General features: G+C 41.1%; 1 protein-coding gene and 1 long non-coding RNA gene across 2 annotated transcripts in view; one reads left to right on the forward strand and one right to left on the reverse strand.

The window, feature by feature from the left end:
- Positions 1 to 3,318: 3,318 nt before the first annotated feature.
- On the forward strand, positions 3,319 to 54,183 carry SLC9A6 (solute carrier family 9 member A6). Its single transcript, XM_055563095.1, has 16 exons — positions 3,319 to 3,667; positions 11,979 to 12,178; positions 13,767 to 13,844; positions 14,119 to 14,195; positions 14,500 to 14,612; positions 16,868 to 16,973; positions 23,286 to 23,427; positions 25,545 to 25,650; positions 25,946 to 26,034; positions 28,337 to 28,450; positions 30,896 to 31,007; positions 32,216 to 32,369; positions 38,195 to 38,225; positions 40,461 to 40,540; positions 46,095 to 46,200; positions 51,501 to 54,183. The coding sequence occupies exons 1-16, from the start codon at positions 3,340 to 3,342 to the stop codon at positions 51,771 to 51,773; spliced, it is 2,109 nt and encodes a 702-aa protein (XP_055419070.1). The 5' UTR covers positions 3,319 to 3,339; the 3' UTR covers positions 51,774 to 54,183.
- A 5,928-nt stretch (positions 54,184 to 60,111) lies between these two features.
- LOC129639598 (uncharacterized) overlaps positions 60,112 to 72,089 on the reverse strand; it is a 12,861-nt gene continuing 883 nt past the window's right edge. Inside the window, exons 2-3 of the long non-coding RNA XR_008708485.1 lie at positions 60,673 to 60,777; positions 60,112 to 60,482 (exon numbers count right to left, since the gene is read on the reverse strand). This is a non-coding gene — a long non-coding RNA (uncharacterized LOC129639598). The remainder of the gene's footprint in view (positions 60,483 to 60,672; positions 60,778 to 72,089) is intronic.

The following is a 72,089-nucleotide window of genomic DNA, read 5'->3' on the forward strand; positions in this document are numbered from 1 at the left end:
TTTTTTCAGCCACTAAAAAATGTCAAAAGTATGCTTCACAGCAGGTCATAGCAAAACAGGGGCAGGCCAGTTTGGCTGGCTGATAGTGGATGGGAGTGTAGAGGACTCTTGAGAAACTCGGTCTGAATGGGAGGAGAGAAACGTGCTAGTAGTAGAGGTGGGTGTGGATGGGGGGTGGGGGAAGCTGTATCCTAGAAGAGAAACCTGAAAGTGTGTGTATGTGTTTAATTTTTGGCTGCATCCCTTGGCATGTGGGACCTTAGTTTTCCACCAGGGATTGAACCCTGCACCCCCTGCATTGGAAGGCAGAGTCTTAACCACTGACATCCAAAACCACTGAAAAGTCCCTGAAAGTGGTTTTGGAGAACAGAAATGGTGGTGAAGACTGAGCTGCTGAAGATGGTGGAGGAAGATGATTCTTGGAGTAGTAGACGCTGAAAGAGGCAGGAAGCAGGTGGTGGAATGCTGGGTGTAGACTGAGGCGTGCTTCATAAGGGAGGAGGGAGCACCACTTGCACTGGGGCTGGAGAGGAAGAGGAAGGCATGGGCACTGATGGCATACTGAAAGAGACTGACTGCAGGGTGAGGACGGTGAAGACTATTTTTGAGGATCTTGATTTTCCTAGTAAAAATGGAGGCAGGGCTCGAATTCCAGGTGACTGACCTGTTTGAGCTTCGAAGGCGGGGCTAAGGGAGCCTAGGCTTGGGGGTGGTGAGGGGAGGGAGGGGAGAGGAAGTTGTGAACCAGATACCCAAGTCCTTGCTGAATGTGTGAGAGTGATCAGGAAATCGTTCGAGGACCAGGGAAGGAGAGGGTGTTAGCGTTCAGGGCAGGGTGGGGCAGTTAGGAGCTTGGAATGCAACCAATGGGTAGTGAGAGGAGTGCCAGCTCCTCCTTGAAGCAACCTGATACAGGGCGTGAGATGTGTGTGTGTGTGTGTGTGTGTAGGACTGTGGAGTGGTGAGGGGTGTGTGTGTGTGTGTGTAGGACTGTGGAGTGGTGAGGAAATAAGCAGCCTCCACTTGAAACAGCTGCAGAGCATGTGATGTGCTGGGCGAGGCTCAGGGACTGGGGAAAGGGGGAGATGTAGCAGGCATCATGCAGCAACTGAGAGCGTTGGGTACTTTGATCCTAATGGAGGGCATTCCAGAAGGCACATGCAAGGACTGGCAGGGGGAGCAGCAGTGAGAGGAAAAATGGAGGGCGAGAGTCACACCAGACAGTGTTGAGTTGAGACAGAAGTATACTCTGAGGGGAGCCAAGGGCTCCCCTGCTAGGGTGTGGCCTGCCTGACAGAGTTATTGCCCTCTCAAGACTCCTTCTGGAACCCTGCTATAAAGATGTTGCTAGGGAGAGGGTAGGGGAAGGACACTAAGTTGCTGGGGCCATGTAATCAGAGGTAGAGTCTGGAGCTTGGAGAATTTTGCTGACTGTAGTCAGGAGAGCAGACTGTGACTTTTTTTTTTTTTCTTAAGTTCCAAACACTAGGAGAATAAAAAATGGTTTTGTGCTGGGACAAAAAGAGCCTTGGATTGGGTGTTTAGGCCTGAAGAAGCTGAGATGCTCATTTGCTAGGTCTTCTGGGGTGACAGAGATAGGTCTCAGGAGGGAGGCAGTGGAGACACTGGGAATGATTCTCACTTGGGTTTTTTGTCTCTACACAGCCCAGCCTTGTGTGTACAGGGCAGTGTGGTTAGGCTGGAGGCAGGGTATAGGGACAGGCAGCCATGAAATTGGGAAGACAGGGGCAGACCCAGGTACTAAGAGGAGAGAATGGGTTCATAGTCACTGGCACAGATTCTGACCCAACGGGGCCAGAACTCCAAGATAAGCACCATTCCAGAACTTTCTTATTTTTAAGCTTACCATCTTAATGAACTGGTTAATGGGAGTGAATCCACATCGGGGCAGCTGGGAGTTGCCTGGATGTTGTTTGTGTTAGCAAAGAGGTTATGTGGCCATGAGATGAAAACGTTTGAGAGTCATGACTTCTAGGCAGTATGATAGGAATTGGATGGATAGCCAGTATCAACAGTATGAAAAAAATGAGAAAGAACATGTGTTGGTGGGCGTGAAATGAGCTCATTCAAAAACATTTCTAGGGGATTTCCCTGGTGATCCAGTGGCTAAGACTCCACACTCCCAATGCAGGGGGCCTGGGTTCAATCCCTGGTCAGGGAACTAGATCCCACATGCCACAACTAAGACCCAGCACATCTAAATAAATAAATAATTTTTAAAAAGCATTCTTAATTTTGGCAATTGGTAGGAGTCTCACCAGCATTACGTTCACGATCCAACAGGTAGAGGCCTGAGGGAGAGTGGCAGGTCAGGTCTTGGAATTGGAGTTCATTCCTGCAGAAGTAGAAATGAAACATCTAGAGAAAGTCTAGAGAGAACAAAAAGCCCACAAAGACTAATGAGTGATCTGAGATGAAGGGAGAAAATAGAAATCCACTATTCTCAGAGTGGTAAGAACTGTGAAAATCCTGGGTGCACGGTTGAGAGGCTGAGAACAGGGAAAATACTCTTTGAAGAAGAGAGATGAGATACGGTGTTAAAGGTGGCTTCTGAGCTGGGGAAATCTCCTTTAAGATGGCAGAGGAAAGGAGCAAGAGGAAAAGGAGAAACACATCACATCACAAAAGATTTCTTCCTGGGGAGGGAGGAGACTAGAGCACAGGGAAATTTAAGCACAAACCGACTGAATCTTTGTGAGATTGAGGAGTTTATCTGTAAGAGATGACTTACATCGGGTGTTTACGTGTAAAGAAAGCCGAGCATAAAGACACACGCAGAATCCTTGCCTTTGAGTCAATTATTTATGAACTATTACAGTGCTATTTTCCCCCCCTTTGAGGACACAACAAGGAGAATCCAATTTAAATTAAAGATGGAGATTTAGGCCCTTCCCAAGAGGACAACTTCTTATCCTGTTAAGAGACACTGGGGGACAATGTTGAGATGGGTTATGAAAGATCCATTCCTCTGAGACCTTTACGAATAGGATCAAACTAGACTGAGCACAATCTGCCACTGCTTTGATTACGCTGAACCCAGGTTTCTTTTCCAGAAGGCGGTGGACTAGATTCGACGGCCTTTCATTCCCTGGCAGCGGAGCCTGGGGGGAAGCTGATGTGGCGGGGGACAGAAGGCCAAAGTCATAAGGCCCAGCGAGCTGGGAGTGGCGCGTCCGCTTTAAGAGCGGCGGCGGCGGCGGCGGCGGCGCGCGCTCCGACGGCTTCCCTGGGGCCCCGCCCCTTTCCCGTGAGCCCTCGGGGAGTGGTCCGACCGCGGGCGGCTGCGGGTGAGGAGCGGGGCGGGCGGTGGGGGGAGTCATGGCTCGACGCGGCTGGCTGCGGGCGCCCCTCCGCCGCGGCGTCGACGGCGGCGGCCCCCGGGCCCGCCGGCTCACGCGGCCGCTCTGGTTACTTCTCGCAGTGGGCGTCTTTGGCTGGGCCGGGGCTTCGGACGGCGCTGGCGGAGAAGCGAGAGCCATGGACGAGGAAATCGTGTCAGAGAAGCAAGCTGAGGAGAGCCACCGGCAGGACAGCGCCAACCTGCTCATCTTCATCCTGCTGCTCACGCTTACCATTCTCACGATCTGGCTCTTCAAGCACCGCCGGGCCCGCTTCCTGCACGAAACCGGCCTGGCTATGATTTATGGCAAGTGTCTCAACCCCGTGTCTGCCCTGGGCGCTCCCCCTTTCTCTGTCCGCCGGCTGCCTCACCTCCTCTCCTGGCTCTGCTCGGCCTACGTACCGCTCCCCTTCCCATTGCTTCCATTTTCCGCCTCGCCTTTCTCCCGGATCTCCGTTTCTCTCCGTCGCCCCCTTTTTTCCCTGCTTCACTCCTCGTTTCTCTGCCTCACCCCATTTTCTCCTAAGCTTCGTCCCCCGTTTTCTCAGCCTCGCGCCCCCCTTTCCTCTGCCAGTCCACACCATTTTCCCTCCGACCCCACCTCCTTTTTCTTCCGCACCCCTCCTCTCCGCCTCTGCCTACCGAGCTCGGGACCCAGGACTGAGGATGGAAAGGGAGTGGGTGCGGTGTCTCGGATTGGGTTGAGGACTGGGGGAGGGGAAGCCAGCCCAGCTATCCATTTCTCTGGGATGTCAGTTCGTTTAAGGTCCATTGAAGCTGCAGCAGTATCTCTGCTGCTCAGCATCTGGCGTTCCCTTGGAGCCAGAGTCCACCTTTCCCCATCACCCAGCTCTTGCTATGCCCTGTCTTTTGGAGGCTGAGAAAAACCTGTACGGGAAAGAAGCCGAAGGCGGCTTAGGGCAATTTTGATGACATCTTGATGTATTGTACTAGGCTTGTGATATCTGATATGAATACATATGGTTGACTCTTCTAATTCAGGCCGTGCCGAGCTAAGGACAAGAGATAAAGATCTTCCGGCAGCGTGTTGTACTATAGGATGGTCAGAACAGTTCCGCCAAACAGTAATTAGGAGCACCACGCATATGCGATGGGTGCGATAGTGCGATGGGTGACTTGCTGATGGCATAAGGTTATTGACAGATTGTTGAGTAAATGGCTTCAGTTCTTGTGTCTTAGTGTGCTTTCTTTTTGAGATTTCTTATTTATCTTTATTTTTTGATCATAAGGGGAGAAGGGCAAATCAAACCACAGACTCAGAGGCATTTTGGCCTCTGCTGGGGACCCATGAGAGGAAAAGATGCATATTGCTGTCTTAATCTAGGATGACCAGGAGGGGATATATGGCTGGAGAGAAGAGGGCAGATAAACAGTCCTTTCTGTGCAGTTCATGAGTGAAGATTATCTGCATTTGAAACAGGCTTAAACTGATGAGCTTGTTGAGCTTTGTGTCTCAGACTTGCAGTTAGGTGGGAGAAGCCTTGGCATAAAAAGACGTTTCTCCACGCACCCCCCCACCCCCATCCCTTTCCAGTAAATACAGACTTCTGGAATGTGCAGCTCAAGGGTAGCATAGCAAGGAAAGGTAGCTGTGTGTATCAGGAAAATGCAGGAACTCAGACTTATTTTTCATTTTTTTTTTTACTTTTTTATTTTTCATTTGTAAGGTAATAAAATTCTAAGCCTGTGTGCAAAATATCTCTGCTTCTTAAGATTCTTAGATTTTAGACATATTGGGTGGTGGTTTTCATATTTCATGTTTTTGTATTCTATTTGCAGCACTCCTTAAGCTGAGTTAGTCAGATAAACTGTGTATCTCTGTTTAATTTCTCTGTATAACAGTGTGTGATTTATTTACTATCCTCAACAAACATTTGCTACTCAGCTTACTACGTTATGCACAGAAAATACAAAGAAATATATGATCCCTACCTTAAAAGAACTTACCCTTCTTGGGTAAACAAGTCATATAAAGAAAATAAAGGATCTTAAATTCCATTAAATGCCAAATGAGTATTATGGTGTTAAAATAAGGAACCGATCACTGTAACCTCTTTCCTATAGAGAGAGAGTATGATAAAGTGGTTCAAGATGGTTAGATCACAGGTCTGCAAATTGTTTCTGTAAGGGGCCACAGAGTAAATATTGTCAGCTTTGTGGATCACATCCATTTCTGTGTTGTGAAAATGTTTGTTTTGTTTTTCTTTTTGTAAACCTTTAAAAATTTAAAAGCTATTCTTAGCTCTTGTATCATACAAAAACAGACCATCACCGTGATTTCTAGCCCATGCTTTAGAGTCAGACCTGGGTTCCTATCTCGCTGTGCCAATAGCTCTGTGATCTTGGGCAAGTTCACCATCTTACACTGTCATATATAAATTAGGAACAATGATAGTAGCATTATTGTGAGGAAGAAATGTTTTTAGCTCAGTATCTGACCCCTAAGTAAATGCTCATTAAATGAGAGTTTCAATTGCATTATTATTGCTGTTATAACTGCATTTTCTCAGGTTAAGCTCAGAATGATTCTTTTAATTGACTCAGTCTTGTAAGTTAAGAGGCAGACATAGTATTTTTTACAAAAGTCAAATAGAGACTTAGAATTGCCCTGACAACATTTGTTCTTTGGTAGTTGATATCATTAACCTCCTCTAATTCTTGGGCTACAGGAGAAAAGTGGGATTACTGATTTCCTTCCCTGATGTTTCTAAGTTAATAAAAAGTGATGGAGTACCTTAGTGTTGGTGTTGTGTGAAGAAAAAACAAGGGTGTCTCTTGTGGAATATAAAGTAAAAGAGATTTACCTGGGTGTCAAATCGGGTTGATTTGCCATGACTTGGCATTCTTTAGCCTGTCCCATTTTCTCAATATGGGTGATCGGGGGCTGTGGATGAACAGCCTCCTGACCAACTCCCAAATCCAGTTTGAGAATAGGTGAGGCTCAAAGTACTTTCAGTGCCATGAAAATTAGGACATTTTCTAGTCATGATTACCATCTGCCATTTACCTTTTCTTACAACTTGTACCATTATAGCTATTATGTTAATATAGTACTTTAAGACCTTTATTTTTTAGTTTTACTTCCAGATGAAAAGACTTCTTACTCTGGGAATGTCCAGATTGCCAAGATTCAGTCCACTGATGATTTAGCTACCTAAATCCTGGAAAAATGCTACTTAAAATAAGCCTCTCCTTTATCTTTTTGAGAAGCAAGGGTAAAAAAAGAAAACGAGATTAAATTGCCAACGTGGTCACTTTCTAGGTTGTAATATAGCCTAGTTACAAACAATGTTGAAGCACCCAAGTGTTCTGTTCACTGGGCTAGTTTGCTTAAGAAGCTTCAAAGTGAGTCACCGTTACTAAGTCTGAAAACTGCAGTGTGCTTTTAGATGGTATAAAAAGCAAAAAGCAAGGAAGCAGTACTTATTATTGCCTGAAACTACAGCATCCAGAGTCCCAAGTTTAACTAATGTGATTCATCAATAAATATTTATTGTCTTTGATGTATGAGACATGATGGGAAAATACAGATGAGTCATCCTCCCTGCCCACAAAGCACTTACAATCTAGTGACTGAATAGGAAGTGTTTACTGAACATTATAACGTTAGACACTGCTAGATGGTCTCCAGATATCTCATTTAAACCTCATAACGACCCTGTAAGATGGGTACTATTATCTTTCCCATTTTACAGATGAGGAAATTGGGGCACAGGGAGGTTCAGTGACCTGCCTGAAGTAACATAACTTGTAAGTATGAAGTTCAGTCAGTCAGCCTCAGAGCCCCATTCTCTTAGCCTCTTAAAACATATTACCTCATGTCGAAGAGATAAAGCTTATTTATGAAAACGAACTATGTTAGTATTATCATCACTACGTATGAGGAAACTGAGGTTCAATGAGAGATTATCTACGCTAGAATCACAGACTAGAACTTGATGGAGCCAGAATTGATACTTCTATCTGCCCTCCAAACTTGTGCTTTTTCTCCTTCACTATGTTATATTAAATTTCATAAGATCAGATATGAAGGGAGTTAATACTTAAAGTTACAGGGGTTTTAAAGTGAGTTGTGAGGGAAACCTGTGAGAGAATGGAGACACAACCACCAGAGAACAAGTTAGTGACATGAGAGCCAGGAAGTGATAAGAAAATTATAAAGACTTTGGAAATAGAAAATGCAGATTTTAATTCTGGTTTTGTCAATGCCAAATAATGTTGGGAAAGTCATTTATCCCCATTTTATAGATGAGAAAATAGTGATAGATTCATAATAGTTGGATTAATTTTTAAGACAGAATCTAACAGCATTCTTCAAGAAGCAGATAAATATTATATATGTATACACACATATACAAATATGCATATATTTTTAATCTGTAGAAATCTTTATCAATTTTGGCCATACTTAAGTTTCTTCCATATTTTTGACTATCAGAGGCTTCTAGTATGATAAGCTGGAAGGATGTGCTGAAATCCATTAAAAAACCAGTTTCCACTATGGGACTCATACAGTGGTTGGGCCTTGGGTCCAGAGGGCCTGAGTCCTCAGTCCTTGGGAGGGTCTCCAGCACAAGAGGGTCAGGAATGTGTAGGAAGGGAGGGACTTGTCTCTTGTGAAAGATATCTCTTTGTGGTTGTACACTTTGTTGCCTGACAGTGGTAATTTTAAATGTCATGATATCAATATTTTTTGTGCCTCTGTGTAGGAAGCGAGAATTTTCTGCCTTATCCCCTTAACAAAGCACTCCTTTTGTGTACTTTCTCTTTACTGAGAATTGCCTTAACTCCATGATTAGGATTTGACCTTTCACAGAGCCCAAGTTAACTTGATCTGTCAACTTTATTCAAAGAAATTCTAATTTTTCAGCTGTCTGATGCTGTAATAAGAAGATCTGATTTTTTTGCAACCTAAGTAATTATTCTCCTTGCTGGTGTTTTAACTGCCAGGGTATAAGATTTGTCCAAGTGCTGAGCCCTCCTCAGGACACACAGTGACATTTCAGCATTGGGTTGGGGTGCAGTAGAACCTGTGGGTACTCTTCCTTATATAGTTAGGCTTGGGGATAAGGAAAGAATTTATGCTGATATTATTGCTGCTTGTAATAGCTTAACTGTGATTTTTGTGCATCAATGTAAGGGGACAACTTAGTACTACTGAGCCTCTTAATTAGGAGGTCTTATGGGATAGTAGAAAAAAGAGCTATTTCCATATCATATAGACAGGATGACTGTGGAGTGATAACCTTTTCTCTCCCAGATTATGTTTATCAAACACAGTATCCAGCCATCACTTTTAAATTTTGTTTTTTGGAGGTGAGATATTTTCAAAGTGTATCTTTTCCTGGTAGCTTAGTGGTAAAGAATCTGCCTTCCAGTGCAGGAGACATGGGTTTGATCCCTGGGTTGGAAGATCCCCTGGAGAAGGAAATGGCAACCCACTCCAGTATTCTTGCCTGGGAAATCCCATGGACAGAGGAGCCTGGTGGGCTACAGTCTATGGGATCACAAAACAATTGAACATGACTTAGTGACTAAACAGCAAGATCAAATCTTTCAATTATTATTTATTAAATTTTAAATAAATTTATACCCCTTTACCCATTTCTCCCATCCCTTTCCATCTGCCTCTGGCAACCACCAGAGCTTGTATCTATTGAGCTTGTTTTTTGTTTTATTCTTTTTAAGATTCCACATAAAAGAGAATACAGTATTTGTCTTTCTCTGTCCAACTTATTTCACTTAGCATAATGCCCTCAATGTCCATCATGTTGTTTCAAATATCTGAATCTTTGTTAAAATGTTTTTTAGAGTCCATGTCATTGTACTGGTTACCAGTTACTCATTGTTGCTCATTTAAAAGAAGAAAATTACATGTGACTATAAGTTGAAGAGAAGGATCCTTCATCTCTGCTGCTTCCTCCTCCATTCCCAGCCAACTACTGCTCTGGCACTCCCCATTTCTGCTTTATCACTCCCCACTCTGGCCTAGCTCCTGCCTCCACTACTTCACTGAAATTGCTCTTACCAAGGTCACCTGTGACCTCCTTGTTGCCAAACCCAATTGACACTTCTTAATGCTTGTCTTCCTTGACTTTGCTGCAGCATTTACTAGTTTTCATCACTTCCTCCTCTGTTCTTCCTATGCCTGTGGCTTTTCTTTCTTAGACTCCTTCATCGTCTTCTTCTCTTCTACCAGCCCCTTAATTTTGGCATAAAACTCTGGGCATATATCCATAGTCCTCTTCTCACTTTGTTTGCTCCCTAGGTAATCCCTTCTGCACTTGACTTCAACCATCTTATGACTGCCAAGTGTATATCGCCAGTCCAGACCCTCCCCCTTCCTTGAGGTCCAGATCCCACATACTCAACTGTGCATGTATCACAGGTACATCAAACTCAACATGTCCAAAATGAAGCTGCACATTTCCCCTAGAAATCTGTCTCCTGCCTCACTCACTGGCCCAGCTTATCCATCTAGTTGCCAAGTCACTTTAGGTTCCTCTTAGTTTTTCATCTGCCTTGCTCCCAGTCTTCTCAGTCACCAAATTCTTTTACAAGATAATACTTTCTAAAAAATCTCCCTCTCTCCCTATCTCTGCTGTCTTAGATTAGGCCCTGCATTCTTAGTGCTGAATAACCTCAGTGGCCTTCTTATCTGACCTTCCCGAACCTCTGTAGTCTAGACCAGTCATGCTAAAATAGAAATCTGATGTCAAGCCCCTGCTTATAGGCTTTCTATGGCTTCATTTGCTTTCAGGATAAAGTCTAAACTCCCTTCCCCAACATGCAAGGTCTTTCGTGATTCAGCTCCTGCCAGTCTTTCACACCTCAACTCTTGACACTTGATATCCCAGCCATCCTGAACTATTTATGATTCCCTGAATGGGCTATGTTTTCTCACTCTTCCGTGACTGGATATGTACTGCTAGTCCTCATACCTGGGAAACCATTTTCTCTTACTTTGTTACTTGCTTAGATGACACCTCTGGAAAGACTTTCCTAATGTCCTACTCCCTTTGCCAAGTGGACTGAGAGCTACTTGAAGGAGGGACCTTGTTTTCATTTGTGAACCCTGTGGGCCTACTTAGCATAATAGTCCATTCACATATATTAAAAGAAAGACTGACCAGTTAGAGTGGATGGAGACAGGAAAGTAAAATGCCATTAAAGCAGAGTTAAGGAAAGTTCCAGATGTTTGAGTTCAATTTGCAGTTGAGGTATATCTATACACTGAAGCATTATTTGACCATAAAAAGAAATGAAGCACTGATATATGCTACAACATGGATAAACCCTGAAAACATTATGCTAAGGAAAAGAAGCCAGACATAAAAGGTCATGTATTGTAGGATTCCATTTATATGAAATATCCGGAATAGGCAGATTTATCTAGAGGAAAAGTAGATTAGTGGCTGTCAGGGGATGGCAGTTGGGGTGGGGAAAGTGGAGAGTGACTGCTAATAGGTCTAGGGTTTCTTTTTGGAGCAATGAAAATGTTTTGGAATTGGAAAGTAGTGATCAGTATACAACTTTGTGAATATACTAGAAGCCACTGAATTGTACAGTTTAAAAGGATAAACTTTGTGGTACTTGAGTTATATCACAATAAAGTCATTTTTAAACATTTTTGATCAATCTAGGTTTATAGTACTTAGAACATTGTGCATAACTGAATATCAATATGATGATCCAGGTAAAATTCTAATAATACATAGATATCATAGTGTCAAAGTCAGTTCTTCTGTCCATGTTTTCATTTTGAAACATATTTTAAAATTAAAATCTGAACCTTTAGTATTAGAAGAACTCAATCTACAAACATTAACTTTCCAGTTTGTAAAAATTGTATTTGGCCAGCCATGTGCTTTAGGAGGAGAAGGCAATGGCACCCCACTCCAGTACTCTTGCCTGGAAAATCCCATGGATGGAGGAACCTGGTAGGCTACAGTCTATGGGGTCCCTAAGAGTCGGACACGACTGAGCGACTTTACTTTCACTTTTCACTTTCATGCATTGGAGAAGGAAATGGCACCCCACTCCATTGTTCTTGCCTGGAGAATCCCAGGGACGGAGAAGCCTGGTGGACTGCCGTCTATGGGGTCGCACAGAGTCGGGCACGACTGAAGCGACTTAGCAGCAGCAGCAGTGCTTTAGGAATGACTTAAGAAAATAGCAAGAAGTTAGTTAGGACTTGTGAATTGGTATTAATAGATGGAGATGGTAAACATATTTCTAACATAATTATACTGTCAGGTTGGGACACCTTGGAGCATGTACTGTGTACAGATGATCTGAAGGTATTTCCTCATTTTGTTACTTTCCTAATCACTTATTTATATATTGATCTAGGAATACAATATGCATTGTTACCCCTGGGGATATTTTCCCCTCCTGTCACTGGAGTTATATTGGGCACTTAGATTTGTGAATTTAGTAGGACTTTAAAATGTAAACTGCATTTGGTCTAAAAATGAATTTTGAGCTACAGGAAACTATCATAAGAGATTTTCTGTTATTAATCCAGAGGTATGTGTGGGGTACACAAGAAGTAGTTTCTGTATGAAAGCAGAGCTTATTCTTTTATTATTTCCAGGTCTTTTGGTGGGCCTTGTGCTTCGATATGGCATTCACGTTCCAAGCGATGTGAATAACGTGACCCTGAGCTGTGAAGTGCAGTCAAGCCCAACTACCTTATTGGTAAATGTTAGTGGAAAATTTTATGAGTATACACTGAAAGGAGAGATTAGTTCACATGAACTCAATAACGTTCAAGATAATGAAATGCTTAGAAAGGTAAGTTCTTCATTAAAGAGAACCTTTGGATTTTTTAAAAAGTATATAATAGCAGCAAAGTGATTCAGGAGAAAAATAATGAATTTTTAATGATATTTAGAATAATCAGTATTTTCAAATGCAGTAAAACCTCAATGAATGAATGTAATGCAGTGCTAAGGAAATTGTCATGTCTACAGTTTGATTTTCTGATTGAAACTAAGTACTGTAATTGTTTTTGTTTCACTCTGTAATGTTTACAGTTGTAATAAATGGTAACCGGTATTGAGTTAAGCAGAATTTATAAATATTTCTTCCAATTTGCTTATGGCCCTTGGAGTTTTATAGTACTTTAGCACATAGCATTTATATGATAATACCTAAAATATTCCATGAATATTTTTTTGAATTCTTTCTTGCCTTGATTGTGTTGTAGAGTGCTTAGTCACTCAGTCCCATCTGACTCTTTGCAACCAGTAGGACTGTAGCCTGCCAGGCTCCTCTGTCCATGGGATTTTTCAGGCAAGAATACTGGAGTGGGTTGCCATTTCCTCCTCCAGGGATCTTCCCAACTCAGGGATTGAACCTGCATCTCCTGTGTCTCCTGCGTTGCAGGCGGATTCTTTACCCACTGAGCCAGGAGGGATGCCCTTGTGTTGTATACTGAGCACAATTTAATCTTTCTTTGATTCATAAGGGCCTCAACCTGAGTATCAGGTACTGTCCCATGGTGTGCATGAAACTTGATGTAGGTTGGTTTCAGTCTTACTGGCTCCCAGACATTCCTGGAGCTGCTTTCTCCTGACCCATTCATAGTTCCCATCCTGACGTGTCTCAGGGCCTCATATCTCTGTTTTCATCCACCCTTGACCATTTGCCTCCACGTCTGCTTTCTACATTGACAGGACTTGGCTTTTACAGCTACTTGGTTGTGTTTTTGACCATCTTTAATGCTTTTCAAAATTTCACACAAACTTAAATTTTACTTTGCAGCTAGAGCTTTTTTCTACCTGTGGAAAATTCTAGTTCCTTAAAAGCTCTAGGAAATGAACTTTTAGCTTGGCTATGTGTGTAGCTGCTCTGTGTTCATGTCAAATCCTACTGTAGCCTTATGAACAGAAGGGGACATCTGTATTATTATAGGGAATAGATAGTAAAAGGAATGGGCTGTCAGGACTAGAAATCTGATTTGTACAGAAACTTTTTATATTATGTTATATACCCTTAGAGATGTTACCTATGCAAGAACTCTGTTTCCTCTTGCCAACAATAATTCTGTACTCCCAGATTTTATGTTACCAGTTTGGGGCCTCTTTTATTTAAAGCAAAGACATGTTCATACTTTCTCTCATTTTGAAGAGTGTTACTATCATTTTAACCTACTTTGCATAGATAGGATGTAACTGATTGTTCCAATGCTATCTCCTTGTCATTTGGTTGAGAAGTGGAACACCAGCTATCCTGTATGAAATATTTTTCAGTTACCGCAGTGGTACTGTTCTTGCCTTTCACCAGTTTAACATTTAATCTTTTTTTCTTTTTGCTCATTTCATAGTGTAATAAGAAATTTCTGAGCGAATTCATCTAAAAGAACTCTTTATTTTAACAGGTTACTTTTGATCCAGAAGTATTTTTCAACATATTACTTCCTCCTATCATATTTTATGCAGGATATAGCCTGAAAAGAGTAAGTGCTTTTGTATTTCATATGCTTTGAACACCCTTACACTCCACGGGCTTTACCATCGCTGCTGCTCAGAAATGGCCAGCTCACCCCTCGCTTCTCCCTCTCCTGATCCTTTTGAGATGCTGAATTTAATGCCTGTACAAAAAGTCTCTCTTAGTTATTTCTTTTAATGGATAATGCATTTAATATTAGCATAGTACACTAGAATATGAAACCTTTTCTTTTAAAAATAATTGGTGAATATTCTAACACAGTAAAACTTTTTTCCTATCAGAGACATTTCTTTCGAAACCTTGGGTCAATCCTAGCATACGCTTTTCTTGGAACTGCAATTTCTTGTTTTGTAATTGGGTGAGTATTTGAAGCTTAAAACACTTTTAGCCTTCAAATTATAATTTTAAAATAATGCATATTTGACTTCTGCAGTATTGTATTCTTGAATGTGTCTAAGGACTTTTGTAGTAAAATGTATTCATATAGGTAATAAGTTCTTTGAATTTTCCTTAAGGCTAAGGCATTACGATATTTAAATGACATGCAGTAAATGTGGGATTAGTCACAAAGTACTAATAGTAGACCCGTCTTATTCTTATTGTATTCTAACTTCTTTCACAGTTGATGTTTTTTCTAAAGTAGACATATGTTTATTGAACAGATCAATAATGTATGGCTGTGTTACACTGATGAAAGTAACTGGACAACTTGCCGGAGATTTCTACTTTACAGATTGCCTGCTGTTTGGTGCCATCGTATCGGCAACTGATCCAGGTATGTTTTACATGAATGTGGAGCTTGAGTACCTAAGGTGTACAGTGTTTTTCCAACAACACACGTGCATGTATTTCTTGCTTTGAGGTGTAGAATTCAGGATTAGGTATTCCCCATCTTGCTATACTTTCCAGTTGTGGAAGGAAAAAACAAAATTCATGGATCCTTTTGGCTTAAGCACACAATTTTTTTCCTCTTTATTATATGTCCTAATACTGGTCCACAATTTGATGCTTTTTAGATGAAGACCGTAAAGCATTTCCTTCAAGAATTTTAGGTTGGTCTCTATCCCAGGTGACAGGGTATAGAAGACAAACTGTATTAGTTAAGAATGGGCAATGATGATACATTTCTTTTCAAGCTTCTAGAAAACAGATCCCTAAAAATCTGTTGACATTTAGCTAATCTGAATTTAAGAGTAAGAAAAATTGTTCTAAAATGACTGTTGGAAGGCCATTATACGAACAAGTGTGATTTGGGGCCATTGGTGGGTTGTAATATATATTAAAGAGCTATTTTCAGAAAATTGGCTTTCTGATTATGGAGTAGTTTTGATATTATCATGACGTGACAGTGAATTTTGTTGTATTGAGTTAGATGAGTTAGACTGTAGTTTTCCTGATATAATATTGGTGATCTTCACAGCTACATTCAAATTAAGAATTTAGAGCATGTTTAGGCTGACAGTGTAGGGATAAGAGCAGAGACTGCATTTTTTGAACTAAGGACGCAAGTTTTCTTTTACTAGATTTTGTTTTCTTGGTAGGTTTGTTTCGTTTTACCCTTTGACCTTGTAAGTTAATAATCTTCTTTAATTATCCAGCATAATCAAAGTTTATCTCTGAATTCCTGTGTTAACTCTGATAACACAGGGCATTTTAGAAAGTGGAAAAATATGCTCTATACTCTGTAAGAAATGATTTTAAAAGCTCAGAGGACATTTTAGAGAGGCATTTTTGTAGTCTGGCATTTTTAAAACTGAAAAGCAAATCACCTCCTTAAAGACAGTCGAGACTGCCCCCTTGTTGTTTGTAGCTATTCCCATTATCAGTATGAAGATGGGATGGTTTTTGCAGGAAGCTAGTGGTCTCTGTCCTCCATATTCTCTTACTGGAAGCAAAGTCCTCAACTTTTCAAAGTCTAGGAAAAATCTCAGTCAGTTGGACTGGCTACATTACTTAAAACTTCTGGTTTTGTTTTAGTGGGAGTATTGCCTGGATGCCTCAAGCAGAACTGTTTTGCTTATATGAAGCTGAATGGTTATATTTCTTCTGAGTTATATAGGTATTTACCCCTATAATAATTCTATTATTTTGCAGTTGTTCACTTGATAGAAGGGGGAGCCATAGGTTCTTTTTAAAATTTTACAGCATTGTTCCAGCCCTCCTTTTTGCCTTCTCTTGGTTAGCTTTGCTATCAGGATTTTCCAGATGAAATGCTTTGCAGTGGACACTTTATCTTTTAAAGTACAAGCTTCCTGTTTTTTAGTTGGCATTTGAAGAGGTTCTCCCAACTCTGGTTGTAATAATCTTTCATGTTTGCTTGAGTTTATTTAGCAAGTGAGCTGTACGTGACTCAGCAATTAAAGTTACAATGCAACTTCAGTCTCCTCTGATTTTCTAAGAATTCTCATGTAATGGTTTTCTAAGAGAAGGTGTTTTTTTTTTTTTTCCTCTCAAGCTGAAATAGTCTGATAGTTGTCTTCTTATTAAGTTAAATATAGCAGCTATAATTCTGGTCATAAATTTTATGCCAACCGGAAACCAAACTCATGTTTTCATTTCCCACTGTCTCTGCTAAGCTGGTATGCTTGAAATTTACAAGTCAAATAGAAGTGAGTTATAAGGCTCCAAGGAAAAAATGAAGTTTGCAGCAGGAAATGCTTTTTGTAATAGTCTTCTTTATCAAAGATTAATGATCACCTGGTCTGTAAGAAATTCTGAATGTATTTTTTATGGGAAAGAAATGTACAAGGCAAGATTATTAGCATTTGCATAAAGAATGTAGGCCAACTCAGTCCTCCAAGGTTATTTTTGACTGTTAGAAAAAGGAAGGAGATTTTACAGGTACACAGTTAGGGAAAAGAAAAATATTGACATAAAATTACTGAATCTTTAATATGGTATGAATGTTTGTTAGGATTGAATTCTGAGATGAAGAAAGGAATTTCCAAATAACTAGTATGATCATCTATGGAGGGAAATATGTTATATTTGTAATGTCTTAATATTCCTGTGACTCTTTCTACTTGCTAGTGACTGTTCTTGCCATATTCCACGAGCTTCAAGTTGATGTTGAACTCTATGCACTTCTTTTTGGTGAAAGTGTCCTCAATGATGCTGTTGCCATAGTGCTCTCTTCGTAAGTGTTTTTTTTTTTTCTTATTTTATTCTGTATGTTGAACATTAGGATTCTAAGAACCAGAAGTCACTTATTGAGTAGAGTACATTATGAATAGAAACATTTGAAAAACTGAAGTATTTTTCCCCTGTGAATAAATATATACTTATTGATAACATGGAAAATTCATAGAAACCAAAAAAAGAGGGGAAGGAATATATGTATATGCATGGCTGATTCAGTTTGCTGTACAGCAGAAAATAAGACAACATTGTGAAGCAGCTATACTCCAATAATTTTTTTTTTAAAAATGCACAGAAGAAAAGGAAGGAAAAGTGACATGTATCCCTGACACCTAAAGACAATTACTGTAAGCATTCTAGGACATTTTAAAAATTTCTTTTCTTCTATACATAATATTTTTACATAGTTGTGATTGTAGTGTATATGTAATTTTGCATTCTGTTCTAACATGGACATTTTTTCTTCAAATTGAATTTTTTGGCATAGCTATATATTCACATGGTTCAAAAATCAAAACTATATAGAAAGGTATACATTGAAAAGTCACATTCTCACTCCTGTCCTCATCCACCTATCCCCTCAGTCCCTTTAGGTAACCATTTTTATTAGTTTCTTGTGTATCCTAGTGTTTCTTCAAATGCAAGCATGTATATGAATAAATATTCTTAATTTGCCTCATTTCATATTTTAAAAGTAGCATGCTGTATATGTTCTATACCTGACTTCCTCTCACATAACTACATTCTGGAGATCTTTCTGTATCAAAGCAAGGAGTTTCTCATTCTTCATTTACAGGCACATAGTATTCTGTGTACAATACTATGAACTGTACTGTAGTTTACTTAATCAGTCTTCTATTGCTGGAAACATAAAGGGTTTACAATTCTTTACTATCTCAAATAATGTTGCTGTGATTAACTTTGAACTTGCCTGTTTTATATGTACATTAGTATATTGGTTATTGGTAGGATAAATTCTCAGAAGTGAGATTAGTGGGTTAAAGGGTAAATACATTTGTAATTTTGTTAAATTGCTAAAATGCCTGTCAATTAGCTGTTCTGCATTTTAGCCACCAAATTATGAGTGCCTGTTTCCTCACAACTTCACCAACCTGGCAGACTTTGCTATTTTTGCCAATTTGATGATTAAGAAATACTTCATACTTTAATTCATATTTCTCTTATTTAACATAATCATTTCAGAAACTTAATTTTTAGAAGTGCTAAGTAGTATACTTTTTAAATTTATTTTTTAATTGAAGGATAATTGTTTTACAGAATTTTGGTAAAGAATCCCCCTGCAATGTGGGAGAGCTGGGTTCGATCCATGGGTTGGGAAGATTCCCTGGAGAAGGGAATGGCTACCCACTCCAGTATTTTGGCTTGGAGAATCCCCATGGACTCCATGGGGTCACAAAGAGCTGGACACTTTTTGAAAACAATGAAAATGAGCAGTATTTTAATCTCAGTATAGAAATCACTATATATGCTACTAGAAGATATTTGCAGGTGAAAGAGTGGATGTGAACCTCTGAGGAGCTGTGGCCTGCCAACTCACTCCTACTAAGCAAATATCTAACCCTATAGACAACTGCCTTTACTCTACACCAGAACTTTCTACAAGAGAGAAGCAAAACTCCCTCACCTTTCCTCCTTACTTTTATTTCTCTCCTTAATTTCCACTTCATTAACCATAAAAGAGCAGTCAGCCACTGACTCTGGTTTACACAACTTGATTTACCCCATTGTCTAACTGCAAAGTGGAAAATTATCCTTTCTGAGATGTAACACTAATTCCTTAAATGTTGTGCATGAAGATGTGCTAAAGATCAGATCTTCTTTTGTGAATGTAGTGCATATAAATTCTACCCCCTCTACCATATTTATTGCCAGAATTTTTTGCGACTATGGTGGCTCAGATAGTAAAGCATCTGCCTGCAGTGCCGGAGACCGAGGTTTGATCCCTGGGTAGGCAAAATCCTCTGGAGAAGGAAATGGCAAACCACTCTAGTATCCTTGCCTGGAAAATCCCATGGACAGAGGAGCCTGGTGGGCTGCAGTCCATGGGGTCTCAAAGAGGCAAGCATAAGTGAGCGACTAACACTTTCACTTTCGTAGGAGGTTCCTAACTGAAGTGCTTGGCATTACATTTTTCATCATCTTTCGTTTGCCTTTAAAAGTACATTAGATAGCTCAGCTGGTAAAGAATCCGCCTGCAATGCAGGAGACCCTGGTTCGATTCCTGGGTCGGGAAGATCCCCTAGAGAAGGGAACGGCTACCCACTCAAGTATTCTGGCCTGGAGAATTTCATGGATTGTATAGTCCATGGGGTCTCAAAGAGTCGGACACGACTGAGCAACTTTCACTAGATGTGAATAGTCTACTTTGTGTTGACTTCTGTTTGGTGATTTTCTAATGTGTATATTCTGTAGAAACAGCCTTGTGGAAAGAGGGGGACCCCTTCCTGAAGGACTTCTCTTAGGCAGTTAACAGGTTAAGGTATCCATTCTCGAAATTTATGTTGGAAGTTGTTTTTATTTGTTTTTTGACCTGTTAGAGTGACAGTAACTTTTTTTGCTGTTAATGTCAATACTTTAATTTGGTGAAGGTGGAGTGAAACTGATTCCCTCATTGCTGTATGAGGTAGAGCTGTATGTGCTGATAGTGTTGTGTATACCTAGAGATGGTCTACGTTGAATAGTATTCCTCTGAATGGGTATACCATGATTACCCTAGAGACCTAAGTTCATACTAATTTAAAATATGTTTTGAGGGTCATTTACATTTTATAAAATGTAAGTATGAGTAGACAAACATGACAGAAACTGTTTAGCTTTACTAGTCACCAGAGATATACATGTTAAATTAGTGGCCATTTTTACCTATTCAGTTACCAAGAACAAAATTGTTAATGAAAAATAGTTACTGCTGGTAATGGTCTACTATAGTCATTCTTAACTGGGGACAGTTTTGCACCATTACCAGCCCCCAACCAGGGGATATTTGGCAACGTCTAGAGACATTTTGGTTATCAAGAATAGGAGGATGTTGCTGTTGGCATCTAGTGAGTAGAAGCCAAGGCTACTGTTAAATAATCCTTCAATACACAGGACAGCACCCACTACCCAACAAATAATTACCTGGCCCTGAATGTTAGTAATGCCAGGATTGAGAAACCCTGAAGTCGTTTTAAAACTGTATCACTTGTACATTGTTGACGTTGAAATTGGTAGTACCTGCTCTTTTGTATTTTATCTTTTGTTATTTATGATAATAAATTAATACATGTTTTTAACAAAAATTTAAAGTATTTGACTTAGTAGAAAATTCCTGAAATTTCAGCTCTCAGAAATAACCACTTATTAATGTTTTCATCCAGATTTTTCCATTAGGATATTAGCATATATATAAACAATATTAATTTTTAAACAAAAAGGCATAGCACTGTACATACTTTTCTGTAACTTCCTTCTTTCACTTAGACATTGTACTACATTAATACCTCCTTTATCCCATCGTATGGATACATTACCAATGTACCTCTGCAGTTCCCTTGTTGATTAATATTTAGTGTTTTCTAATATTGTATTATTGTGAATAGCACTGCAGTGAATATATTTATATATAAATCTTTGTGAATCCTTGAGAGTATTTCTGTAGGATATTTTTTGAAAGTAGAATTTCTAGGCCATTGGATATCATTACTAAACAATGAGAGATATAGTCATATTTCCCTCTTAAAATATAATAAAGATTTAGTTGAAAGCTATTGCCTAACATGTAAAAGCAGCTGTAGGTTTAGTTAATGCCTTGTTTCTAAGAATGTAGAATGGGAAAACAGTCCAAAATTTGTAAAAAGCACAAATATGTTCTTTCACACTGTTATTTATAGTAGCAAAAATATTAGAAGCAACTTTAAAATGTCCAATAGTGAGGAAATAGTTAAATAAATCATGTTATATCCATTTGGACCATTTTGATGTCTTAAAAAACCACGATTAGAGAGACTGTAGTCATTCTTATTGTCAGTTGAAGAAGCAGAATTCAGAACTGTATGTTCACTATGATTACAACTAAACATGAACTAGCATGCATGTAACAAAAAGATTGAGGACATAAGGAGAAGGGGGTGACAGAGGATGAGATGGTTGGATGGCATCATTGACTCAATGGACACGAGTTTGAGCAAACTCTGGGAGATAGTGAAGGACAGGGAAGCCTGGTGTGCTACAGTCCATGGGGTCACAAAGAGTTCGACACAACTGAGTGACTGAACAAAAACAAAAAGAGGGGGAAGAAATACAGAAGGAAAATAAGAGATCTGTCAGGGTAGTGAAATGACGGGGTGATTTCCCCCCCTAAATTGTACATTGTATTACTCTCAAGATTTTTTTTAAGTATTCATAAAAATGCTGCTGCCTCAAGTTAAAATGTTGACTGATGTAGAAAAGATGAGTTAAGATTTCAATCCAGAGGCCAGCATTTGAAAAGGAAGAAGACAAACCTCTCATCTGTTCTCAGCCCACCATGCTTTTCCTGTACATTTTAGTGATTAAAGAATAAAATAATGATTAATGTGAATTTTGAATTTCCATGAACTACTCCAGGGAAAGTGATCTCAGAAGGCATTGCATTGATACTTTGTTCCTGTCAGCATTTTGAAAACTATGGCCAGAGAGAAAGAACGTTGTTGTAGCAGTATTTCCTTTCTCCAGCCAGCTGCTATATTTTCATGCTATAATATAGTCAACTCTAATTTACAGTGGTAGGGTCCTTTACGTGTAGGTAAGATAGTATGACATGAAAAGCCATTTCATATTCACTAAAACAGTAGCAGATCTACCAATCACAAAATGATCTGGTCACTTTGAAGATTTAAATGCAGATTTTATTATTTTTTTTAATTTAATTTTATTTTTTAACTTTACAAGATTGGTTTTGCCATATATCAAAATGAATCTGCCACAGGTATACATGTGTTCCCCATCCTGAACCCGCCTCCCTCCCCACACCATCCCTCTGGGTCGACCCAGTGCACCAGCCCCAAGCATCCAGTATCGTGCATCAAACCTGGACTAAATGCAGATTTTAAAGTTTTCAATTCAGAGTGAGTCTCAGAAATTTCTATATTCCATTACCAGAAATTCATATTGGAGTTATACTTCAATAAGATAGGTAAAATTAGGAAATGTTAGCTTGGTCTTAGATTTTGTTTTGTTTTTTAACTTAACTAGGGAGGTGTGAAGAGAACTTAGTGTACGTGGTATAGCAATGTCATTTTTTAGCCTCGAATCAAAAAAACAAAAATCAGCAATAACCACAGGGAGAATTCATTATATTCTTAGGAATGTGTTTTTTCTGCTTCTTTTCTTTGACATGACTTGTGTGATGTCTTTGAGTCTGGATTTATTATATAAACACTGGTACTCAATTAACTGTGATGAAAACTGACTTAGTAATGGTAGGTGCTTTTGCCAGAGACCCACTAGCAAGAGTGATTTTCTCAGCTGTGTTTAGTTCTTGGGGCAACTGTTTCAAAAGAAGTATTTTTAGACCAGATTTAGACTGTGAGTTCAAGATGGAGAGTGTCCCTTCTAATTACCTGTCTTGGCCTCTTACAGAGTGACTTTCTTTCAGAAGTTTAGGTGAAGGATTCAGCTGGGTATGCTAAAAGTACTGTTGAGTGGACTCTTAACTCCTTGGAAGGCCTTTCAAGCCCTTCTATCTATAAAAGTCCATTTCAGTGAGTGAATAGATAGGAGGTTCTGGGCTATCTGGTATTCTAAAAGTTGAAAGGGTTCTTTAGTCATCCTTTTTATTTTTCCCATAGGAAAAACAAAATGTGACCGGATTCAGTATTGAACAGTGTTCTTTATATTTTTATGCGTACTCTGTTGGAAACGTGGGGAATTTTTCATTAGTTTGTTCATATTATTAGTACGTTAGGGCTTTCAGGCACTCAGTACCAGTAAGTAAACAGTCACAAAAGAATAGTGCTGCATGGTATCTTGAGACGGGAGGAAAAGGCTTGGTTCGACCTTCATAAAGAGGATCTTACTGAATAAAATGTTCTACCTTCTGAAATTGTCACTTAACAAAAGCTGAGTTTTCTTGTTAGCTGATCCACTGCAGCGTGTTTTGGTAACCTTTGGTCCTTATTTTGGCAATTCAAATCCAAAGTTTTGGGGTTTTACCCCCTCTTATTTCATCATCAAGCTTGACACTAGGTAATTTTTAAAATTTTTTAGATAATGTTTTAAAAGTAAAAGTTGCTTCTCAAAGAAAGAGCCATTTCTTTCTCTTTCGTAGCTCAATAGTAGCATACCAACCAGCTGGAGACAACAGCCACACCTTTGATGTCACAGCCATGTTCAAGTCTATTGGGATTTTCCTTGGAATCTTCAGTGGCTCTTTCGCGATGGGTGCTGCTACTGGAGTGGTGACAGCTTTAATATCCTTTTATTATATTTATCTTTTCTTGTTAACTTTACAGAGTAATGTAATACTGTGTTCCGTGGTCTCCCCTACTTCTGCAATTGGCATCATGTTATAATTATTAACCTTATAAGCAAGTGCTTGGTTTGAATTAGGCAATCATCTTTACCAGTAAATAAATAAAAGAATTTCATTGCTTTGTGTAGGGCTTCATGCCCTTAAACACTCACTAAGGAATTCTATTTAGACATAGTGACCTTTTGGGGGTGAATTTTAAGGGAGAAGGCAATGGCACCCCACTCTGGTACTATTGCCTGGAAAATCCCATGGATGGAGGAGCCTGGTGGGCTCCAGTCCATGAGGTCACTAAGAGTCGGGCACGACTGAGCGACTTCACTTTCATGCATTGGAGAAGGAAATGGCAACCCACTCCGGTATTCTTGCCTGGAGAATCCCAGGGACAGAGGAGCCTAGTGGGCTGCCATCTATGGGGTCGCACAGAGTCGGACACGACTGAAGCGACTTAGCAGCAGCAGCAGCAGACTGAATTGATATAAAGGTAGATATTTTCCAAAGAGCCCCTTGGGTGTTCCATGTGGCTGTTCAGCCTGGCATCCTTTTGCTCTTCATTTAATAGGACGAATAGGAATGTATGATCTTGATACCAATTGAATAAAATAAAGTTCCCGGCTTAGGATAGATGGGAGTTCATCTTAGCTCTCACCGATTTTAACCTTATGCTCTCAAGTCCTACACATTACCACTAGTTTGCTTTTAGAAACATTGAGCCAGTCATTCTTGTATTCATTCAAAAATTTTTCTTTTTTTCTTAGTCATTGCAGTTTCACGTTCATAAGTTAAAATATAATAGAAAATGACAGTTTAATAAATGAATCTAAATTTTCTGTTATTGGATTCTTTAAGTGCAAGTATACCTAAACTTCTGGAACTTCAATTTTCTGTTTTATATCAAGCTTTTAATTCTTCAAAAAAATTTCTTGATTATCTGTTATATACCACATGCTATGCCCTGTGTATCACAGATAAACAAGACCTCTTGTGGTGTCTGCCTTTTGGAACTCCTAGTATAGAAGAATTGCTGGCACTGCACTCCATGGGACCTCAGTGTAGGAAGGTGGAGGGTGAGAAGAGCGTGGAAGATGAGTAGGATTTGATCTCTAAAGAGCTTCCAGCTCCAGAACTTTCAAGGTACTTTCATAGAAAACAAATACTTTTCCAAGAATATATTCATTTTCTGTACTTCAGTTTTGTTCTGGAAGAAGCTTGTCTTAGGGCTTTTTTTCAGGCACACTGAGCCTTAAAGGGACAGTGAAAACAGTTCTGAAGAAGGACCAGGCCAGCTAGTATCTCTTTCCTAGCCTAAGTTCCTTGAGGAACTTTATCATTGTGTTGTAGTACACATTTGTTGAAGGGAATGTAGACTCCAGGCTGAGATTTGCCACAGCTTGATACAGGCCCTTCCACTGGCAACTGTCAAATACTTGTTAGACTAGTATGAGTGAGTGACATGCCTCAGTTTCCTCATGGGATACTCTACATCACAGAGAGGATCAAACATCAAATTTCATGAAAATGACATTTTTACTAGGTATAAATTGCTATTATTATGGAAGCTGTCTTGCTTTGGGTCTCAAATTAATAGAGTTGGCATATTGTGTATCTGATCTGTCACTCCTGTCCTTTACTGTCATGTCTGTTCTTAACTTGGATTAGGAAGGCAACCCACTCCAGTATTCTTGCCTGGAAAATTCCATTGACAGGGGAGCCTGGTGGGCTATAGTCCATGGGTCTCAGAAGAGTCAGGCACAACTGAGTTACTGAGCACGCACACACATTGTTCCTTACTGCATGGTTTCTAACAAAGCATGTGATACCCATAAAACAATTGGATGGACTAAGCTGTAGAGCTTCCTCATGGAAGGGAGGACTGCTGACTCCTTAGTACAATGCTTGTGTTCAGAATTTCTTCACTTTGGTGCCTCCTTATTCTGTGACTTTTGTGTTAGAGACTAGAGAATCCTTCTGCTTTCAGGCTTGGCTTGCTTCAACTATTATTTTTTCTAGTAACACTTCTGTATTATGAGATCTTGTTATCAACCTTGACAGTCTTACGTGACAAAGTTCACCAAATTACGAGAGTTCCAGCTGTTGGAGACGGGCCTGTTCTTCTTGATGTCCTGGAGTACCTTCCTCTTAGCTGAAGCATGGGGTTTCACAGGTAGGTTACTTTCTCCTTTTAATTGTAAACCCTTATAGGGAGTGACTTAGCCAGTGATGTTTTTTTTATGTGTGGACCAACTCCTCTAGTGTTTGAGCACTCTTGTTAGGGTTGGCATTTATGCTATCATTTTAGAGTGTAAAAGATTTTCAGTGGATGCGGTTCCTCTCGACAAAGTAAGTCACAAGTGAAAAATTTAACACTAAACATCTAATTTACTTCTATGAATAAGATCCTTAGTATAAAAGTTGGGAACACGCCTTTGATGTGCACTCGGAACTCATTGTCTTTATAGGTGTGGTTGCAGTGTTGTTTTGTGGCATCACACAGGCCCATTATACGTACAATAACTTGTCCACAGAGTCTCAGCATAGAACTAAACAGGTAAGAGAAACTATAGTTTGTCAATAAACTTTTTTTGCAGCAAAACAGTTTTTTTTTTTACTGAAAAATAATCTTTGTTCTGTTCAAAGTGATGTCTGCTCATTTCAGTTCCTCTTCTGTTGGCTCCAGAAATAGATGAGACTGGCAGATTGAAGGGTGACAGCTTTTAGGGTAGAGATAGATCAGCAGAGTAGCCAGGGGCTGTTACTGTTGTGATTCCAATGGTCAGTTAGCTTCTTTTCCTTGTTTTCCTCTAATAGCTTTTTTTCTTCTAGTTTTATTGAGCTATAATTGGCATACAGCACTGTCTTAAGTTTAAAGTGTACAGAGTAATGGTTTGATCTGTATACCTCATGAAATAGTGACCACATCATGTCATATAGATACAAAATTAAAGAAATAGGAAAAGTTTTTTCTTGTGATGAGAACTCTTAGGATTTACTCTTAACAACTTTCATATATAACATATCACAGTGTTAATTATATTTATCATATTATGCATTACATCCCTAGTACTTGTTTATCTCATAACTGAAAGTTTGTACCTTTTTACTTTCTCTATCCAATTCCCCTCTCCCTACAACTTGCGTTTGGTAACCACACATCTGATGTCTTTTTTCTATGAGTTAGTTTATTTTTGAAGTATAATTGACCTATGACACTGTGTTGTATGTGTATGCTCAGTCACTTCAATCATGTCTGACTCTTTGTGACCCTGTAGACTGTAGCCCATCAGGCTCCTTTGTCCATGGGATTCTCTAGGAAAGAATACTGGAGTGTATTGCCATGCCCTCCTCTAGGGGATCTTCTTGAACCCACATCTCCTGTGGCTCCTGCACTGCTGGTGATTCTTTACCGCTGAGCCACTGGGGAGGCCTGTAACACTATGTTAGTTCCTCTTATACAGCATAGCAATTTGGTTTTTATATACATTTCAAAATAATCACCATGATAAAAGAGAATACCTTATTATTGACTATATTCCCCAAACTGTGCCTTTCATCCCATGACTCATTTATTTGGCAACTTAAAATTTGTACCTCTTAATCTCCATCACCTATTTCTTTCCTTCCCCCAACTCTATCCCCTCTGGCCACCATCTGTTTGTTCTCTGTATCTATAACTCTGTTTCTGTTTTTTTTTCTTTGTTTTTAGAATTCACATATAAGTGAGGTCACATAGTATTTGTCTTTCTCTGACTTATTTCACTTAGCATAGTACCCACTAGGTCCATCCATATTGTTGCAAATGGCAAATTTTAATTCCTTTTCACAGTTGAGTAATATTCCATTTGTGTGTGTGTGTGTGTGTGTGTGTACACCACATCTTATCCATTCATTTATTAATAGGCAGTCAGGTTGCTTCTATATCTTGGCTATTGTTAATAATGCTGCCATGAACATTGGGGTGCATATATTTGCTGATCTCTTAAGTTCAAATGCATTAACCCCCCTTGCCATGTTTACTGTTTTTGATATCATATTTTACATCATTTTGTTTTATCTCTTATTGCAGATATAGATTATTTTACTACCTTTGTTTTTTAACCTTCCTACTAGCTTTATATATGGTTGATTTATTACCTTTACTGTTTATTTGCCTTTACAAATGAGATTTTTCCTTTTATAATTTTCATGCTTCTAGTTGTGGCCTTTTCATCACAGTGATGTAAACAGGTGGAGGTGAGCAGGTAGCAGGGCAGGGAACAGAGCACAGGACTACAATGTGTAAGCCCTCACTCTCTTAGTGAGGGCTGAGATCCATGTAAAAAGTGAAATCACATGGCAAGCTGGTGTGAGAGTTGTCATGAAGCACTCTGTACCAGGATAAAATGAGTTGAACTGGGTCTTACAGCCTGTAAAGAGGGAAGTGTCTGGGACCTGCCATATTTAGGAATTAATTGAGTCAGGGTGTAGAAGTCGAGGGTGGCAGGGATACCACTTAGGGTCCATCCCCAGCATTATCAATGGGAAGTGATGAAAGTTAGACTAACGCAGTGGCTGAGACAGCCAAGAACATTCCAAAAGAAAAATTGGCAGGGTTTGGAGGATGAGGGTGAGAATGACTGAATATGGGAATTGAAGAAGGGAAGTTGACTGGGCAAGTGAAGGGGAAACATTTATGGCTTTTTCTGTGGGACCAGAAATGTCATCTCTACATTTGCTTCCCTCTGAATCACATGTTTTGGAGGATATACATGAACATTACATATTTGAAGTATCTGTTTCAATATCTTAGTAATATTCATGTTTTCAAATTATGTAGATTTTTACTGGACTAACCTTTTGAAATTTCGTTTCAGTTGTTTGAGCTTCTCAATTTCTTGGCAGAGAATTTCATCTTCTCCTACATGGGATTGACACTGTTCACCTTCCAGAACCATGTCTTTAACCCAACATTTGTAGTAGGAGCATTTGTATCCTTTATTATGTATTCTGTTTTGGAAACTTCTTTTTAAATTGAGATTTGCACTTGTTTTCTTGGGGGTGGGATGATTGATAAGAATTGATAAGATTGATAAGAATTGATAAGGATACATATATTTTTAATAAAAGTAATATGTATAATAATATATATAATATTTTCCTCTGAGAGAAGTAAATAAGGATTTCAACTCTTTTATCTAGTCTATGCTATTTACATTTTTGTTTATTGCACAAATAATACTGACAGATTGAAATGACAAGAAAAAGTCTCTTACCATTCTGCCAACTCCAAAAGATAAAACTGTTTGTCCTCTGTTACTGAAGGGAAGAAAGAGAGATTGGATGATAGAGAGCAGTTTGCAGTCTGTGCCACAGGGCAGTAGTTGAAAGATGGAAGGAGGCTTGCCCACTCTTTCCCTCTCCGCCACCCTTCTTTTTCTCTCTCTCATTGAGTTTTTAAAACCTAGTTGAAAAGGAGACGCTGATTACATGAAAGAGAGCAAGCAATAGTGCCAACTTCACAAGAAGGCAGGAAGAGATGGAATCCAAAGCACATGGGGAGGGATGGGCCTCCAGAGGGAGGAAGCACAGTTCCGCCATTGTTCCAGGAGAGGGTAGAGTATGTAGAGATGAAGTATATACATTTCCAAGATGGCATTTCTCTGATTACTTCTATTTTTATCTGTAAAGTAGGAGGTGAGATCATCTGCTGAAAGTGAGATAGGAGCAGGTGGCCTATCAGTTGTCTATTATGTAACAAATTACCCTAAAATTTAGCAGCTTAAAACAACAAACGTGTTATTTTGCACAGTTTCTGAGAGTCTGGAATCCAGAAGCAACTTAACTGGCAGGTTAAGTTGGTAGGCTCCAGTATCCCTCATGAGGTTATAATCATGCTCTGGGCTGGGACTGTACTCTCTCAAGACTTGACTGGGGATGGAGGAGCCACCCCAAGCTCACTGACATGGCTGTTAGCTGGAGGCTTCAGTTCTTCTCCATGTGGACCTCTCCATGGGGCAACTCACAACATAGATTCCCCAGGGGGACAGAGTGAGACGAGAGAGCACCAAGATGGAGTGCAAAGGGCCTTTTATGACCTAGTCTTGGAGACAGTGTGCCATCTGCCTTCTGCTGTTTTCTATTGATCACACATAAACCCTGGTAAAGTGTGAGCTGAGACTACACAAGGTTGTGAATACTAGGGAACCCTCTAGGAGGCTGGCTCCCATAGATGATAGGAGTTTTGAGGAAATAGTTGTTGCAGAGAGTGGAAAAGTGCATTGAGCAAAGAAATGCAGTAGAATCACTGAGCGGTGTTAGGAACCCATTTGAGTTTGAGGAATAAATCTTAAAGTAGAGTCAGTCTGCCCTGTTGTATGACTTTATCCAGGACTATTTAGCTATAAGGATGGAGAAAACAGATAGCTGAGTCCATCTGAGTTTGGAGTTTTGTCAAGCTGGTGCAGTGAAAACAGAGGGGAAAGGGATTGCTGAGTATTGGAAAGAGTTTTATTAAGATGCGGCTAGAAAAGGAAATGAAGAGGGGAGAGGACTGACTGATGGAAAAGCAGAGGGATCTTTGGACTGAAGGTCCCAGTGAAATGGAAGAATTATCTGCAATAGATGGATGTGAAACATGGAAAGAGAAATTGTGGTCAGAGAGCGGGATGTTTGAATTAGTGATTTTCAAAAGAAGTAGTATTTTAAGAAACCACTTCAGAATGGATTCTGCCAAAAGAGATTGTCGGAAGTATTTTCTTAGTTAAAACTCTAAGTAGGATCTGTGTTAGAAACTGAAGTATTACTGAAATACCATTCTACCGAGTCTTAGTCTTCTGAGAATGAACTTCAGGCAGAAACAGATAAAACCTTATTCATAAGAGAAGAACCTTAACTTGAAGACTCCCATGAGATCAGTAACTTCATATCCGGCTAGTCTTTGAGAAATTTTTAAGCAGTCAAGTGGCTTGAATCCACAGTACTTACCCAGAACCAAGGCTGAATATTTTCTGTAGGTTTTTGAGTCTGTTAGGAGTTGAAATTCCTCATAACAGAATCCTGCCATGAAAATTGACTCTTACCAGGAGATACTTGTTCTCTTTCTGGCTGTATTTGTTAGGATATAGGTTTGGTTTCATGTGGCAATTACCAAAGTTAACCGAGGTTTAAAAAAGATGGAAATGTATTTCTCTCTCATGTGAAAGTCTGGACTGGTGTAGCAGGCTCTGCTCCACAAAGTCACCAGGGACCCGCACAGCCTTGTAACTATCGTTAGGGAGTTGTCCTTGTTCTTAGGGACCCAGGTGGCTTCCCCCTCAATCGTTAGCCATAATAGCAAAATCCTAGAAATAGTACAAAAGTCCAGTGATAGGAATGCATGGTCTAAATAACGTTAACAATAAAAAGAATTATCCTTAACCTATTAATAATTTTAGATTGCTATTTTCTTGGGAAGAGCTGCCAATATTTACCCCTTGTCCCTCTTACTTAATTTGGGTAGAAGAAGTAAGATTGGATCAAATTTTCAACACATGATGATGTTTGCTGGTAAGTTTTAATTCTCTATTTCTTGCCTCCTCCAGGAAACAACTCACCGTGCATATACCAGTCTGATTTTAGATGGAAATAATATGCCAATAATATATTCAGTTCAGTTCAGTTGCTCAGTTGTGTCCAACTCTTTGCGACCCCATGAATCACAGCATGCCAGGCCTCCCTGTCCATCACCAACTCCTGGAGTTCACCCAAACTCATGTCCATCGAGTCGGTGATGCCATCCATCCATCTCATCCTCTGTCGTCCCCTTCTCCTCCTGCCCCCAATCCCTCCCAGCATCAGAGTCTTTTCCAATGACTCTTTGCATGAGGTGGCCAAAGTATTGGAGTTTCAGCTTTAGCATCAGCCCTTCCAAAGATAATATATTAGACTCCCTTAAACATTGAAATCGCAGCCTGCAATAAAACATCCTTTTTAAAAGTGTCCCATTCCTTTCTATGGGAGTTTTCTCATGTTCTGGTTCCAAATTCCCAGTTCAGAACTATGTTAAGTGTAGTGGAGGAGGTAAAGATAAACACATTTTCACACAAAAATCTGTATGTGCATGTTTATGGCAGTTCTCTTCATAATTGCCAAAACCTGGATACAGCCCAGTTGTCTGTCTTCCAGTGAGTGAGGGAGTATGCAAAATAATGGCAGCTCCATGCCGTGGAATATTCCTCAGTGCTAAAAAGAACAAACCAGTGATACATAGAACATATATGGACCTCAGAGGCATTGTGCTGAGTGAAAGAAGCCAGGCTCAAATGGTTTCATTCTGTATGTTCCATTTACACGACATCCTCAAAAAGACAAAAACCCAGCAATGCAGAGAATATCAATAGTTACCAAGAGTGTGGTAGGATTATGAGAAGTTAGACCAAAAAGAAGGTAGCACAAAGGAATTTGGGAGAGGGGTGATGAAACCACTGTGTCTCGGTTGTGGTAGTGGTCACACACCTCTATACATTTGTCAAAACTTATGGAACTGTACACCCAAAAGAGTGAACTTTAGTGTAAGTACATTTTAAAATAGAGTTTAAAAAATTATTAAATGATCAATGCTTGTGAGTATCATCTACTAATTCTTTTTGTATTTGGTTGTATATACCTACATATGTTGAAATATGTATTTGTTCATGCTATTCTAAGATCTCAGAATGTACCTTGTGTCTTTGAATTTATGAAGTTCATGTTGTCCTCCTCCTATTCCCTTGTAGGCCTTCGTGGCGCGATGGCGTTTGCCTTGGCCATTCGAGATACGGCCACTTATGCCCGGCAGATGATGTTCAGCACCACACTTCTGATTGTGTTTTTTACTGTGTGGGTATTTGGTGGTGGCACCACTGCCATGCTGTCATGTTTGCATATAAGGTATGTATTGATTGGGGACCTCATTTTAGTATTAAAATGTAATTTGGGTTATTTTTCTTTTAACCATGAGAGAATTTTAAGCTTAGATAAGTCCCTAATATTTCATTTCTTCCTTATAATAAGTATATAACATGTAGCACAGAAAAAATGGAAAATATGCAAAGGAAGGATAAAAACTATTGTTAACACTTGGAGGGATGTCTTTCCAGACCTCTTGCTCTGCTCTATGTATTTTTTTTAACAAAAAGAGGCAACATTGTAGGTATTCTTATAAACTGATTTTTAAATATAATATAGCATAGACATTTATGTTAGTAAATATCATTATTTTAATGGCTGCTTATATTGTAATTTATTAACCAAATCTCTACCATTGGACTTTTGTGTTGTTTTTAGGTTTTTGTTATTATGGCTAACTGAGAATTTTGCTCTTACTATGATTAACAGTGTGAGTGTTTGGAAGTGCATATACCATTGTGCACTTGGCTATTTCCTTAGGATGCATTCCTAGAAGTCAAATTGCTTGGTCAAGGGATATGCATATATTTAAGGCTTATTATTCTTATCTCCAAACTGGATCAAAAATTTTCTTGTATCTGCAGCATATGAAATAGTCCAATTTATCCCAGGCCAAATCAACAACTAGATATTATCATTCTTTCTTATCTTCATGATCAGCACTGTTTCTGACCTGACAATCCAAGGCCAAGGTTGTAAGATCTTAGTCTTGAATGCACACTAGTTACTGTATTCAGTTGGAAAAAGCTCTGTTGTATCTCAGGAGTTCTGCATTTGTTTCCATGGGTACAGCAGTCTATAGTTAAAGCTGTTGTAGGTTTTACTTCTGTGTTTGCTGTAACTTCATAGATCTTGAGAGCTACTGAGCTTCCAGAATGTGTAAGGTTCATTAGAGAAAATAGTATTTCTTTCACATGTTACAGAGTCCATTCTCCATTTTATGCCTTTCTTTTAATACTCTAAATAGCAACCAGCCCTAAATCAGACATTGAATATTGTTATGATTGTCTTTCTCTCTCTTTACTGTTCTAATCCTTTTATTACAATTCCTGTGCTGTTATTGTGGATAATTAAAGATACATCAAAATAATGTTCTTGTAACCCTGATTATTACTTTAGGGAGGACCTGGCATTTGTTGAACACCTTCTATGTGCTGGGCATTGTGCTAAGTGCATTTTATATATTTATCTAATCACAATCACTCCATTTCACAAGTGGGGAAATAGAGGCTTTAAAAGTTTCTAGTTGTTCAAGCTCATAAATACCATTAATGGTGGACAGAGGAGCCTCCAGTCTCACTTGATTTGTCCTAGACCTCTGTATCAAGAAATGAGGATGGTCCATTTTGGAAGGATTAAACTCCTTTTTTTTTCCTCAAGAGTTTTAAAACAAAAGTTCTTCCTTATTCTACTAAGGAAAACAAAGCCAAAGCTAAATGTAAGATAATTTAGGAAAAATAACACTCTTAAGTGGAATCTCAGTGTTTAAGTAGAATCAGTTCTCTTCCCTAACTGCCTTTCACACGTACTAAACCAAATACCCATGTTTACCCCACCCCCCAGAAAAAAGCTCCCCCAAAACCTACCTACTCACATAAAGCTGAATCCACCTCACCAGCTTTGCAAGCTCTTTGGCCAGCGTTGGCCCCATCTTGCCTGTCCTGTTTGGCATTCAGTTGTATGCATTATCATACAGTCTTAGGTTAACTATTATTAATGTTGTTGTTTGGGGGTTTTTTGGCCTCTTTGCAGAGACTGGAATTTAAATTTCTCTTACCTCCCCCCAGATTTGTTGAGTATAATTGTGAGAATACTAAAAAGTCCTTCAGCTTTAACATATATGCAGGATTAGGCTTGACTTTGAGTTCTTGCCCCTTTGTTTAGTAATTCTGTGATCCTGAGCAAGTTCTTTAACCTTTCTAAGCCTCAGCTTCCCCGTTGGTAACATGTGTGACAGTACTTTCCTCCAGGGTTGTTGTAAGGATTCCTGAGCTCATGTCTGTAAAGCTCTTAGTACAGTACTTCAAATGTGCCTTTTATTCATTTATTCAATGAATACTAATTTAGCACCAGCCATGTTCCCAGTGCTGTTTTAAGGTGAAATTTAGTGGCTGTCAACTGGTAGCAATTCCCCACAGGGGCATTTGGCAATGCCTGGAAACATTTCTGATTGTCACAATCAAAGAGAGGGGGCTGCTACTGGCATCTTGTTGGTAGAAGCCAAGGATACTGCTGAACATCCCACAAGTACACAGAGCAGCCCCCACAACAAAGAGTAATCTGAGCCAAAATGTTGGTACTGCAAAGGTTAAGAGCCCCTGATCTGGAGAGGTACAGTGGTAGTAACAAGATAGAAAAGGTCTCTGGTCTTATAAAGTCTGTACTGTAGTGGGAGAAGACAGATAGTAAACTAGCAAGTAAGTAAATGAAGATGACTATTTTAGATGATGTTAAATGCTCCGATGGCAAACAAGGTGCTATGATAGTAGGTGGGCATGGAGTGTATTTTATCGATGGAGCTCAAGAAAGGTGTCTCTGAGGTTACATTGGAGCTTAGGATACCTGAATGACAAGATAATGCCAGTTAAGCAGTGAGCAGGAAGAACAGTGGTCCAGGCAGAGGGGAGAGCAAGTACAAAGGTCCTGAGGCAGGAACAGCCTGTTGAATGAAAAGGAAAAAAGCCCACCTAGCTGGAATATAGTAACCAAAAGGGAGGTAGGAAACAAGGTGGGCAAGATCCTTTAGGGGCAGAGCTTGACAAATGTGTCCTGTCAGGGGCCAGAGAATAATATTTTAGGCTTTGAAGGCCATATGGTCTCTGTCTCAACTACTCAACTCCAGCATGAAAGCCCCATAGACAATACATGAATCAGTTGCCATGGCCATGCTCCCACAAGACTTTATTCACAAAAGCAGGAGGTGCACCAACTTGGCGTGGTCGGTGGAGCCCTGCTATTGGTTCTAGTAGGACACAGTAAGGAGTTTGGATTTTAAAATCCACTTGGAACTTCCATGGTGGTCCAGTGGTAAAGAATCCGCCTGCCAATGCAGGAGACAGGGGTTCGATCCCTGGTCTGACAAGATTCCACATGCGTTGGAGCAGCTAAGCCTGTGCACCACAACTACTGAGCCTGGGTGCCCTAGAGCCTGTGCTCCGCAACAAGAAAAACCACTGCATGAGGAGCCCATATACCACAACTTGAGAGTAGCCCCCACTCGCCACAACTAGAGAAAACCCTCACACAGCAATGAAGACCCAGTGTAGCCATTTAAAAGAAAATGTAGTATAAATAAAACAAGAATGTCTTAAAAATAAACTTTCTGTTTAAAAATAAATAAAATCCAGTTGGCTGTCTTGTAGGATTTCACAGCAAGAACGTGATGTCATCTGTCCTGTTGTGTGGACAGTGGCTCCTCAGTGAGTGAGAGCCAGCCAGCTCTTCCTCTGTCCTTTTGCGTAGTTTGTGACAGTCACCTTTGGCTCCTTGTTGTGTACCACACATAGTTTGTACTTCCCCATCTCTGAGCCTTTGCTCACACTGTTGGCTCTGCCTGGATCGCTCTTCCACTCCCAGGAAACGACATAGCTCAAACACCGCCTCCTTTCACCCTCTTCTTTTCTCTCAGAACCACTCTTCTGTCTGCTTACTGTAGAGTACGTCTGTTATAGCACTGTTTTCAGTCAGCCTCGTAATGATGATGTTATTATAAGAGCTACCATTTAGCAAGTGTTAATGATGAAGGGCAGGGAAGTCTGGCGTGCTGCAGTCCATGGGGTCAGAAAGAGTCGGACACAACTGAGCGACTGAACAACAATAATGATGTATCACTGTTTTAAAATCTTTAGACACATTTTCTTGTTTAGTTCTTGCAGCAACTCTGCATGGGGGCCATCACCCCCATTTCTCAGGTGATAGAACTGTGGTTCATAGGGCCGCATGACTTGACTAAGTTCAAACAGCTAGAAAGGAGCTGAGGTCAGATTGGAACCCAGCTCTTCTGGACTGCAGAGCCCTTGGGGATTGCGCTGTAGTTATGTCTGTCTTTCCCACCAGTCTGTGAACTCCTGGAGGGCAGGGCTGTGTGTAAATCATGTCTATGCCCTATGCTTAGCACAGTGCCTGGCAGGTAGTAACTGCTCTGATAAATGTTTATTATGTTAACTTGGCCTCCAACACTCTTGCATCTGAGAATTAAACTTGTGTTGTCAAGACCACTAGATGTCACTTGAGATACACAAATGTGGTTAGAGTTTAATATGGCGAAAGAGGTATTAAATAGCTTCTGGCCATCTTAACAAAGAAGAAATGAGCATTTCTTGGAATTCTGAATCTGGTTATGACCATCTGTTTTTCAAGTATTTGGCCCTGATTCTCTTGCCTTCCAGATAAGGTCGTGCATCATTTTCCTCCCTTTGGTGTTACTAGGCTGCTCCTGCAGCAGCTTCTCACGCTGCTATTTTTTTCTGTGTTGTCTGTAGTAGTGGCCTTAATCGATAAACATTTGAGCACCTAGTGTGCTCAACATTTGACACCTGTGTGTCAGGTACTGTGCTAGACTCTGGGGATACAGAGATGAATTAGGACATGACCTTTACCCTCAAGGAGCTCACAGTCTTATCTGGGGAGACCGACAGGTAAATAACTATACTCTACTATACTAAGTATTATAATAAAAGAATTAGAAAGTACTGTAAAATCCCAGAGGAAAAATGATCCTGACTGAAGGGGTCATAGAATGGTTCCTTTGGAACTCAAAAAAGGAGAACAAAATAAGGGACAATACAGTTCAAATAGAGGGACTAGCACAAGCACAGACATGGAAGCTCAGGAGAGGACAGGGTCTGGGGCAAGGAGCAGTCGGGTCTCACTACCAGCAGGTGTTTGGGCGAGGGTGAGGGGAAAACTGGGCCAGAGTGGCAGGGGTGGCTAATTTGAAGAGTCTTGAATGCCACACAAAGGACTTTAGACCTGACCCTCTGAGTTACAAGCTGGTCTCAGAGACTTTTGTAAAGGTAGTAAGCCAGTGAGCTCTCTGCTTGAGATGGCTAACTCTCAGGGAGAGCCTGGCAGCGGGGCACCCTTACAGCCAGTTGCTCCAGATGCTGTGAGTCAGAATGAGGTCCCAGCTTGAGCAGTTGAAATGGAAAGGAGAGGGGATCTGAGAGACAGTTTAGAGGGAGAATGAACAGAGGTGGTGAGTGCTCAGATTGAGGAGATAGAGGAGTCAAAGAGAGCTTCTCATAATGAAGCTGTTCCCTGAGATTGAAAGCAGATAAAAAAGAATCATGAAGAACCAAGGCTAATGGCTATCCATTTGCCTATGGAAAAACACCCTGGAATTGGACCTTCTCTTCAGTCATCATAACAGAATGTTGCCAGGAGAGCTGAGAGGTCTGAAAACATGCAGCTTCCTCCCGGAACTGCAATGGGCCAGCCTTGTTTGTGGAACTGCCCTAGAGTTCTTATTCGGCCACTGGGGCAGCACTGCTTGCCCTCACTCCTGCTTATTGTGGACTTGGTTACAAAAGAAAAGGTTATTTTTTCTGAAACTGGTAAGTGGGATTGGCTTGCAGGAAGAGAAGGTTAGTAGACCCTGCTTGCCTTAGGAGTCAAGCTGTTGCTAAGGAAAGTGGCAGGAGCCAAAAGTCTACAGCAGCAGCCATTGAGAAGCACAAAAATATTAGTCATTTCATAGCTTCTGTGTTGAGAAAAGTAGTTGCCTAAGAGTACTCATATGTGAATAGGCTTTTTTTTTTTTTTTTTTTGCTTCAAGATCTCATTTGCCTTTTGTGTTTTTCTTTTAGGGTTGGTGTTGATTCAGACCAAGAACACTTGGTAAATATGCATTTGTGTTGTCCTGGCATTTCTGTCAAATGTGTGGTTGCTTGGAAAGAAAACAAATCTACGTAGACTTCATGCCACTGTTATTTAGATCCTGTACTATTTGCATCAGCTTTTAACTGACATCATATCATTCCTGGCTTTTCTCACTGCTCGATAGAGACAAAACTGAATTTTAGGCTGCGTGTGGTTATCAAGGGTGACAGCTCCCCTATCTGTGGGCAAGGCTGGGCTTTGGCCACAGACAAGAGTAGAGTCCCTTAAGCACTCCTGGGTTTTCAAGTGACTGTTCTGGCATGGGGAGCCTTTTTCCATTTTGGTTTGCGCATGAAGTCTTGTCTCTGATGTAAGCCCCACTCCAGCTGCTTTTCCTGTGCAACTTTCAAATTGGATGACCAGCAGCTGCCCTTGAGAACTGCCTGGAAGCCTTGGGCTCTTCAACCAGGCTTCCCTGCCTGTTCAGGAGAATGTGCTTTCTTACCCTCTGCCTCAGCCCTGCCCATGTTTCCTTGCTTACACTCATGTGTCACTTTCTCTGTTGTTTCCTTGAAACAGAACTTGGTAGACCAGTGCATTGTAACTCAGTGCTTTCTCTAGACTGACCACCTTTTTCTGGTATTTTCCTTCCACCTTTTAATGCTTTCTGAGCACAGCTGAATAGGTACCTCTGCCCTAGACATGAGATGGGAAATAACAGAAATGAGGTTTTTGAAAATGCAAAGCATCTCTTTAAAAACAATAGTTCTTTTTCTTGTCTGAAACAGGCCCTGGTCTACTTGTCTTCAGAGTGTAATTAAAAAAATTTTTTTTTGTCAGATTCATTTCCTGAATGCTAATTTTGCTAGCTATTGAGTGATGAGTTTGTATGTGACCTAGGACGCACATGCCTCTTTTGTGATCAGAACCTTAAAGTATAATTTCATGGGTTTGAAATAATTGTACAAACCAGGCTGGATGAGTTCCCATGATGCTGAGTTCCTGGGGTAGTTTCCAAAGGGTAATAGCCCCTTAGTGCCTCCACCCCCATGTCGAAAAAAGAGTAGTGATCAGACAGCTCCCCAGACCAATGCTTGATCACCATCTGTGTATGCCTCTACCCGTTATGTCCCCTCTGTCACCACAGAGGACAAATGGAAATGGAGTGACAGGGAAAGAGCCAGGTAGGTGAGTACCAACTGTGACATCCAGAAAAAAATGTCATTTTTACTTTGCCCTCAAAACTGTGGATGCCTTGGCTCAGTATATTGTTTACTCAATATTTCAAGTGTCCACTGGGAAGCACAGAGGAAGATTTTAGTAACTATGGAACATGTAGGGGTTAGGTTTACAGGTGTTCATGTGGTGAGGGGATCGTGAGATTTGTAGATTTGTTGCTCTTCTAAAAAGTGGAGCTATACAAACTAATGCCTCCTGATGTGAAAGTAAACACTGTAAGCCTGTTCAGTGTTCTCAGACTTTTTGTATTTTGATACCCACCGAGAGGAAGATTCACTTATTTTGAGGATCAGGAAAAACAGGAACAAAACAGGAACCAAACCCAGAATCTAAACTGTACTCTTTGAAAATCTTGGAAACAGAACATTCATGCTGGAAAGAGCCTTTGAGTAAGGTTCGCATTGTATTCATGAAAAAACTCAGGCTGGGAGGGGAAGGGACTTGCCCAACTAGTTCACATCGGAGCCGAGATGAACCAGATGGCCTCACAGCGCCACTGCTGACTGCTCTGTGTTACACATGAGGATGCAGTTTATGTTTTGGGGGGAGCTGTTTTTGAAGAGATCCGCTTGCTGTGTTAGTTTTCCCTCCTACCCAGCCTGGCTTACCATGGAATTTCCCTACTTACTTAAATTTTGCTAGTGTTCTAACAACATAATAGCATCTTTGAAAATGCCAGTTAGTTTTGGGACCCATGACAACTCCCAAAGATCAGAATGTTTATGCGATGTTTTCCGCTTAAGGTGCAGTTCACATTGTGGGTGTAAAGCTTTCAGATTTAGGGGGTGGATTATCCCACATTAATTTTGCTAAATTCCAGTCAACTCATAAATCAGGAAGCAGCCTGAGTAATAGAAGTGTTCAAAAAAAATACTTCACAGTTTCTTATTCCTAAGCTGCAATATACAAGCTCTTAAATTAGGCTATATTTGTAATTCTACAAAGCAGTGACTCTTAAATGAATGTGTTTTTTGTCTTTATGTATATATTGACTTACTTATTGTCTGTTTGCAGGGTATTCCTGAAAGTGAAAGAAGAACTACCAAAGCAGAGAGCGCATGGCTCTTCCGGATGTGGTATAACTTTGATCACAAGTATCCTTAATTGAGAAAAAAACAGTATGGATATGAATGATTACAATTTAATGGAACAACTGTTTTGACTACTCTCTTCCTGAACTGGAATATAAAGCATACCTTTGGTCTTCCTTTTCCCCTTCAGTGTAGTGGAGAAGGTTACCCACACACACGGATGAAAAGGTTACCCACACACACGGATGAATTCCTCTGAAAACCCATGAAGCCAGTAGGGACTCAAGAGCCTTTATGATAGACTTGCTTTGATATATAGGTTTATTTATGGAGTAAACTTTAATATTTATTGTCTTTTAGCTAATTGAGTGAATGCTGCAAAAGGAATTTGTTGGTGTTTGTCAGTGTGCTTGCTAGGGTAAAAGAGGAAAGGCAGGCTTAGGAAGAAACATGGGAATGAGAAACTCAGCGATGCTGGATACCGCAGTGATCATTGATGTCTTTTCTCTGACCTTTCCAAAGACTGGAAGATTCTCCTCTCCATTCAGAATGCCAGTGCTTCATTATTTACCAGATTTCTTTCTTGTCCTATTGTAACAGTCTTCTTCATAGCTATACTTTAAGTCAGGTTATATATAATAACCTGTTTAAATCATGCTTTTAAAAATTTTTTTAAAAGATACTTTTTATGTGAACTATTTTTGGAGTCTTTATTACATTTGTTATAGTACTGCTTCTGTTTCTGGTTTTTTGGCCAAGAGACATGTGGGATCTTAGCTCCTGGACCAGAGCAAACCCAATGCCCCTGCATTGGAAGGCTAAGTCTTAATCACTGGCCCACCAGGGAAGTCCCTAAATCATGCCTTTTAAAAAATTGTATCACTCACTTTATTAAAATTAATTTCTTATTTGAAAATTGAACTAGATAAAGGGACTATGGAGTTCTTTCTGGCTGAGACTTTAAGTGAATCAGAACCTAGTTTATGTTCTGTTGAAGTGAATTTGGGACAGCTATGTAAAAATCCTTTTTCCTTGCTTTTGACTTTCTGATCAAAACCTTCTATGTTTAAGAAAAACGCACTTGACACTTATCATTAGAAGCTACTACTTACTATATTCTGTTTGCTAGATTTTTACATTCACTTTCTGGAAGGATTCTAATATATGGAAACACGAATGAATGCGTATCTATGGTATTGTTCAGTTGCTAACTTGTGTTCAACTCTTTGCTACCCCATGGACTACAGAACACCAGGCTTCCCTGTCCTTCACTATCTCCTGGAGTTTACTCAAACTCATGTCCATTGAGTCGGTGTTGCTATCTAACCATCTCATCCACTGCTGCCCCCTTCTCCTTTTGCCTTCAACTTTTCCCAGCATCAGGGTCTTTTTCAGTGAGTCAGTACTTCGCATCAGGTGGCCAAAGTATTGGAGCTTCAGCTTCAGCATCAGTCCTTCCAGTGAATATTCAGGACTGATTTCCTTTAAGATTGACTGGTTTGATTTCTTTGCTGTCCAAGGGACTCTCAAGATTCTTCTCCAGCACCACAATTTGAAAGCATCAATTCTTTGGTGCTCAGCCTTCTTTATGATCCAACTCTCACATCTGTACATGACTACTGGAAAAACAATAGCTTTGACTATTTAGACCATTGTCAGCAGAGTGATGTCTTTGCTTTTTTATTATGCTGTCTAGGTTTGTCATAGATTTCCTTCCAAGGAGCAAGCACCTTTTAATTTAATGGCTGCAGTCACCTTCCACAGTGATTTTGGATCCTCCAAAAAAATCTGTCACTGCTTCTACTTTTTCCCTTCTATTTGCCATGAAGTGATGGGACTAGAGTTCAGATCATGAACTCCTTATTGCAAAATTCAGACTTAAATTGAAGAAAGTAAGGAAAACCACTAGACCATTCAGGTATGACTTAAATCAAATCCCTTACGATTATATAGTGGAAATGACAAATAGATTCAAGGGCTTAGATCTGATAGACAGAGTACCTGAAGAACTATGGATGGAGGTTCATGACTTTGTACAGGAGGCAGTGATCAAGACCATCCTCAAGAAAAAGAAATGCAAAAAGGCAAAATGGTTGTCTGAGGAGGCCTTACAAATAGCTGAGAAAAGAACAGAAGCTAAAGGCAAAGGAGAAAAGGAAAGATATACCCATCTGAATGCAGAGTTCCAAAGAATAGCAAGGAGAGAAAAGAAATCCTTCCTCAGTGATCAATGCAAAGAAATAGAGGCAAATAATAGAATAGGAAAGACTAGAGATCTCTTCAAGAAAATTAGAGATACTGAGGGAACATTTCATGCAAAGATGGACACAGTAAAGGACAGAAATGGTATGGGCCTAATAGAAACAGAAGTGACTAAGAAGAGGTGGCAAGAATACACAGAAGAACTATACAAAAAAAGATCTTAATGACACAGATAATCATGATGGTGTGATCACCAACCTAGAGCCAGACATCCTGGAATGCCAAGTTGTGTGGGCCTTAGGAAGCATCACTATGAACAAAGCTAGTGGAGGTGATGGAATTCCAGTTGAGCTATTTCAAATCCTAAAAGATGATGCTGTGAAAGTGCTGCACTCAATATGCCAGCAAATTTGGAAAACAGCAGTGGCCACAGGACTGGAAAGGTCACTTTTCATTCCAATCCCAAAGAAAAGCAATGCCAAAGAATGTTCAAACTACCGCACAATTGCACTCATCTCACATGCTAGCAAAGTAATGCTCAAAATTCTCCAAGCCAGGCTTCAGCAATCCATGAACTGTGAACTTCCAGATATTCAAGCTGGTTTTAGAATAGGCAGAGGAACCAGAGATCAAATTGCCAACATCTGCTGGATCATCGAAAAAGCAAGAGAGTTCCAGAAAAACATCTATTTCTGCTTTATTGACTATGCCAAAGCCTTTGATTGTGTGGATCACAATAAACTGTGGAAAATTCTGAAAGAGATGGGAATACCAGACCACCTGACCTGCCTCCTGAGAAATCTGTTTGTAGGTCAAGACGCAACAGTTAGAACTGGACATGGAACAATAGACTGCTTCCAAATCGGGAAAGGGGTACATCAAGGCTGTTTTATTTAACTTATATGCAGAGTACATCATGCAAAATGCCAGACTTGATGAAGCACAAGCTGGAATCAAGATTACCAGGAGAAATATCAATAACTTCAGATACGTAGATGACACCAGTCTTATGGCAGAAAGCGAAGAACTAAAGAGTCTCTTGATGAAAGTGAAAGGAAAGAGGAGAGTGAAAAAGCTGGCTTAAAACCTAACATTCCAAAAGCAAAGATCATGGCATCTGGTCCCATCACTTCATGACAAATAGATGGGGAAACAGTGGAAACAGTGACAGACTTTATTTTCTTGAGCTCCAAAATCACTGCAGATGGTGACTGCAGCCATGCAATTAAAAGATGCTTGCCTCTTGGAAGAAAAGCAATGAGCAACCTAGACAGCATATTAAAAAGCAGAGACATTACTTTGCCGACAAAGGTCCATCTAGTCAAAGTTATGGTTTTTCCAGTAGTCATGTATGGATGTGAGAGTTAGACCATAAAGAAAGCTGAGTGCTGAATAATTGATGCTTTTGAACTGTGGTGTTGGAGAAGACTCTTGAGAGTCCCTTGGACTGCAAGGAAATCAAACCAGTCAATGATAAAGGGAATTAGTCCTGAATATTCACTGGAAGGACTGATGTTGAAGCTGAAGCTCCAATACTTTTACCACCTGATGGGAAATACTGACTCATTGGAAAAGACCCTGACGCTGGGGAAGATTGAAGGCAGGAGAGAAGGGGGTAACAGGGGAAGAGATGGTTGGATGGCATCTCCAACTTGATGGACATGAGTTTGAGCAAGCTCTGGGAGTTGGTGATGGACAGGGAAGCCTGCAATGCTGCAGTCCTTGGGGTCACAAAGAGTTGGACCCAACTGAGCGAGTGAACTGACCTTCCCAATGCAGTGTTAAATATAAGCGATGACAGTGGGCATTCTTGCCTTATTCCTGACCTCAAGGGATATTTTTCAATATTTCACCATTAAGTATGATACTAGCTATAAGTTTTTGAGATATCTTTGATCAACTTAAGAAAATTCCCTTTTTTTCTAGTTTGCTGAGAGTTCTTATCATAAATAGGTATTGAATATTATCATACCCTTTTCCTGCATCAATTGAAATGATCACGTGTTTATTTTTTTCTCCGTTAGTGTTTTATCTTGCTGATTTTCATCAATTGTTTGAATGTTAAGCCAATCTTAGTTTGGTGGAACAAATCCCATTTGATCATGATATGTTATTCATTGTGTGACACTGGATTTAGTTGCTAATATTTTGTGTCTATTTTCATGAGAAGTATTGGCTTGTGATTTTTTTCTTGTAATATCCTTATCAAGTTTCTATAATAAGACTGTGCTAATTTTATAAAACAAGTAGGGAAGACTTTTTCTGTTTTGTGGAGGACTTTATGTAAGCTTGGTGTTGTTTCTTAAGTGCCAGGAAGATTTTAACCAGTGAAGCTTTCTGGGCCTGGAGCTTTTTGTATGAGCAATGTTTTAGTTTGTTTAATAGATACTGGACCATTCAGATTTTTTGGTCAATATTTGATAAGTTTTAGTTTTTAGGTAATTTGTTCTTGTAGAGTTAAACACCAAGACTTATTAGCCTCAGTACTAAGTACCCTGTTAAGTACCACTGAACTAAGATCTGGTAGTTTCTGTACTTGATGCACTAGTACAATTCATCATTCCAGATTTTCAGTGGTTTTTGTGTGGCAAGATGTTTTATGAACTATATAAGTGTGTTTATACAAAGTACTTTAATCTTAGAGTTTATGGGAATTTATGTAAATTTCTTTCATTTTTAATTGAGAACAACCTTAGGTTGTAATTTTAGAAAGTAGGGAATATGTATATGTGTCTTTCTCCCTTTCTCTGCTTTTTCTTGTGATTCTCTCTTTTTTCCTTTCAAGTATCAAATATATTATTGCATCTGTTTTTATTTTTATTTTTGGAGAATAGATGAATGCTAAAATGAGAGTCTGTGACAGAGGAACTCATGATGCATAATTTTTAAAAATGTTTTTAGAATTGCATTTCCTCTGATTCTGAAGTTTCAACTCATTGAAGAGGCCAGCTGAATCCATAGTAAATAATGAAAACTATTTTTTATTACTATATTCTACTACTGAAATGTTTAATCGCTTTTCAGGCTCTTTAGTATTCTTTCTTCTGTATCTCCTTTGGTGCTAAATCGAGTGTGATTTTGACTTTAGTAAAATCATAAAGGCAATATGATGTAGTGGTCAAAAGGTCATAGGATCTGGAATCAGACTGATCTGGGTTTGAGTATTGGTCCACCATTTACTTGTGTGACTTTAGGCAGATCGTTGACTTCTGTGAGCCTGAGTTTCCATATTTGTAAAGCAGAGATAATACTACAAAATTTTAAAATGTTGCTATCTCACTGACATAACAGGGTCATGAAATGGGACATTTGCTATCTGAAGTGGTAGGTACACTGTGACAGTGATTGTAATCAAGCAGAGTGTTCTTTTTAAATTGATAAAGAAAGGAACACAGCTCTTCCTTAACCAGCACAGCTATCTGAAGCCTCTGTTGACGCACAGTGGGCCTCCTCTTACCACCACCCTGCCTGCCTGCTGTGGCCCCATTGCAAGATGCCTGACCAGTCCCCAGGCCTATGAGGTAAGTTGGTTTCATCCAGAACCTCAGTTCTTCATTAAGTTAAATGTAAATATATCTGCTCTGTGGATGGGTGACTGCTGTTTTTGTTTTGTTTTGTTTTGTTTTGCTTGCTTTTATGATATAAAAGCCACAAGCAGGAATATAAACATATGTTGCTCAGCTAGAAAGTGCACTGAAATCTCTAAATTTATTATATGTATAATAATTTATATATAAATTATATATGGAATAGATATAATTTATCTCTAAATTTATTATAATTCACAGTGTTTGAAACATCATTTGAAAACAGATATGGAATAGCATCTTGCTGTCAGTAATTTTAGTACAAAAAAATTCAATTTCTGTGCTGGTTTTCAGTTATTTCAGAGAAGGCAATGGCAACCCACTCCAGTACTCTTGCCTGGAAAGTCCCATGGGTGGAGGAGCCTGGTAGGCTGCAGTCCATGGGGTCGCTAAGTGTCGGACACGACTGAGCGACTTCATTTTCACTTTTCACTTTACTGCATTGGAGAAGGAAATGGCAACCCACTCCAGTGTTCTTGCCTGGAGAATCAATTATTTGCAGCATGTGGTCTGAACTCAATACTAACTTTATATATTTTAATCTATAAATGTGGATCGTCACAGTCATGTTGAGAGGATTACTAAAACATTTTTTGATGCTCCTAAAGTGCAACAGATGGTCTTTTATTTCATACATAAGGGCAAGTTTATCTACCTGTATTGTATATCTCATGGGAGGGAGGCATCAACATACCTAGATATAATCTAGATTCCATATTTTTCCTTAACTGCCAATGTAAGATTGGTGATTTAGCAGGTACTGCAACAAAGAAAGAAATGACAAATGCTAAGCAGTTTTTATTTTAAAATATGAGCATTTAGTTTTTCAAGTTTTTTGTTAAAAAACTTTACTTCTAACCCAATCCTTCAAAAATAATCTGTGACATCAAATAAAGTCCCCATGTTAACAAAATCTGTCAGTTTTGACTACTCTGATGTAACACTTTGAGAGGAAAGGGTGTGGTAAAACAGTGTAGATGTGCATGCACATGCACACCCACACACACATACACACTTCCTTATGACCTCCTCTGTGGTGTTTTAGCGTAGATCTCATGGAGAATGGACAGGGAAGGGGAGACTTAGCTGGGGTGGCACCTGGGTCAGGGAGGAGTACCCTGCAGCACTATGTTATGTTGAATCCATACACTGCTGATGGGGTGAGGGGAACACCCCATGTTGTCTTGTCCCTCCCTCCCACTTTACCCAGGCTCCCGTATCAAGCACAGTGTCCATTCCCTCTTTACCCTGTTAGCCCACATGGCTGTCTGCTGAGGGGTCAGCCAGCTTTGTCAGCTAAGTCAGTGAGGCCTGGCTGTTGGAGTCCAGAGACCCACTCACCATCATGAAAAGCCAGAAGAGCTGCACAATGCCTGTGTGTTCTGTAGAATATAGCAGAATACAACATTGTTCTATTTGCTTCCTTGGGCTGTCATAACAGAGTACCCCAAACTTAACAGCAGAAATTTACTGTCTCACAGTCTGGAGGCTGGAAGTCTGAGGTCCAGGTGCCAGCAGGGTTGGGTCCTAAGGGCTCAGAGAGAGTCTATTCCAGACCTCTCTCTAGCTTCTAGTGGTTTGCAGGCCATCTTTGGCATTCCTTGGCTTGAAGATGCATCACCGTGATCTCTGTCTTCATCTTCACCTGGCATTTTCCCTGTGTGTGTGTGTGTGCATGCGCGCAGATCTGTGTCTCCAAATTTCCCCTTTTTATAAGGACACCCTCCAGCCATACTTGATCAGGGCCCACACTAAAGACCTCATCTTAACATGATCCCTTAAAAGTCTGTACTTCCAGATAAGGTCACTTTCACAGATACTGGGAGTTAGGATTTCATATTTCTAGGGGATGAGGGGGATGCAGTGTAACCCAGAACAACCATAAAACTTCATTTTTAATTTAATTTTTTGTTATGCTGACTCCTTATTAAATTACAAAAGTAGCATACTTACAGGAGAAGGCAATGGCACCCCACTCCAGTACTCTTGCCTGGAAAATCCCATGGATGGAGGAGCCTGGTAGGCTGCAGTCCATGGGGTCGCCAAGAGTCAGACACGACTGAGCGACTTCACTTTCACTTTCCACTTTCATGCATTGGAGAAGGAAATGGCACCCCACTCCAGTGTTCTTGCCTGGAGAATCCCAGGGACGGGGGAGCCTGGTGGGCTGCCGCCTATGGGGTCACACAGAGTCGGACACGACTGAAGCGACTTAGCAGCAGCAGCAGCAGCAGCAGCATACTTACAGCCAGATATTCAAACAGTATAGAATGTACAAAGTGAAAAATGAAAGTCACTCTCTTTCTCCCACCACATCCCCTAGAGACAGTCTTTTTAAGAGTTTATTGTGGATAGTCCCAGATATATTTTATCTATACAAACTTCTATGTGTGTATATAACTGTCTGTTATTGTTTTTTTACGATGGGATTGTTGCAGGAAGGCGGACCCCTTCCAGGGCCCGAAACTGGGCTCTTGTCTAACACTCGGAAATGAATTGTCCGAGGAGACACATGTGCTGACAAAGCAAGAGATTTTATTGGGAAAGGGCACCAAGGTGGAGAGCAGTAGGGCAAGGGAACCCAGGAGAACTGCTCTGCCCCGTGGCTCGAAGTCTCCGGTTTTATGGTGATGGGATTAGTTTCTGGGTGGTCTTTGGCCAATCACTCTAATTCAGAGTCTTTCCTGGTGGCGCACTAATTGCTCAGCCAAGGTGGATGCTAGTGAGAGGGATTCTGGGAAGTGGACGGACACGTGGTGTCTCCTTTTAACCTTTCCCGAACTCTTCTGGTTGGTGGTGGCTTATTCCATATTCCTTATCAGGATCTCCTGTCATAAAACAACTCATGCAAAGTTACTATGGTGCCTGGCCAAGGTGGGCGGTTTCAATCGGTGTGCTTCCCCTAACAGGATCATAATAGTATTGTCCTGCTACTTGCTTTTTTTTCACGTAATGATCCACAGCATGGATACCTTTGTAAGAGTCCATGAGAACCTTCTCTCTATTGGTGGCTGCGTAGTGTAGCTTTACTAAGGTTGATCTAGTCAGTCTCATTCCTTTTGTGTTTTTGTTATTACAAACAATGTTTACAGTGAGTAACCTTGTATATATGTTTACCCAATAATATAAAGTTATAAAGAATAGATTTTAAAGGTTTAAATCGCTGGGTCAAAAGGCATATGCATTTTAAAATTTGGTAGCTATTGCCCCAAACTTCAAACTTAATAAAGGCAGTCGAAGGTGCTGAAGAAAGAGCCCCTGCTGATGTGTGAAGGCCCCACAGAGCTTTGTTGTGGGCATTGCTGAATTAAGTGATAGACAGGCTCCTTAGACTTACAGCTTAGACTTACAGCTGGATTGGCTTGGAAGGGATTATGGCTGGTTGGTGGAGCGGGTTTCTTTGGGGTTTTTTTTTTTCCTTTGGTTTTTAATTTACAGGTCTTTGTCTTTGAGTGTTGAGGCAAATCTCTAGCAACATCAAAGAATTTTGAAATTTCCAGCAACAGCAAATGTGAAATTTTAGTCTAATAGTGTCCTCAGTCTATTTGACTATCTTAGACAAACTTAACATTTTTAAATGCACAGGATAGGAGAGTTGGGTGTAGGAGGTTTCTATCTACTTCCCTCAAGGAGTATTAGTCACAGACTTTTTTTGCTGTATCAACATGAGTATTTACAATGATTCTTACTCTACATTTAAATAAAATGACTTTCTGATTTTTAAAAGTAATAAACATTCATTATAATAAAATTTCAGATAATACAGAAACACAAAGAAAACTATAAAAACCATTAGCAATCCTATCATGCAGAGCTTGCTATCATCATTTTGTTGAATACCCTTCTAGACTTTTCTATTGTTGACTGGAAAAATAGTCACAACCTAAAAGTTGGAATTTGGGGTACTTCAAGTCTGGGAGGCAGCATCTCAAGTAACCCTGAGAAAACTGTTCCCTGGAGGTGGGAGTCAGGGGAGTGGGGTGGATTGGAGCTGAGGCGTAGGGTAAGTGGAACCAGGTTATATAAAAATTTTGCAACAAAGGGTGGGAAGTCTGAATGTCAAAAGTTTTTGTAAATTAAAGAAAACCAGATATCTCAAGTGAAGGAATCTAGCGCTTTTTTATGATGGGAAAATGGCAGAGTCTGGGCTCACTGAAAGCATTCCTTTGAAATGCACCTCAGCTGTGTGGGGCTGGTATCCTGTGTTTTCACACCCTGAGCTCCCTTGGGGCTCACTGTGGGCTGTGGCTGCAGTTTGATGGCTGCTGGATGGCAGGTATTCTTCCCTTCCTGAGTTTCCTCAGGCTCACCAGCTCACGTTGGAGGGCTGCAGTCTCTTGCTGACTGTGACATCATTGTTTACTGATATGTGGTGGTGGTTTAGTTACTCAGTTGTGTCTGACTCTTTGTGACCCTGTGGGCTGTAGCCCACCAGGCTCCTCTGTCCATGGGATTCTTCAGGCAAGAATACTGGAGTGGGTTGCCATTTCCTTCTCCAGGGGGTCTTCTGGACCCTTTCTCACTATACACATGTACATTTTTTAATTAACCAAAATGGCACTATATATCCTGGACACTTTTCCCTCTTCTGGAACTTTATGTAATTATATTCTTTTTGGCCTCCAAATTTCCATTAGAACAAAAGCTTTTTGAGCTGCTTGACAAGTATGTAATGAGGGTAGTGAAGGTTCAATATTTCTAGGCATTGTTGACATGAAAGTAAGCGCTTCATTTATTTAAACCTATTCAGCAATGAATTGCACTTACATTTAGTGAATACTTTCTGTGTGCCCCAAATTGTTAGGTGATTGAACTACAGCATACAAGGGATTTAGAGTCTAGTGGGGGGAGATGTGATGCAGACCCCTGCATGTGCAGCTGTGAAAAGGGGTAAGTGCCACTGTAGGGAGAGGGCTAAGTGCAGGCTGCTAGGGAAGAACACAAGAGGGCACCTAAGCTAGCCTTGGATGGTCAAAGAAGACTTCTGGGAGAAAGTGACTTTTAAGTGAAAACCTCAGTGATAAGTAGGAGCTAATTATCTGAAGGAGAGGAGAGGAGACAGGAGGTAAGAGAAAGCAGTAGAGATTTTGGCAGCTCTCAAGCACTTCAGTCTGCAGGCACACAGTGGGGCAAGTGGGGTCAGAGAAAATACAGCATCCTTGAAAATTGAGCTATTGGAAATGTTTCTTTAATTTTTCATAATAATTCTCAAAACTTGTTTTATTTGCATTTAGAACCAGGAACAGTTGAAAGACGATGACTCCGATCTCATCCTCAATGATGGTGATATTAGTTTGACATATGGCGATTCTACTGTGAACACTGAGTCAGCATCATCCGGTGCCCCTAGGAGACTTATGGGAAACAGTTCTGAAGATGCCTTTGATCGGGAACTTGCCTTTGGGGACCATGAACTGGTCATTCGGGGAACACGCCTGGTTCTACCTATGGATGATTCTGAGCCCCCCTTAAATTTGTTAGATAATACGAGACACGGTCCAGCCTAAGCTTACTAGTTACTCACTTAGTGGTCTGTAAAATTTGCACATGTGATTGTGAAGAAATTCGTACTACCTAAAAAGTCCCAGTGCATGTCTCTGAATGTTTAAGCTATATAAATGCTATTTATTTATATAGCATTGAAAGACTATAAATACCCTGTACAAGGCAGATTGTGAACAAATTCTTCATTTTACTTTTTATTGGCCACACTGTGTAGACTGGATCTGTTTTAGAAAGTTAATTTCACAGTGATGTCTTGTGTTCTGTTAGCTTTATGTCTCAGTTCAGGTATACAAGGTGACAGATTTACTCTTTCTTATATTTACCTACCACTTAACCAGAGCACCAAGTTCTTGTGATGTGAATTAATTTTGTCTTGTGGGAGGGGAGGGAGAGGAAGGAGGGAGCACTGTTTCTGGGGGAGCCCAGGCAGGAGAAGTTGCTTTGTTGGAAAGTTGTGTTGATTGCTGCTGCCTTTGTCGTGACCTTTTTCTTTCCTTTTTGTCTGGTGGCCTGTTATGGTGCATGAGGTCAATGGCTTCGGATCTTGCCCATTCAGGTTGGGGAGTGAAGTGCTGGGGCCCCTTTTCCCCTTTGCCGTGAAAAAGTAAATTTTTTGGCTCCAGTACACTGCTACTCAGAAAAGAAGGCTGTGCATGACTTCCAAGACTTTGTTTCTTTTTTCCAGACCAAGACCTTGGAAAGAGTTGCACCATCCAGCCCACTTAGCCAAAGTATAGTTGTATATAGTTCAGAACACTTGATTTCGATTTGGAGGGGCTGGAGTGGGCAGAGGCCAGGAGGAGTAAGGAGCGTAGTGGTTTCAGAGAGCTCTCCCCCCAAATCTGTAAATACTCTATACCAGATAAGTTTAAATGAGAAACTCGATTGCTGCTTACTTTTTGATTATGTACTTTATCTGTATAGCAAGCTTTGTGGTCAGAAGTTTTTATACCAATTTAAATCGCTGCTCTTTAGCAGCCAAACAGGAGCAAAATGTAAAATTTTTGAATTGACTGTGTCTACTTGTCATTCGTTAGTCTGTAGTTGATGTTAATTTATGAATCCATGACCGTTCCACAGGACACCACAGCCAGTCAGGAGAGAATACAGCGCTCCTGAGCTTGTTGTGAGGACGGTTCTGCCTTTGTGTTACCAGGTGTAGTTGTCTTCATGTTCATGTGACTTTTTAATAGGAAATACCTAAGCTGCCATGTTTGTTTTGTTTCTTACAGTTTTCAAGGAAGAGTATATAACAATTGCCCATTTCATGTGCAGAGTATGAAAGTGGATTCTATTTTGTAATGCTGCAAATACTTAACAGTGTATTGAATGCTTAGCAGGGGGGATCCTTTCCAATGTTGATTCTGACCTGTCAAAGTTTTGGAAGAAAAACAAACTTCTGTAGGTTTTTTCCCCCTCAGGTCTGAGTAGCATTGCCTTAAATCTTACCCAATTTGAAAACGGTTTTGTTTATGTGATGTTCAAATTGTCCAATGCAAAATATCTTTCCAAACAAAATATACTTATTTTCCCAAAGGTTTTCTTGCTGTGATGCAAACACTCCTTGCGGTTTTAAGGGAATTCTACTGTTGAACCCTTGAGTGGCAGCTCTAACTGTTGGCATAGCCATTTGTTATGTAGTGGTAGCGACTTTCCTGCTATGCAGGAACCCGTGAAGTGTGCATTTTCTATAATGTGTGCCTCTTCATGCCGTCAGTAATTTCTTGTTAACATGTTTGAGGGGCTTTGAACTTCAGCGTCATTTACCCACAAAGTCATTCACGCTGTAAAAGGTTATACAAGAAATTCACAACTACCTTTTTTATCCTGTCAAGTTACTGAGCTCACTTTATGAAAATGACTGTAAATACTTAGCATGATAAATTCAGTAACTTGTCTGTTTCAGCATGCATAAGACTTTTTCTTAGGGAAACTGATAAAGCTTGAGTCAACTGAATCTGCCTTCGTACTTTATCAAAGGGGAACCAAGCCTGCTGTGCTTAAATCAGCATCTGGAAGATTCTCCTCTCTAATCTATGTGTGCATCTCCAAGCAAAGAAGAAAAAAACAAACTCTGCTCATCCATCTGTTGGTTTAAGACACCTGAATGAACTTGGATGAGGTACAGTCAGAATTCTCATCATGCACAAGTAGAACTATTCTCGGACTTGTTTTCCTGTTCTTTGTGGACCCTACACGTGTGAATGACTTGAACATTGTGTCTTTTCAAGTTATTTTTTAAGGTTCCTTGGCATTGTATCCTAGTTGTCCGTGTTTGGCAATGTGCTGTTAAAGTAATAGACTTTTAATCTTTATGTATTTTTTTGTTTTCCCTTGGAGGACTTGGACAGACGTTGTAGTGGTTTCTTTTAGCAAAATCTGTCATTAAAAAAATTATAGCCTTGCAAATAACCATTCATGGTGTTTGAGTCACAGTTTATTCTAGTAAGAGGTAAAGAGTGCTGACTTCATTTATTTTTCTACCTATATATCTACTGGGAAAGGGGGAAGACTGGTGTTTTTTTAAAAAAGCAGCAAACAGAAACCTAACAGAACATAACTTATGGGGTGGCACATTTTTGGTGCTTATGTGTAAGGCTGGATGTGTTTGCTCATGGGCACAGTTGGACCATTTAAGAAATATGATTCAAAGCAGTTGAATTCTGTTATATTGATTTGTAGCATGTTAGCTCAGTAATGGATAATGTCATGAACATGTTAACTTCCATTATGTGGGGAGAGTAAATTCTGTAAAAAGTTAGGTAAGGTAGTTCCAAGTTGGGTTGAGAGTACAATCACAAATAGTCCTTTTCCAGGTTAAAGACAGGTCTTTCTTATTGTGTGTAAGAAGTTCTCTAGGTTGTGGTTTGCTGACAGTCACTTCGCCTAGTCCGGTAATGGCACCAACCACACCATGATTGTCTTTTGGTGCCACCCGCTCCAGCTTCCTTGCTCATGGTCCTTGAGAGGCCCAGGTGGTGGCCTCCACAGCACTGGCTTGTTTCTTCAACCAACTCATGTTTTCTAATTCACAAATAAAACCTTAACATTAGGTTTGAGAAAGTGTATTTGTTTACCTGACTCAATGTACAAGTGTTTGGAGATGAAGGTGTAAAAGCCTTGACTTAATCAGAAAGCCCTTGATAGGAAGTACTTCACACAAATGATGCAGCATTGATGTGTGAGGCTTGCAATAAACTGGGAATAATAAAAATAGTTGTTCAGTCACTAAGTAGTTTGCATTTTGGGGACCCCCTTAGGTCTAGGCAATGTGTATGAGAGGTTTTTTTTTTCATTTCCATTTTAACTTAATCTTCATAATGCTGGGAGGGTACATTCCATTACTCTCTTTTCAACTTAGGTGGAAGGAAGTTGATACACTGCTAGTAAATGACAGAGCCAGGACTCAAATCCAGTCTTGACTCCAAAGTCTACATTTCTTCCCTGCTACTCTAGTAGCTCCAGTGCCAGGTGACAGGCTACTCCATCTTAAGTATTAGTAGAAGGATGATGAAGGGAATTACAGATGTCTGTCCTGCTGCCCACCCACCACTTGCTTGTCATCAGGCCAGGATAGGGCATGAAGTCTCAGCTCTGTTCCTCCATTTGATGCACTGTTGGCTGCCAGGCACATGTTCCCCTGGTTGGGAAATTTCTTGAATTCTTAGTGAAGTGCCCTCTTGTATCTCTGAGTCCATGGACAAGGCAATGTGGCTAACACCATGCCTTCACAGTGTGCCTGCCAATATTTTCACTAAGGAGCCCACCTTTGATGGCAGAGCATGAGGTCCTAAACAATGGCCGTGAACCCACACAGAGTTTGGTATAATATTGATAGAAAGAGCCCAGGCTCTGGAGTTACACAGACCTGAGTTCTAATCCAGACTCTGCTGCTTGCTTATAGTGTAACATTGACCGTTACATGTTGCCAAGCTTTTGCAATTTCTTAGCTGTAAAGTTAGTTCATTTAAGAAATATTTGTGTATTTACTGTGCCCCACATGGTGGCTAAAGCAGCAAACAACAATGGTCCCTGCCCTCACAGCATGGGATGCCAGTGACCATCTCATGGTGTTGCTTGGAATCATTCAGGCAAGAAACACCAGGTGCCTTCTGGTAGGGGAATATGTACCTCAAATAGCAGACAACACCAAATACAGTCATCACGGGATGGAAAAGTACAGGAGGCTCTAAGCGGGATTGTCATTTGGTCATGGGGGATAGGGAAGCTTTTCCTGATGATGAGATATTTAAGGTTAGACCACAGAATAAGCAGAGGGTCAAGCAGATGACAAGGTGAGGATGAGAAACATTCCAGGCAGTGAATAGTGACAGCCTCTACCTGTAACTTCCACACAAATTCATTCAATCAAATAGATATTGAGTGAAACCATACCAGGTACTGTGCTATCTACACATAGTGAGGAATAAAATAGATGCAGGCCACCCTCTTATACTCACACCTGAGTGTGCAAGACAGGAAGTACCCAGCACTCATAACGAGAAGCACCTTGAACCCAAACCTGTCCCTGCAACTTCCTCCCCTTCAGCCCTCTCCTACCACCCCTCTGAGGCACGTCCATGGTCCTCTTTGGGATCACAGCCTTCGGTTATTGGAAAAGAAAAAGTGCTGTGTCTCCCCTGAGTCTTTCTGCCCCTAGACTGACAATCTCATTGCCTTCCTGTATTTCAGATGCTCGCACTAGGAGTCCATTGTTCTAAACATATTTGTGGATTCACCTGAGACCATGTTGGCTTTTTGTTTTAGTGGCATCGTCTCCCTCATCTTAAGTGTCACCAGAAAGTCTGAGCTGGCTTCCTGCCTTCATGGAACTTCCAGTTGGGGAAGGCCAACCATAAATAAACAAATACATACATCAAGTAATTAGAGGTTGGGATGAATACCAAACAGGAATCAGGTGAGAGGTACTGGGTGAGGAGGCAGCGGCTGGGTAGCTGTGGGAGGGCTCGTTGAGGAGGCCTTGCTCAGGAGCTGATATTAAAACCAAGGCTTGAAGGAACTGGCCAGGCAGAGGACAGGGGAAGAGTAATGGGAAGTTCTGGTTTGGGGTAGATGCTCAACAAAAGTTTGCTGAAAAGGAGCAAAACATCCTCATACCCTTTACTGAGTTGGGTTTGGAAGGCCAGCACGGTGGAGTGGGAGAACAGAATGGCCAGGTTTCAGCCCTGCCTGCCACTGGGCACACTGAGGAAGCTACTTAAACCTCTCCGAGCCTGTTTCTTCCTTTATAAAATATGACAGGTCATGGATCCAGTGAACATTTATTGAGCTACTGTCATGTGCCAACACTGTGGTAGGTACTGAGTGATGATTCCAGGCCCAAGTAGCTGCCAGGTCTGATTGGGGGATCGGATGAAGTGATGTACATGGAAACGTTTTGACCAGGATTCAGAAGGCTCTTGACACTGAGCTTGAGTATTCCGCCAGGTGTTGTGATGAGGTGCTACATGAATAAAATAGGGAAAACTCTCTGCAGGCCATGCTTCTACTGTGAGCAACTTTCCTTCCGAATCTCCCGTTCCGCAAGTTGGAGGTTTCCCAAGCGGTTGCCACGGTGAAGGCTGAACTCTGAGAACTGGCTTAGCTGGGGCTCTCATGGCTGGAGCCTGACTGCCGTGAGACCTGACAGTTTCTAGACAATTCTGTCTACTAAGTGAAAGAGCCCCTCTCCTTGAGCAGCACCGCCCTGCCATCCAGGAGCCTCGCCCCTGGTGTCCTGCTCGTTTTCCACTGCTGCTGTCTGATGGTGTGAGTCCCACTCAAGAGACAGCTTAGGAGTGCAAGTTCTTTCTTTTTGTAGTGATGGAAAAACACTTTGAAAGCTCTGTGAGCACTTCTTGGAAACAAGGTTTCATTTCTCCAGATTTGTTGGAACTGAAGTGGTTCGCTATGTGTTTAAATACTAATCCTACCAAAATTGCTTGACAAGTATTCAACTCTTGGTTGCTTGGGGAGTCACAAGGCTTTATTACATGATTTTTTTTTCTTCATTTGAATCTCCTATACAGCTGCGTTCCCATGTGCACTAGGCAAAAAGCACGTGAGCTGCTTTTGCATCTGAAAAATCTGGAGGACTAATGTCAGACAATGAAAGCTGCCTGTTTTTCCCATCTGAGAGCTTGTTTGGTGTGAGAAAGTGAGATAATGGTGATCAGACCCCCTGTCTGCACTACACAATTGTTTTTTAACACTTTATTGAGACCAACAATCAGAGATCCATTTTCTAAGGGGAACCAAGAAGCTGATATTTAAACATTTGAGCCCACTAATATTTCACTTCCTAACTTGCCTGGAACCTGTAAATAGTAACATGGCAAAGAGAATTATAGTTGTAGATGAAATTAAGATTGCTAATCAGCCAACCTGGAGATGGGGAGGTTATCCTGGATTGTCCAGTTGGGTCCTGTCCAGTCCCATAGGCCCACAGAATTAGAGAACACTCCTGGCTGTGTTCAGAAAAACACATGTGACACCAGAAGCAGGGGTAGACAGATGCTTCAGTCCTGGTTTGAAAGAGAGAGGAAAGCAGTCTCTAAAAGTTGGAAAAGGGAAGGAAGCAGTTTCCCCCAGATTTTCTGGAAGGAGGGCAGCCCTGCTGACACCTTGATTTTAGCCCAGTGAGACTGTCCGACTTCCGGCCTCCAGAACCATAAGGTGACAAGTGCAGGTTGTTTTAAGGCACTTTGTTTGTGGTGGGGCTTCCCAGGTGCCTCAGTAGTAAAGGGTACGCCTGCCAGTGCAGGAGACATAAGAGACACGGGTTTGATCCTTGGTTCAGGAGGTTCCTCCGGAGGAGGGCATGGCAACCCACTCCAGTATTCTTGCCTAGAGAATCCCACAGACAGAGGAACCTGGCAGGCTACAGTCCATAGGATCGCAGAGAGGCAGACACGACTGAGAGACTAACACTTGCACTTCATGTTTGTGGTAATTTGTTATGGCAACAATAGGCAACTAACGCATTGCCTCTGAGGGAGAGGGGCTTGTTTTTATTTAGTTCTGAATGTCTGCTCTGTGTCAGGCATTGTGCACGATGCTATGGGTACGGAACTGCACAAGATCCAGAGTTCACAGTCCAGTGGGGTAGACTAGCAGGTATACAGACAACATGGCCCTGGGATGGAGGAATGTCCGGATGATAAATGCCCAGCCCTGAGAGGGGTCAGGAGGCTGGGGAAGGAGGCCCTGCCGTTTCTGTGACGTTAGCCTATCTTTAACAAATGCTTCGACATTACTCACTGTTGTCAGGAATTTTCCCAAGCCACCATGCCCACGCGCTGACCAGGGAGTGGCAGTGTGTGGAAGACATGACCATATTTGGGTTCTAGAAAGCTCGCTCTCATTGTGGCTGCAGTGGGAATGATGGATTATCTGGACAGACTAAGAGTGGACACAGAGATGATGGCTTAGCCTAGTGAAAGAGGGCGTGGCCTGGACTGTACAAATGTCAGGAGTGGAGAGGAGGGAACAAATGCAGGAGACATGCACAGGTGGTCCATAGATTCAACAGGACTTGGAGACTAAACGTGGTGATTGAGTTGAGGGTGGGGGGTGCTACAATGATTCCCAGTGATCTGGGTTAGGCAAGTGAGTGGGTGGAATGGTAGTACTATAATTTTATTTATTTTAAAAATTTCATTGGAATACAGTTGCTTTACACTGCTGTGTCAGTTTCTACTGTACAGCAAAGTGAATCAGCTGTACATATACATATATCCCCTATTTTTTGGATTTCCTTCCCATTTAGGTCACCACAGAGCATTGAGTAGGGTTCCCTGTGCTATACAGTAGGTTCTCATTAGCTTTCTATATTATACACATTAGTGTGTATATGTCAATCCCAATCTCCCAATTTATCCGACGTTGCCTTCTCTTTTTGGCATTTGTATGGTTGTTCTCTACATCTGTGTCTCTCTTTCTGCTTTGCAAATAAGTTCATCTATATCAAATACCTTTTTATGACAAAGATGTTCAGAGATGTAGGCAGTAAAGATATGAACCCAATTTTGCCTCTGGAAGGTAAGAGAAGATGGAACCCAATCAGGAAAAGCAGAGTAAGAGAAAATAACTCAGGGCCCCAAATGAAAAAGCTGGGAGAGGACACAAGCTTGGAAAACACTAGGACTTGCAATCTATTCTCCCATTATGACCTAAGAACATCTGGAGCTTTCTGCTTGGGGTGGCGTCTGGGGAAAATAATTGCTTTAACCAAAGTACAATAGATGGAGGAAAAAATAAATTATTTTCCCTTCTTACAAAAATACAGAATACTTCCAAAGTTCTCAGGGAATGATGGGTGGTGTTATTAGGAAACTTTAAAAAGTGTGTCATTCTGGATTTCAGTGTATCCTCCACTGGTCTGGGCAGGAGATGAAAATATATGTTGCAGGCGCTCTGAAGTTCTTAGCATTTTCTGGGAGGGTCAAGGGCCAAGAAATGAATCCTGGATCTGGAAAGGAAGCCACTGCTAGCCGGCCGGACCCTTTCTGGTTCTGGGGAGGTTTACTTGCAAGCAAGGAGACCACTTCACTTTGTGCTTCTCCCAAAGGCTGTTGCGCGAGTTCTCCAGTGAACCCAGTGGAGCATCCAAAAGCCCCCTGGTGTGCTGTCCTCAAACACTGTGTCGTTCACTTGCTGAAAGTGTCAGTGCCGGGACTGCAGTCTGTGTGGACATTTGAGCCGAACAGCCACTGTGGGACAGAGTTCATAAAAAATGCAGATATTCAAACTTTTTAAAGATTGATTTTTGCCTCAAGAGAAGGAAATCAGCAATTGACAGTAGAACTGACAAAAGAAAGCACAGAGGCCTATATTAAGATGAAGGAAACATCTGGTTTTTGTTTTCTTAACTTTTATTAATTCATCTGAGGTGTGACTCACCAGCTCACCCAGCCAATGTTTCCAAAATGAAGTCTTCGTTGCCTCCAGAGTCGTTGGGAAAAGTCACTTCAGAACTACCTTGAGAGAAAGATGATCCACAGAGAGCTGTCATTAAAAAAAAAAAAAAGGTAATGTTGATCCTGTTAGGTATTTCCTAAAGTTGCTTCTGTGTTAACTCATGACTGCTTTCCTTCCTCAGTAGGATTTTATTCCCCTATCTAGAAACTGTAGGACTGATGTGCTGATCTAAAACTGTGTATTAAACCTCATGAAGTATGCCCTTCAGCTATTGAGAACACTTAATTGACTCACCTGAGTCTTTCCCTGTAGAGAGGGGTTAGATGTACAGCCCCTGGGAACACCACTACTACGACTACTACGACTACTACTACTAAGTCGCTTCAGTCGTGTCTGACTCTGTGCGACCCCATTACTGCAGCCTACCAGGCTTCTCCATCCATGGGATTCTCCAGGCAAGAACACTGGAGTGGGTTGCCATTTCCTTCTCCACCTGGGAACACTAGGAAGGTGAAAAGTCTCCTCTCCCTCTCCCCAAGGTTTTCATCAGCCAACACTAATCCCACCTCCAAGGGGAGACATCAATAAAAGAATAAGATTACTTGCTGGGGTGAGACCCTGCCACCATCTGGGTTAGTGATGCTGTGTTCTCACCCATTTCTCTTGATTACTAACATTACATTTTCAAGACAGCTGGTCAGAGTTCACAGCTGGCCTCGAGTTACCATCCAGGACAAATCTGGCTGGTCTGGGTAATAATGCAGCCATCAACTTTGCTCTCATTACACTATACTCTATCCAGCTGAGCTCTACTCTTTTTGACCCATTGGTAGGGAAGTCAGTGTGTTTGTGCTCAGTCGCTAGGTCATGTTCGACTCATTGCAACCCCATGGACTGTAGCCTGCCAGGCTCCTCTGACCATGGGTTTTTCCAGGCAAGAATACTGGAGTGGGTTGCCATTTCCTCCTCCAGTGAATCTTCCTGACACAGGAATTGAACCCTGCATCTCCTGCTTCTCCTGCATTGGCAGGTGTAAGAGCATCCACTGGATCCAGGAATGTGGAGACCAATGGTAACACTAAGGGAATGGCAAAGCACATTTGGGGGAAACCTATTGAATGCTTGCATACTGGAGGTGAGGAAGGTTAGGGTGTTAAGGATGACTGCCAGGTTTCTCTGGACTGAGTGACTGGTAGGTAGTAGCTCCATTCACCAGGATGGGGAAACCAGGAAGAGCATATGCTGGGGAGAGGGAAAGGGAAAAAGCTCAGGTTTGGACATACTGAGCATGATGTACCTATGTGATATCCAAGTGGAGACATCCAGTGGGCCATCGACTTTATGGGTCTAGAGCTTGAATTTCCTAGTTTGTAAATAAAATGGACTAACAAGGTAATTTTTTTTCTGTAGAGAACTCCATGCCATTTTTTCATCATGCCCTTGACCAGGATCCATTACTTAACTATTTTTTTAATTTTCAGTATTTCTCTGTGATTTCTCAACTGGTTTTATTTGAACCAGGAGCATCTGTACATACAGTTTCTGCACCACACATTTAAAGCCACTTCTAAGGAGAAACAGAAGAATTTACAGCTTCATAAAAAGTAACTAGAATAGCTCTTCTCTCTGCATTGAGCCAGTTGCCCACCTGTCTTCCATAACATTTATTCTAAGGAGGCAACGAAAGAGTAGCTTTGAATCTATCTTGATTATAACAACATCTAATGTCAATATTTATGGACAATGATCTGATTTGATATTAAATAAAAGACAAAGGATAAATATTTAAATGATATGACTGAATTTGAACACTAGTGTCTACCTTGGTCACTCAGGACAGGAATTGTAGCACCTACTCCTATGCCAGACTCAGGGGATCCTCAAGTCCTTTTATGTGAAGGAGAGTCTGTGTCTAGGCATTGCTCTTGGCTTCTACAGATAATCTTGAGTTCATGCCAGCTTCTGGCTCATGTAGTTCCCTACTCTAACATAGTCTTTATGTCATGTCCTGTGCAGTGAATTAAAACCCCAATCTTCTTAAAGGAAATGATGTCACTGGCTTGCCCTTTTCTCAATTCTCCATCAGATTGAATTTAGATTTGACACTGAGAAGAGCAATAGGGTAAATGATCAATTTGTATGTAGACACATACAAATTGATCATTTACCCTATTTTGAGTCTGTTCTAACCATAAAAGCAATGTTTCTAATAATAATAAAAAAGTTTTATTAGGTGTTGTCATAGGTGTAAATGTTTCATAAAGATATCACTCCAGTTGTAAATCATATACTTGAATTCATACTCAAGTCACCTCATTAAATACCAAGAAAAACTATATCTTTCATATATATCCTGGTCTCAAGTGACTTTAAAAAAAGGAGCAAAGAACAGAACACCAAACTCAAACCCCAGTCACTTAAGGCTGAACTTGAAGAGACTGATAGGAATATGAACCTTTTCTTTATCTCTTTCTTTAATCTTCCTTTTTGAGATCATATCCTCTAATTTTTCATTATCTTCTTAGGTCCATTTGATTCTTCAGAAATAATAGAAGCTGAGAAATGATCCAGACTCTAACCAAAAAGAAATCTCTGATTTGCTGAGGAAATTTTTATATACAACAAAATTTGTCCTAAGTGTTCAGTTCTGTGAGTTTTGAAAGCCACACACAGTCATGTAACTATCACCACAATCAAGATACAGAATGTTGCCATCACTCCAAAACCCCTGTGTCCATGTGTAGTTAGTCCCTTCCCCACCCTAGGGCCTGGCAGCCACAGGCCTGTTTTCTGTCCCTATAGTTTTGCCTTTTCCAGAGTGTCATATAAACAGAATCACATAGCAATGCAGCCTTTTGCAGACTCTTCGTTTTTAAAATTAACAGTATTTTTCAGATAATAAAGATGAATACATGTTCATTGTGGGAAAATGAAAATATTTAACAAGAAGATATAAGAATGCTTCCCAAAGAGAGCCACTTTTAATGTTTTGATGTGTTTCCTTCCAGTCTTTTTTCTGCATGTGCATTATGAACTCCCACATACAGAAACAGACAAGTACAAAATTGGAATCCTACTGTATACAGGATTGGGGATTTTTATGTTGGATTTTGTAACAATATTGTGAGCTGATTCAGCAGTTCCACTCCTGGGCACATACCCAGAAAAGATTAAAACTCTTAATTCAAAAAGATAAATGAAGGATCTCATCAAAAAATCCACAAACAGCAAGTTCTAAAGAGGGTGTGAAGAAAAGGAAACCCTCTTGCACTGCTGGTAGGAATGTAAATTGATACAGCCACTATGGAACATAATACAGTGAAGTGAAAGTTGCTCAGTGGTGTCCAACTCTTTGGACAATTCTCCAGGCCAGAATACTGGAGTGGGTAGCCTTTCCCTTACCCAGGGGATCTTCCCAACCCAGGGATTGAACCCAGGTCTCCTGTATTGCAGGCAGATTCTTTACCAGCTGAGCCACAAGGGAAGCCTGTGTTACAATATGGTATGGAGATACCTTAAAAAACTAGGAATAAAGCCACCATAGGACCCAGCAATGCCACTTCTAGACATATGCCCTGAGGAAACCAAAACTGAAAAAGATACATGTACCCCAATGTTCTTTGCAGCACTGTTTACTAGAGCTAGGACATGGAAGCAACATAGATATCCATTGACAGATGAATGGATAAAGAAAACTGTGGTGAAAGTGAAAGTCACTCACTTGTGTCCGACTCTTTGTGACCCCATTGACTACACAGTCCATGGAATTCCCTAGGCCAGAATACTGGAGTGGGTTACTATGCCCTCCTCCAGGGCCTCTTCCCAACCCAGAGGTCGAACCCAGGTCTCCCATATTGCAGGCAGATTCCTTATCAGCTGAGCCACAAGGGAAGCCTGTATTACATATATGCAATGGAATACTAATCAACCATTAAAAGGAACACATTTGAGTCAGTTCTAATGAGCTTGATGAACCTAGAGCCTATTATACAGAGTGAAGTAAGTCAGAAAACAAATATCGTATATTAACATATATGAAATCTAGAAAGATGTTACTGATGAACCTATTTTCAGGGCAGCAATGGAGATGCAGACATAGAGAACAAACTTATGGATAAGGGTGGTGGAGAGGAAGGAAAGGATAAGATGAATGGAGAGAGTAGCATGGAAGAATATACACTACCATATGTAAAATAGATAGCCAATGGAAATTTGCTGTACGACTCAGGGAACTCAAACTGGGGTTCTGTAACAAACTAGAGGGGTAGGAAAGGGTGGGAGGTGGGAGGAAGGTTCAAGAGGGAGGGGATACATGTACACCTATGGCTAATTCATGTTGATACATGACAGAAATCAGACCAATATTATAAAGCAATCATCAATCAATTAAAATAAATAGAATTTTAAAAGATACATGAAGTCCAATGTTCATAGCAGCACTATGAACCAAGAGATGGAAGCAACCTAAATGTCAATCGACAGATGAATGGATAAAAGAGATGTGGCACATAGACACACACACACACACACACGCGCACGATGGAATACTGCTAAGCCATAAAAGAATGAAATAATGCCACTTACAGCAATACGGGTGGACTTAGAGATTATCATACTAAGTGAAGTAAGTCAGACAAAGACAAATATATGTTATCACTTATATGTAGAATCTTAGAAAATTCATACAAATGAACTTTTTTTACAAAACAGAAAGAGGCTCACAGACATAGAAAACAAACTTATGGTTACCAAAAGGGAAAGGAGATGGGGATGGATAAATTAAGAGTTTGGGATTAACATATACACATCACTATTCATAAAACAGATAAACAGCAAGGTCCTGCTGTATAGCACAGGGAACTACATTAAATATTCTATGATAATTTATAATGGAAAATAATCTGAAAACATACATATGTATATGTATAACTGAATCACTTTTCGGCACAACAGGAACATTGTAAATCAACTATACTTGGATTTTAAAAAAATATTGTGAGTATTCTCTTAAGGATTAACTCTTCCTTGAGGGTTGGAGGCAAGAGCCCAATCAGCAGGCTCAGGAACAGACAAGAAATAGCGGTAGAGCCACCACGACCCAGAGAAACAAGATCTAGAGCTGCCTTGGCAGGCCCTGGGCGCTTTGCATGTGGTTTCCTGGGCTGCTCAGTTCCATTTATTTTCATCAAAGCCTGTTTTCTGTTGTTGTTACAAACACAGTCCCAGGATGAGTTCAGTGCCTGTTCCTCTGGGGCCCAGCAGCACCTCAGGCTCCTCTCCCGCAGAGAACTTTTCACTCCACGTCACAATTGCTTATTTACTGTGTCCACCTCCACCAGTGGAGAGTGGGCCCTCAGGCTCAGGCACCCTTGTCTGACTCTTTCCCCCCAGGCCTGTGGTGTATTACTCAGGAGCTACTTACTAAGAATGCCATGAATGAACAAGTGCACAAACCAAGACGAAACATTTTCTTCACAGGACTGGTTGCCACCACTCACTTTTTTTTCTCTTCTGCTTTGTTGTTTTGTTTGGGGTTTTTTGTTGTTGTTGTTTATTTTTTAATTGGAATATAATTGCTTTGCAATGTTGTGTTGGTTTCTACTGTACACTGAAGTGAATCAGCTATAGGTACGCGTACATCCCCTCCTTCTCGAACCCCCCTCCCACCCTCACCCCCATCCCGTCCCTCCTGGTCATCCCAGAGCACCAAGCTGAACTCCCTGTATTATACAACAGCTTCCCACTAGCTGTCTGTTTTACACATGGTTTATATATGTCAATGCTACTCTCCTCATTCATTCCACCCTCACCTTCTCATCTGATTTACACTCAGAAAAACAAGGGAAAAAATATCTTTGGGGGCATTGTTTTTGGTGGCCATCACAGAAAGGGTGCTTTTGCTTTCAAATGCCTGAGTATTTCTGACTCACAGTTTGGTCACCTGGCAAGATAGCCAACGGACAACTTGGCTAGGGCCATGCCTCGTGCACTGCCCTGTGGAGCCAGGCCAAAGTGACGCTGTCAAGGAGATGTAAACTGCAGAAAATGGACCTGGTGGGGAGGAAGAAAGAGGCGGTCTGCTCAGAGTTGCAGTTGATGAGCACATGGACCCCTGAGGGATTAGGTTATGCTTTTGGATGGCCAGATCAGCCCTCATCCTGGCTGCCCCTCTGGGGATTGGGAGAAAATTGAAAGAGTGTGTATTGAAGAACCAGGGTAAGGTGAGCAGAGTGAGGGTGGGGAGGTGCAGAAGGCAGAGTTCAGACTGTTCTTGTGTTCCCTTTTGATCTTAATCACTTGATACTTTTCATGTGGAATAGTAATAATAAGTTGCTGCTGACTGAGTACCTCAAATGGGCCAGGGGCAGGGTTAAGCCCTTTACACTCATTGCTATGTTGAATCATCACAAGCGTCCTCTGAAGTAAGCACTATTATTGTCTTTCTTTTACAGAGAAGCAAGAAATTCAGGCTCAGAGAGGTTCAGCAAATGTCCAAGTTCACATAGCTGTTTAGTTTCAGTGCCTTGGTGACAGTGACCACTCTATCCGTTGTGGCTGTTACAGATACTATCACTAGTCTTTTTAAAAATGTTTATTAATTTTTGGCTGCGCTGGGTCTTAGTTGTGACACCACAAGCTTCTCTACTTGTGCCATGGGGGGCTTAGTTGCTCTTTGGCATGTGGGATCTTAGTTCCCTGCCCAGGGATAGAACCTGCGTCCCCTGCATTGGCAGGAGGATTTGTAACCACTGGGCCACCAGGAAAGGCCCTGTTATCACTATTCTTAATCAGAAGAGATGACTGATACCATAGACTCAAAGGCCTAAAGCAGGCTCTGAGATGCCGATTCCCATGAGCCTCACCCAGCTCATAGGGGCCAGCTCAATGGGGTGGGCGCCCCGACTCCCGTTTCTGTCTCTTCAAGACTCAAGACTCAGGAAGGTGGCTCCCTGGGTGGTGGGAAAAGTTATGCTGTGCTTGTGTTTGGCTCCTTCTTGGTTCCCACAAATGCCCTTCACATTTTCCATTTTCTGAGCGCTTTTGTAAAACAGCTATGATGTGGTTGACAGTATTTGTAGCCGGAGCCAAGTCAAGCCTTCCTCTGGAGGAAAGCTGGAATCCTTTAAGGGTCTTGTCAGCGCGCACGTAGCCCACAGGCCCCTGCTCGGTGGCGCCCGAGGCCAAGCACAGAGCACTCATTGATCCCCGCGTCACTTCTCCGCCTGAGTGGTATCAGCCTGGCTGGGCCTCGCTGGGGCCTTCCTGCCTCCAGGGAGGCCTGCGCTGGAGCCTCGGATACGCCCGTGCTGCTCTTTGTGGTTTAGGGACTGCTGTGGATGGCTCAAGATCATTTCCCTTTCTGTCTTTTCAGCAGCTTTTTTTTTTCCGCCCTGGGACCCAGGAGATTCTTTGAAACAAAATCACCCTCGTGCCAGGAATCCCCACAGCCTCCTTGGGAGGCATAGATGAGCACCATATGCTGTTTATAGAAAAATAAATGGCTTCCCCCCATGAAGCACATGGGCCCGAATCACTGGCTAACCCCTCTTTTACCTTAGCAGCTGGAGCAAGGGCCCTATGGATGAGGATGTGGATGTGGAGAGAAATTTGGCTCGAAAAAGCCCCAGTTTGTTTGTGTGGGAGCCATGTCTCCTAGTGAGGCAGGTGGTGGACAGACCAGTAGCCCCAGGTGGTGCCAAATGAGGGAGGAAGAGAAGGGAACAGGACCTTCTGCCTCCTTTCACTTAGACTTTCAGAGGGGTCCCTCTCGCTCTCATGACTCCTCCTAGCATCAGGAGCCCAAGGCATGGTGGGGAGGGGAGAAAAGAATCTCTTTTCTTGGACTTCCAACATCATAGTGCTTGGTTTAGGCAATACCTGTTCATTCATTCATGCATTAATTTGTCAAGTGATTATTGATCAGCTACCACAGATACATCGTGACATCACACAAAGTCCACCCCAACCCTTTATCCACAATGAGGACTCAACAAGGGCATTGGGCCAAAACTAAATGTCTGGAAGTGAGACAGGCTGCAACCCGACAGCCTGTGCAGCTAGTGAGTGGAGGCATCAGTTGTTAGATTTCAGTGGGGTTCCATTTATTCTTCCTTCCTTCCTTCCTTTCAGTCATTCATTTGGCAAACAATTCCTGAGCATCTACTGTGTATCAGATGTGTGAGGCACTTGGGTTATCAGAAGGGAAGACCTGGCTCTCAGCAAAGGGCATTTCAGATAACAGTAGCTAATACTTATCACACGCTTACAATGTGTGCCAAGAACTATATACTGAGTGCTTCCCATGACTTATCTCTTTGAAACCTCATTCTAGAGCTGATGGAGAAGTCTGCACAGATGGGGAAAACTGAGATTCAGACTCCACCTTGTTCCAGGTCACCTCGCCAGAAAGTAAGTTTGAAAAATCCAAGTGAGGTCAAACACCTGAGGCTGTACTCCTTGTGTGTGGCTGCTTGCTGCTGGGGGAGGTCCACTGCAGCCCACAGTCCAATTCAGACCCACCACCTGCCTGTTTTTATATTACCTGAGAACTAAGAGTGGCATTTACATTTTTAAATGGTTGGAAAAAATCAAAAGAAAACTACTTCATGACATGCAAAAATTATATAAGATTCAAATTTCAGTTTCCATCTGTAAAGTTGAATTGAGACACTGCCATGCCAATTCTTTTACCTGTGGGCTAAGGCTTTTCCATTCCAATAGCAGAGTTGAGGAGTGGTGATAGAGGCCTTACAGCCTACAAAGTTAAAAACACTACCTAGCTCTTTACAGGAAAAGGCAATGGCACCCCACTCCAGTACTTTTGCCTGGAAAATCCCATGGACGGAGGAGCCTGGTAGGCTGCAGTCCATGGGGTCGCTAGAGTTGGACACGACTGAGCGACTTCACTTTCACTTTTCACTTTCCTGCATTGGAGAAGAAATGGCAACCCACTCCAGTATTCTTGCCTGGAGAATCCGAGGGACGGGGGAGCCTGGTGGGCTGCCGTCTGTGGGGTCACACAGAGTCAGACACGACTTAAGCGACTTAGCAGCAGCAGCAGCAGCAGCAGCTCTTTACAAGAATAGTTTTCCAATTCTCTGGCCTTATAGGTCACTGGCAGAAAAAGAAGCAGATCTCAGCCCTTGTTCCAAAACCCTGCCCTCCCATCCCACCCTCTTAGCAGATCAGGGAGATCTCCAGGAAGCATGTCCATGATGACCACCTTTGAGTTATTTTCTGCACTTCTTTCAAGGGTTTATGAAGCCTGAAATGTTTAGGGTGGTATTAGAGTTTTCCTCAAATGTTTAGATGAAAATGTAGACAGCAGATCTGGGGTTATTGGTGAACAAAGTCCTGAGCGCAGTCCTGCTGGTCTTTGCTGAGAGGTGCCAAATTATCTCGGTCTCCACTGGGAGCGGCCTACAGGGCCTTATATGGGCATAATCTCCTAACCCGGGCTTGTCTTCCTCTGCAGTATGGTCAGATCCACTTTTAAGGTTATGTGCGAACATTTCTGGTTTTCCTGGTTGCTCAAGCTGTGGGGAATTTAACTTTTGCTTCCCTTGAAGGAAAGATGAATGTTGTCAACTTCTGCATACATCTTATTTGTCCATGAAAGATGACAACTGCCTTCTTTTTGGCTTTCATCTCCCTTCTCATTTGTCTGTAGATGGAAGGAAGCATTTTTGCAAGCGTGGGAGCAGGGAAAATGTGGCTTCATTATCCTAGCTGTTTCCCAGGATTAGTGTGTTTGAAGAGATATCAATACAAAAATGTTTACAGCACACCCATAGGCAATGGTTACTGTGTGAGGCATTCCAGGTGTATTATGTTACTCAGACTTCACAGCGTTCATTCATTGAACAGATATTTATTAAATGCTATCTAAATGCCAAGTCCTGTTCTAAGCCAGGGCTACAACAGCAAATAAGCTAGTCCCTCGTGGAGCTAACCCTCTAGTGGGAGAGGCAGCCAATAAACAAGTAAAGAAATAGCACAGATCATTATAGACTGTGATGAATGACATAAAGCAAAATAATAGTGTGCCAAGATAGAGTAATAAGAAGACCTACCCGAGGACTGGGGTGCCATAGAAAGCCTCTCTGAAGAGAAGACATTTAAAAGAGACCTGAAGGATAAGAAGGAGCCATCTGGAAGACTATCAGTAATTGGACTGGGAGGCTTGGTGTATAAAAGTTGGACTAAAGTTCATGAAAGAGTTATGCCAATGACCCATTTGACTGGAACCTCACGCTGAGGAACCCAGGGCTACAGATGGTTGTGGTCTAGAGACCTTAACGTGGAGACCTAACTTAGGCAAGCCCTGGAAAACATAGCTCTGGTTCAAAAGAAAACACCTGGCAATAGGGTGCCCCCACTACTGGACATCCTAATTCCACAGATGCTTATGGAGCTCTTCCCACGAACCCAGTACTGTCTAGGCTCTGGAGATCCAAAGATGTATCAGACAGCAAGGAGTTCGTAGTCTGCTTGAAGAAATCAGTCATATAATCAAATAAATGACTCAACGGTATGGTAAATACCATAGAAGCAATATGTACAAAAGAGCCATAGGTAGCAAAGAGAGGGTGCTGAACATATTTAGGAGGGTCAGGGAACAGACAAAGGAGGCGAAATTTTGACTTTTTTCATTGAAGTATAGTTGATTTACAATATTAGTTTCAGGTGAACCACATAGTGATTTAATATTTTTATAGATTATACTCCATTTAAAGTTACTATGAAACAATGACTATATTCCCTGTGCTGTACAATATATCCTTGTAACATCTTATGCATATAAAGAGGCTAAGTTTTAAAGGGCAAGACGGGCCTTCTAGAACAAGGAACCCCATGAGCAAAGGCCTAGCAGCATGAAACCACACAGCCCTGGACCTTCGGGAATTAGAAGTTGTTGTGTCACGTATTTTTGAGCCTGGAGTATGAGATAGAGAGTGGTGGCCTTGAGGTTGGAGATTCTAGCAGGAGCAGGTAATGGGAGGGCTTTGCGAATAAGTGTCGGGGATTTGAACTGCACTAAAGGTATGTAAACAAAAGAAACAGATCTCCCTGCCTATTTGCCTTGATAATGTCCCTCTTGTTACCTAATCCGTTAGTTTAGACTTGAGTTTTTAGGAAGCTATGATATTTCAAAGAAACTGCCTGATCCTTTTCTAGACAAATTTCATGCTTTTGGAAGTAGCTTTCTCCCCCTAAGTAATTTCTACTTTCCTTACAACTTTTCAAAGCATCTACCATATGGTATTTCTCCCAAGTGAGAGATTATTACCCCCTTTATTTGGGAGGTGGGTAGCTGAAATGAAGTCATCTGGTCAGTGGATGACAGCTGCAAGGGGGAGATGTGATGGGGGAGGGAGAGGCAGCAGCCCACCATCTGA

The sequence above is a fragment of the Bubalus kerabau genome, chromosome X (assembly GCF_029407905.1).
Source record: "Bubalus kerabau isolate K-KA32 ecotype Philippines breed swamp buffalo chromosome X, PCC_UOA_SB_1v2, whole genome shotgun sequence".
NCBI classification, from domain to species: Eukaryota; Metazoa; Chordata; class Mammalia; order Artiodactyla; family Bovidae; genus Bubalus; species Bubalus kerabau.

Bases quoted from the DNA above. Each gene is read 5' to 3' on its own strand.
- SLC9A6 (XM_055563095.1), top strand. From the start codon at position 3,340: ATGGCTCGACGCGGCTGGCTGCGGGCGCCCCTCCGCCGCGGCGTCGAC. The intron at 28,451-30,895 runs GTATCCTTTATT...TAATAATTTTAG, and splicing joins CATTTGTAGTAGGAGCATTT to ATTGCTATTTTCTTGGGAAG. The intron at 32,370-38,194 runs GTATGTATTGAT...TTTTTCTTTTAG, and splicing joins CTGTCATGTTTGCATATAAG to GGTTGGTGTTGATTCAGACC.